The sequence below is a fragment of the Mesocricetus auratus genome, unplaced genomic scaffold (genome assembly GCF_017639785.1).
Source record: "Mesocricetus auratus isolate SY011 unplaced genomic scaffold, BCM_Maur_2.0 Super-Scaffold_100676, whole genome shotgun sequence".
Lineage (NCBI taxonomy): Eukaryota > Metazoa > Chordata > Mammalia > Rodentia > Cricetidae > Mesocricetus > Mesocricetus auratus.
The window spans coordinates 113437040-113509128 of NW_024429266.1; the positions used below are offsets into that span (position 1 = coordinate 113437040).

Consider the following 72089-nt stretch of genomic DNA (forward strand, 5'->3'; position numbering starts at 1 on the left):
CCCTGTGTCTGTTCAGCTTGTGTCTGTTCCCGCTACCAGCCACTCTCCTGGATTCTTCCCTCCCAATAAACCCCTTGGATGAGCTTTGGGGGAAGATCTTCTTTTGCAGCCCCGGTGACGGAGCAGAGGCGACCCTGGGCAGAGCAGAGCTAGCAGGGCTGTAACACTTTTGCCAGGGAAATCCTCCCTTGGCAGACACTCCGCTCTCAGCTCTCCCAGAGCAGAGCTGAACTGTAGCAACTTTGCCGGAGAAACCTCCTACTACACTGGGCAACATCCCCAGCTGGAAGACCCTGTCCTGCTAGAGCGGAGACGATACACTGGGGAAGCCTTTCCCTGAGGCAAAGCTGTAAGCTGCTAAGCTTACTACAACCTGTGGTGGTCCTTGGCTCCCGAGCTCCAGGATACCTTTCCACTTGAGCTGTGTAACACTCAGTATTCTGTGGCTCCTGAGGTCCAGGACACCTTTCCATCTGAGATATGTAGCACTCAGTATTCTGTGACTCCTGAGTGCCAGAATACCTGTCCAACCCAATCCAACCAAAAAGCCAACACTCGGAGCTTTTATTTTTCTTACTTCTGTATATCTTTCTTTCGCTCATACTCCATGGCTGGCCCCTAGCGTCCTCCTCTCTTATTCTCTCCTTGCTCCTTTCCTCATTTCTCCTTCTATTTATCCTCTCTGCCTGCCAGCCCTGCCTATCCTTGCTCCTGCCCTGCTATTGTCTGTCCAGCTCTATATTAGGATGCCAGACGTTTTAGACAGGCAAAGAATCACAGCTTCACAGAGTTAAACAAACGCAACATAAACAAAAGTCACACACTGGAAATAATATTCTAGGCCGGACGTTGGTGGTGCACGCCTTTAATCCCAGCACTTGGGAGGCAGAGGCAGACGGATCTCTGTGAGTTCAAGGCCAGCCTGGTCTACAGAGAGAGTTCTAGGACAGGCTCCAAAACAATACACAGAAACCCTGACTCAAAAAACATATATATATATATATATATATATATATATATATATTCTATAACACTGTTCTGCAGTCATGATGACAGAAGAGGCTGTAGTTCCCATGTATTCACACTGATTTTTAGTCCCAGCCTCTGAAGATGCATTTTCAGTAAGTACACATTGAAATTTCCTCTAAAAGTGACCAATTAGAGAATCTTCAGACAGGAAAATGAACAATTTCAGCTTCTTTGGGTGAGCCACCGAAGTCCAACTTGAGAGTAGCAACAAGTGGTATTTGGGGATTTTACCAGGAAACAGTGTTTGAAATGAACTAAAGAAAGAGACAGGTATGTTGGGGGAGGATAAAAAGGAGTCACCTATCTAATCTACCTAGTACTTTATCTCTTGCTCCCCCAACATCACTTACATTTCTACAAAGATTTTCAGCATTTTATTATCTTCATTCCCTCTTTCCTGTACCCTTTCCTACTCTTACTTCTCAGTAGTTACTAACCCAGGCTCTGCAGTATTTAATAGTAACATTGTAGCCTGTAAAAATAGATCTCTTATCATATGGTTATTATTTTTTAAAAACTTTAAGCAATACTTAAAATGCAAAGAAGCAAGCAGAACAGCAGTCTCCTGCTCCAAAGATAATCTCCATCCACACTGGTGAGCATTGTTCTGAGCAACCCTCATACATGCACACGCAGATGGCTGGCTGTGTGCATAGAGACTTACATAAATTAGATCATGGAACACTGATTTTTCAAGGAGCTTGCATTGCCTTTCCTGAACAATGAACATAAATGTCAGTAAGCATAGGACTGGGAGATTGGTAGGGTGCATTCCAACAGATTCGTGTGCCGCCACTTATATAACAAGTTCCCTGGAGGACAGGTGAAGAGACTTGTTTCCACTTCTTCTGTCATAGAGGTCACAGTGAACATGTTTATGTATTTATCCTTTTCCAATCTTGCCATGAATATGCCCCTTCCTTAAAATTCTCTTATAAATTTATACATTTGAAACATTTCTGTCTCTTGCCCATTTGCTTCTAATTTCTCCTGGTTATTCCATCTCTCTGGTAGCTTCTTCTCAGACTTCATCATGGGACCGTTTTCCTGACTTACCCTGAAAACACATGAACACCATATTTTGTTCTTGTTTATTCTTCTCTTATTTCTACAGTTTTCACTCAACCAGTCTCCTTCATTCTTTTTTTTTTTTTTTTTTGGTTTTTTTTTTTTTTTTTTTTGGTTTTTTCGAGACAGGGTTTCTCTGTGGCTTTGGAGGCTGTCCTGGAACTAGCTCTTGTAGACCAGGCTGGCCTCGAACTCACAGAGATCCGCCTGCCTCTGCCTCCCAAGTGCTGGGATTAAAGGCGTGCGCCACCAACGCCCGGCTCAGTCTCCTTCGTTCTTATCTAGAATAACTACGCGTTTGGGATCTCTGCCAGCTGCTGCCCTCACATCTTGTTACCTTGACTCCATCCTTAGCCCTCCTCAGATCCTTGCGTGCTCATCCATTTAGATACTTCACATCTCTGTTCCATTCTCTTGTATTACCCTATGTCCAGTGCAATTGTTTGAATGAGAAATATTCTTCACGGGCTCATGTGTTTGAACACTTGGCCAGTTGGTGGCACTGGGTTCTGGGACATTTAGGAGATGAAGCCTTGCTGGAGGAAGTATGTCCCTGAGGTGGCCTTTGGGGCCGTATAGCCTCCCCTACCTCCTATTGTCTCTCTGCTTCAGGTATGAGAAGGAAAATGTGATCAGCCAGTTTCCTGTTCCTGCTTTAGCCATTTCTACTCCAGTTGCCATGTTCTCTGCCATGGTGAACTGTATCCTTCCGAAACCAAAATAAACCCTTCCTTTCCTACATTATTTTTTAGCCATGATTTTTTATAACATTAACAGAAAAGTAATTAATATGTCCAATAACACCCTGAGACTGTGAAATGTGTGACCTAGAAATTTTATGTCTGCTTTTAGGTTTCCCCAGGAAACCTACTGGTGGCCATGCTTATAGGGAGTGAGTGAAGACGTGAGTGAATGTGTATTGTTGACATGGATACACACAAGCCAAGGACCAATGCCTCATCGCCAAGGGAGGTGAGACTCACAACAACAAAAAGCCTTCCTTAGTTCCAAGTGCAAACGTTGGCAGTTCTCACAAAAATTTATCCAACACGGCTTTCTCCCCCAGGATGTTCACAGCCTGAAGACTGCTCCCCTACAGAGATGGCTCCTGCTCAGATAAGTTATCTGATTTTCTTCCCACCTCAACATTAACAACCCCATTTTTCAGAATGAAAAAAAATTAGGGGAACAGTAACCAAACAATGATTTAGGAGATGAAATTTTGTGGTGATATATTATTTATGATTTACTAAAGTATGCCTGAGGATTCAGGAAGCAAAGTCAGTAGGAGCCATAGAAGCCAGTCACACACCTTTAATCCCAGAGCTCAGGATTAAGAGGTAAATGGATCTCTGTTAGTTCAAGGCCACTCTGAGCTACACGAAATATACCCAGTCCTAAGGAAAAACAGCTCACACAAAGATAATCTCAGCACCTGGGATCGCACGCCTTTAATCCCAGCATTAGGGAGGTAGGTACATAAGACAGGAGCAAGGTCTCAGAGCAGCATTCATTCTCCAGGCACACTGAGGAGAGCATGGCCGTCAGGGATTACAGTCTGAGGTGTAGTGCAGCCAGGATTGCCTCTCAGCCTGAGGAAGTGGGCAGCTGCTTTGCTTTTCTGATCTCCAACTTGGAGCTTGAAGCCCAGTATCAGTCTCTGGGTCTTTTATTTTTTGTGCTACCAAACTTTACTTTCTGTATATGGATTTCAGTAACTGTTTTCACTTTGCTTTTCTGATCTCCAACTTGGAGCTTGAAGCCCAATATCAGTCTCTGGGTCTTTTATTTTTCGTGCTACAAAACTTTACTTTCTATATATGGATTTTGTGTAAGAAAAATATTTTATTTTAATTTTTTGTCAGTTTCTGATGGAAATTTAGACAGATATAGTTATTTGGGTTTTGGGTGATTTTTTTATTCTTTTGACTCTGGCTCTTTTGGGGGCCCACCATCCAGCTCCCAAATAAATCACACAGGGAGTCTTATTGTTACTTATGAATGCCTGGCCTTATCTTGGCTTATTTCTTGCCAGCTTTTCTTAACTTAAATTATCCTGTCCACCTTTTGCCTCTGGGCTTTTTGTTTTTCTTACTCTTACTCCATGGCTGACCAGCTGGGTGGCTAGGTGGCTGGGTGGCTGGGTGGCTGGGTAGCTATCAGTAGCCTTTCCATACACAAATGACAAATGAGCTGAGAAAGAAATCAGGAAAAAAACACCCTTTACCACAACCTCAAATATAATCAGTGATGGTACATGACTTTAATAATCCCAGTACTCAGGAGGCAGAGGCAGACATATCTCTGTGAGTTTGAGATATGGTCTACAAGAGCTAGTTCCAGGACAGCCTCCAAAGCCACAGAGAAACCCTGTATCAAAAAATAAATAAATACATACATACATATATACATAAATAAATAATATGCTGGGGTAACTCAAAGCAAGTAAAAGATTTGCATGATAAAAAATAAAAACAAAAGACTTTAAGACATTGAAAAAAGAATTCTGAGAACATATCAGAAGACGGAACAATCTCCCATGCTCATGGATTATTAGGATTAATATAGCAAAAGCGGCTACCCAAAGTAATCTACATATTCAATGCAATCCCTGTCAAAATTCCAATTCATCACAGATCTTGAAAGGATAATTTTCAGCTTCGTGTAGAAACACAAACACCCAGGATGTGTAAAACAATCTGAGTTATCACTATCCCTGACCTCATATTGTACTACAGAGCTGTAGTAATAAAAACAGCACAGCATTGGCACAAAACCAATGTACTGATCAATCAATGGAATCAAATTGAAGATGCAGACATAAACCCATACACCAATACACGCCTGAGTTTTTATAAAGGAAGACAGAAATACATACTGGAAAAAAAAACCGGCATCAATAAATGGTGCAAACACACACACACACACACACACACACACACACACACACACGTTTCTAACCCTGCAGTTTCCTTGCATATGCAGTATAGCTTCCAATTTTGCATTGTTATAGGATTTCTGAGTGAGTGAGCGAACAGGCCTCTGAGTCTATATCCATTTGTTGTGTCTTTTCTTGAGCTCTTTTCCTTCTGTTTGTTTTGTCCTGTTCAAGTGTGTTATTTCTTGCTTTATCTTATTACATTTTATTTTATTATTATCCCTTAGAAGTCTGTTTATTGTCCAATGAGACACAGTAAAGGCTCAAAGGGGGAAAAGCCTCTCCCGGGAGGGTGTCTCCTGACTCACAGATTGGTCTAGCCCTCAGCCGCTTCTAGCCTGGTGCAAAAGTTAAAGGTGTAGGGGCTGCCCACTCCTGTGGCATTGTCCCTGCCCTGACCACTCCTGACTCCCCCAGGCTCCAGCAGTTTGGATGTCACCTACTTCCAGCTGTCATGCTGGAGTCCCTGGCTCCAAACCTCACAAAGAACGTCCTTCTCACAGTAGGACTCATGCTATTCAGCCACAATTCTTTTGCTCTGCTCTCCTTTCATTAGTCGCTCTGTAAGAACAGAGTCTGTGTTCTGTGAATCTTTACATCCTGAGTTCAGCCTAGCTTCTCGCTTCTGGCAAACACTGACACATGTTGAAGTGAACTGAGTGATTCCAGTACAAATTGGTGAGAATCAGTTATTTGCAGACTTGGATTAAGTGTTGCTGTCTAATCTCTAACTGTGAAAAATGCCTGTTCACTGGCTTTCTCTCATCTCTAGTATCCTAGGAGACGGCAGAGTGGAGGAAAGGGTACCATGGTCTACATTCCGGCCTCTATGCACTAGCATCATCCGTCAGCTGGTGGGAGTGGTGAAGACAGGGCCCCCCCTGATGATGAGTGACAGCCCTCATTGCTCATTTATTCTGCAGTGGTTCCATGCGTGAAACTCTGTCTTCATGTCTTCCTTCCCCAGGAGTGGGATGATTCCAAACACTGAACTTTCAGGAGTTGATCTTTTAACCGGGTCTCATTCACTCATGAGTAATCTGGTAGGATTAACTTGCTCATGGGGAGTGTGAAACAAAGCCCATTTTATCTTTACTTGAGTCCAGGCAGATTCAGTCTGTGGCCAGAGTTTTCTACACTCACAAGTCTGGGCTCAGATGGGCTCCCAGTACTGTGGCGATCTAAATGTAATAGCTGAAAGCCAAGATCTCTCACAAGATCTTGCCCCGCTAAGCTCAGTGCAACCACGCTCCTGGTGCTCCCTCCTCAAGCCCACATGACCCTTTCCTCTGTCCTTCACATGTACTGTTAGAACTGTACCCTAGAACTTACTAGTGCCAGAGGTACAAATAGCAAACATCAATGTTCAGGAGTAACTTTGTTTCACATCTTCTTGGCATAAATAGAATCTGTTCAATCAATAAAGTGATTGAAAAATGAACATCTATAAGATAATTAGAGAGAAGTTCCTGACTGGGAGACCGGCTTCTAGTATTATTGGCCTTATTTGTTTGGTTCTTTAGACCAGATAGATATCTTATCTAATTATAAAAACTAATTTGAAAATAATCTCTGTACATAAAAATGAAATAAGCACACAGGGATGAAATTTTCCAAACAGTATTAAACACCATAGTTCCGTGGTGTGTGTCCCTAGTGTAATTTATGCAGTTAAACAAAAACAATTGCAGAAAAGAAATCCTATAGGCTGTGTCCAGTTTTCTAATCAGTGGTGGCTATATTCTGAGGTGTTATGCAGCTATTGTGTTACATAAACATTAAAAGCCGACCTGTCTGGTGGCTCAAGTCTGTACCCCCAGATATTCAAGAGGCTGAGGCAGGAGGATCACAAACTCCAGGCCCTACTGAGGGAGTTCAAAGCCAGACTACTGTCTTGAAATGAAACGCAAAGGCCTGGATATATATAAATCAATGGGAGAGAAACATAAGTTTGAACCCCAGCACTGCAAAAAGAAAAAAAAAAGTGAGGGAGGAAATGAGGGTATAATATCTATACATTGTAAAACAGCCATTTTTGGCAGCAAATGAAAACAGACACAGGTATAAGATGGATCATTCTGAAACCAAAATGCAAGTTCAGTAGGCATTCATAACACATTTAATCTTTGAAATGGAAAATATCTCACGTGTGTTTGTCCACTGAAAAGGCTGAGATGCAGCAACAAACCCAGGGGCAATGAGTCCTCTGGGAATCCGTGAGTGACTGCTAATGACAGCCTCCCAGCATAGGAGCCAAAGATCTCTGAAGAAGCAGCTGGTTTCAAGCCTGAAATCAAAATGCGTGGATGAGCCTGGAGTATTTTGTGGGAGCAGAGAGCTGGGTGTCTTTCAATGACACTCAATGTCATCTCAACAGGAACCGGAGCAGAGAGCTGGGTGTCTTTCAATGACACTCAATGTCATCTCAACAGGAACCAACTTCAGTAAGGAAAACTGGTGCAAAATAGAGAATGTGTTTTTAAAAATTCATTGAATCCTAGAGAGAGGGGGAGAGGGAGGGGGAGGGGGAGAGGGAGAGGGAGTAAGGGAGGGAGAGAGGGAGAGGGAGAGGACTTAGCACTTAACTACTCTTCCAGAGGATCAAATTCTGTTCCCAGCACTCACACTGGGCAGCTCATAGCCGCCTGTAACTGCAGCTCCAGGGGATCCATTACCCCCTCTGGCCTCCCCAGACACCTGCACATATCACATACATTTAAAAAAATAAAAATGAAGTTGTAAAAGACATCACCGAGTTCAAATTCTACTATAAGAAAAATCTTGTTGGTTACCTGCAGAAAGAAGATATCCAGAAGTCAACTCACTGCTTTGAGGACTGCTGAAGAAAGGATGTGTGCAGAATTACACACTCATCCTTACTGTTTTACACAACCACCTCTCAGGAAAACTCATGACAGGACATCACTGTTAGGGAGGATTTTGGTTATTACACAGAGAATCAGCTAGCTGTGCTTTGCAGCATCTAATGGCCTAAGCTGTAGTAATAACAGAGAGGAAAAGGGAGAGAAAGCACTATTCTGTGCCCCTAAGTAGGAAAATACAGTTCTGTTTTTATGTTAGTCTTGTAAAGCAAAAGAATCTAAATCTGATAAAGAGCCTAAACGAAATTACCAGCTTATAAAAAATTCAGGAAGAGGACAGTGTTAAATGTTCTACAGGGAACCAGAGCAAAATCCAACATTGGGAAAATTCTACAGAATTAGAAAAAAAAAAGAGTTTCTTCAAGGAAATTTTAAGGAAAATAGAAAGAAATTAGATGAGAAACTTGCCGAACAAAGGGACACTTGTCATATCCAGCAACTGAAATGGATGGATTTATTTACATTCCCACTCAAACTAAGAAAAACTTAGGTGTCAAATGGTGCAACTCATGTGTAGACTATAAAAAGAGTGATGTAGGAAGTTGAGTGTAGGGTGGCAACCACAGAGGGCTTGAGAGGGAACAAAGGAGGGATGCCAAGGGGTGTCAGCAGGTAGAACTATTGTTGGAAAGGAGTAAGAAGGTATGGTGTGCCATTCCACAGTAGGAAAACTGTAAGTATACATGTCTTTTCCTGGTTCTGGGCATGGGCCCCAGGGCCTCACACATGTGAGGAAAGTGTTGTAGACCTCAGAGCTGGGACCTCATCTTGATAGCATGACTGTATACTTCAAGAAGCTAGAAGGAGTTTGAATGTTTAGAGCCTTAAGAAACGATAAGTGTTTCAAACGATATATAAGTTCAATTTGATTTAAGCATGGCATGATGTATGATGTATACAGGTACCAAAATATTACACGTGACACTTCATAGATACATACACACACAAAAGCCTTATTTTTTAAAAGATACATTATAAGATATTGGCAAGTAAAATTGTATGATGCACTGTGTTTGCTGCTGAGCAATCCAGGTCAGAATTAGACCTGCTAGAGGTGAGCTCTGGTAGAGGCAGAGGTGAGATATGACTGTAGCCTACAAGACTAAAGCTGGTGAAGCTGAGTGATGGGTATTCTGGAGTTCACTAGATATTCTTGTTTTCTTTTTCATCTTGGAAAAATTTCCATTACAAAAGCTGTTTCAAAAATAGGTAAGAAGTTTGTGTCATCAAAAAGAATGAATCTGGTTACACCCATGCTCGTGGCAACGTCTTTCACAGAAAGCTAAAGATGGAAGCAAGACATGCCCATCACCAGAAGAATGGATGGACACTGGAGCATCATCCAGCCTTTAAAAGGAATCCTGGCACATGCTACCGCAGAGTGCACAGTGAACCCTGAAGATGCTAGGCTAAGTGAAATAAACCCAAAATCAAGGCACGAACCAGTGACTCCATTTACATGGTTCCTTAGAATTCTAAAACTAACAGAAGAGAGAATGGCAGCTGCTGGGGGCAGAAGTGGAGAGTAGTTTTGTTTTGGTGGGAGGCTGCTTTTACCACAGGTACTGGTATCAGTTTTACAAGTTATTAAAAAGCGCTCTTGAGGACTGGTTACATAACTTACATAACACTGTGAATGCGCGAAGACCCCAACCCAGCGAGCCCAGCTTCAGGTGAGATTGGGTCCCCGGCTGGGACCACCCGCCCATCACCCATCCCCCTCCATCTTCGGGGCCGCTCCCGGCTTCCAGAAGAACCGCCCACACAGGCCCCTCCAAGACCCCAACCCAGCGAGCCCAGCTTCAGGTGAGATTGGGTCCCCGGCTGGGACCACCCGCCCATCACCCATCCCCCTCCATCTTCGGGGCCGCTCCTGGCTTCCAGAAGAGCCGCCCACACAGGAAAGAGATCAGCCCCTCCAAGACTCCAACCCAGCGAGCCCAGCTTCAGAAGAGCCGCCCACACAGGAAAGAGATCAGCCCCTCCAAGACCCCAACCCAGCGAGCCCAGCTTCAGGAAAGAGATCAGCCCCTCCAAGACCCCAACCCCAGCGAGGCCAGCTTCAGCTTCAGCTGCAGTAAGGAAGGAGACCAGTGGAGACAGAAAGCCCCCACCAGCACCCACTGGAAGAAGAGATGGGAAGAAGACAGAATAAGAGATCACTCAGCAATAGAAACACCAACACGAACCCACCAGAATCCAGGGATCCAACACCAGCAAGACCTGAAAAGCACTACATAGATGAAGAAGAGGAGACAGACCTTAAAAATTATTTCATGAAGATGATGGAGAGCCTCAAAGAAGAAACGAGGAAATCCCTTAAAGAAATAGAAGAAAAAACAAACAAAAAAATCCATGAAATGGGGGAAAAATTTCAAGAAATAAACAAATCTCTCAAAGAATCTAAAGAGCACCAAGAAAAAACAACCAAGAAAATTAAGGAAACAGCTCAAACAGTTGAAGGATTGAAAGCTGAAATAGAAACGATAAAGAAAACACAGAATGAAGGGATGCTGGAAATAGAAAAGCTCGGTAAACGGTCTGGAATTACAGATGCAAGCATCACCAATAGAATACAAGAGATAGAAGAGAGAATCTCAGGTGTTGAAGACTCATTAGAGGACATAGCATCGTCAACCAAAGAAAATCTCAAAACCAACAAATCCTTAACACAAAATATTCAGGAAATATGGGACACCGTGAAGAAGCCAAACCTGAGAATAATAGGTATAGAAGAAGGTGAAGAACTTCAACTTAAAGGTACAGAAAACATATTCAACAAAATCATAGAAGAAAACTTCCCTAACCTAAAGAAAGATATGCCTATGAAAGTACAAGAATCTTACAGAACACCAAATAGGCTTGACCAGAAAAAGAAGTCACCTCGCCATATAATAATCAAAACATCAAACCTACAGAGCAAAGAGAAAATATTAAGAGCAGCTAAAGAAAAAGGCCAAGTAACATATAAAGGCAGACCTATCCGAATTACACCTGACTTCTCAATGGAAACGATGAAAGCCAGAAGATCCTGGTCAGATGTCCTACAAACGCTAAGGGAACAAGGATGCCAGCCCAGACTACTATATCCAGCAAAGCTCTCAATTATCATAGATGGAGAAAACAAAATATTCCATGACAAAGCCAGATTTAAACAATACGTATCCATGAATCCAGCTCTACAGAAAATGCTAGAAGGAAAACCTAGAGCCAAGGAAGATAACTACATTCACAAAGACACAGGCAATATAGAATCATACTTTACAAAACACTAAAAGAAAAAGGGAGGAGAAACTACACAAAATAACTTCACTAACAATAAATCAAGCGCAAACAAGGATCACCAATCAATGGTCATTAATATCCCTCAATGTCAATGGCCTCAACTTACCTATAAAAAGACACAGACTAGCAGAATGGATACGAAGACAGAACCCTTCCTTCTGCTGCATACAAGAAACACATCTCAACACCAAAGACAGACGTTATCTCAGAGTAAAGGGCTGGGAAAAGATCTTCCAATCAAACGGCCCCAAGAAACAAGCGGGCATAGCAATCCTAATATCTAACAAATTAGGCTTTAAATTAAAAGAGATGAAGAAGGGCACTTCATATTCATCAAAGGAAAAATACATCAAGACGAAGTCTCGATTTTAAATATCTACGCCCCAAATACAAAGGCACCTACATTCGTGAAAGAAACATTACTAAAGCTCAAAATGCACATAAAATCTCACACACTAATAGTAGGAGACTTCAACACTCCGCTCTCACCGCTAGATAGGACCTCCAGACAGAAACTTAACAAAGAAACAAAAGAATTAATAGAAGTTATGACCCAACTGGGTTTAACAGACATCTATAGAACATTCCACCCAAATACAAAGGGATATACCTTCTTCTCGGCACCACATGGAACCTTCTCTAAAATTGACCACATAATAGGAAACATAGCAAATCTCCACAGATACAAAAAAATTGGAATAACCCCCTGCATCTTATCAGACCACCATGCATTAACATTAGAATTCAACAATAACACAAATCGCAGAAACCCTACAAACTCATGGAGATTGAACAATGCACAATTGCACCATCCCTGGGTAAAGGAACAAATAAAAAAAGAAATTAAAGACTTCCTCGATTTCAATGAGAATGAAGACACAACATACACAAACTTATGGGACACTTTGAAAGCAGTGCTGAGAGGAAAGTTTATAGCACTAAGTGCCCACATGAAAAAACTGGAGAACAGTCATACTAGAGAATTAATAGCACAGCTGAATGTTCTAGAACAAAAAGAAACAAACTCCCCAGGAGGAGCAGACGCCAGGAAATAATCAAATTGAGGGCTGAAATCAATCAAGTAGAAACCAGGAAAACATTGAGAAGAATCAATGAAACAAAGAGTTGGTTCTTTGAGAAAATCAACAAAATAGACAAACCTCTGTCCAAACTAACCAAAAGACAGAGAGAGAACATGCTAATTAATAAAATCAGGGATGAGAAAGGGGACATAACAACGGACTCTGAGGAAATCAAGAGAATCATCAGGGCATACTTTGAAAATCTGTACTCCACAAAATTTGAAAATTTAAAGGAAATGGACAATTTCCTGGATAGATATCACTTGCCAAAACTAAATCAAGAACAGATAAATAATCTAAACAGACCTATAACCCCTAATGAAATAGAAGCAGTCATCAAAAGTCTCCCAAACAAAAAAAGCCCAGGCCCAGATGGCTTCAGTGCAGAATTCTACCAGAAATTCAAAGAAGAGCTCATTCCAATACTCGTCAAAGTATTCCACACTATAGAAGCAGGAGGCTCACTGCCAAACTCTTTCTATGAGGCTACAATTACCTTGATACCCAAGCCACACAAAGACACAACTAAGAAAGAGAACTATAGACCAATTTCCCTCATGAACATTGATGCAAAAATACTCAATAAAATACTTGCAAACTGGATTCAAGAACACATCAGAAAAATCATCCACCATGATCAAGTAGGCTTCATTCCAGGAATGCAGGGATGGTTCAACATTAGAAAATCTATCAATGTAATCCACCATATTAACAATCTGCGAGGGAAAAACCACATGATCATCTCACTAGATGCTGAAAAAGCCTTTGACAAAATCCAGCACCCCTTCATGATAAAGGTCCTAGAGAGATCAGGGATAACAGGAACGTACCTGAATATAATAAAAGCAATATACAGTAAACCAACAGCTAACATCAAACTAAATGGAGAGAAACTCAAAGCAATTCCTCTAAAATCAGGAACAAGACAAGGCTGTCCACTCTCTCCATATCTCTTCAATATTGTACTTGAAGTTCTAGCTACAGCAATAAGACAACAAAAGGAGATAAAGGGGATACAAATAGGAAAAGAAGAAGTCAAACTTTCACTTTTTGCAGATGATATGATAGTTTACATAAGTGACCCAAAAAACTCCGCAAGGTTACTCCTAGAGCTGATAAACACCTTCAGCAATGTGGCAGGATACAAGGTAAACTCAAAAAATCAGTGGCCCTATTATATACAGATGATGAAGTGACTGAGAAAGAAATCAGAGAAACATCACCTTTTACAATAGCCAAAAACAGCATTAAATATCTGGGGATAATGTTAACCAAGGAAGTGAAAGACCTGTATATCAAGAACTTTGTGTCTTTGAAGAAAGAAATCAAAGAAGATACCAGAAAATGGAAAGATCTCCCATGCTCTTGGATTGGTAGGATCAACATAATAAAAATGGCAATCTTGCCAAAAGCAGTCTATAGATTCAATGCAATCCCTATCAAAATTCCATCACAATTCTTCAAGGACCTGGAAAGAACATTAATCAACTTTATATGGAAAAACAAAAGGCCCAGGATAGCAAAAACATCCCTATACAATAAAGGAACTTCAGGAGGCATCACCATACCTGACTTCAAGCTCTATTATAGAGCTATAGTCCTGAAAACAGCTTGGTATTGGCACAAAAATAGGCAGGTAGACCAATGGAACCGAATCGAAAGCCCTAATTTTAACCCACACACCTATGAACACCTGATTTTTGACAAAGAAGCTAAAACTGTACAGTGGAAAAAGAAAGCATCTTCAACAAATGGTGCTGGCATAACTGGGTAGTGGTATGCAGAAGACTGCAGATAGATCCATGTTTATCACCTTGTACAAAACTTAAGTCCAAATGGATCAAAGATCTCAACATACATCCAGCCACACTGAAACTTTTAGAAGAGAAAGTGGGAGATACTCTTCAACGAGTTGGTACAGGAGACCACTTCCTAAACATAACACCAGTGGCACAGGCACTGAGATCAACAATTAACAAATGGGACCTTCTGAAACTAAAAAGCTTCTGTAAGGCAAAGGACACAATCAAAAAGACAAAAAGGCAGGCCACAGAATGGGAAAAGATATTCACTAACCCTACATCTGACAGAGGGCTAATCTCCAAAATTTACAAAGAACTCAAGAAACAAGTCTCCAAAACACCAAAGGATCCACTTGAAAGGTGGGGTACAGAGCTAAATAGAGAATTCTCAGTAGAGGAGGCTAAAATGGCCAAGAGACACTTAAGAAAGTGCTCAACATCCTTAGCCATCAGGGAAATGCAAATCAAAACAACTCTGAGATACCATCTTACTCCTGTCAGAATGGCTGGAATAAAAAACACCGAAGACAATTTATGCTGGAGAGGATGTGGAGAGAGAGGAACACTCCTCCACTGCTGGTGGGAATGCCGACTCATACAGCCTCTTTGGAAATCAGTATGGAGATTCCTCAGGAAAATGGGAATTAATCTACCACTAGACCCAGCAATTCCACTCTTAGGCATTTATCCAAATGAGGCAGGTTCATACAACAAGGGCATCTGCTCCACTATGTTCATAGCAGCATTGTTTGTAATAGCCAGAACCTGGAAGCAACCTAGATGCCCCTCAACTGAAGAGTGGATAGAGAAAATGTGGTACATTTACACAATGGAGTATTACTCAGCAGAAAAAAACAATGGAATCTTGAAATTCGCAGGGAAATGGATAGCACTGGAAGAAACCATCCTGAGTGAGGTAACCCAGTCGCAAAAAGACAAACATGGTATGTACTCACTCATATATGGATTTTAGATATGGATCAGGATAGTGCCAGTCTGCACTTCCACAGATAGAGAGTCTGGGAAACAGGAAAGAACCTAAAAGATATGCATATATGCATAGTACCCAAGAGAAGAGGATGGAGACAAGATCCTCTGAATGGATGGGGAACAGGGCGAGGGGGGTTGTGGGACCTGGGAAGAATAGAGGGGGTAAAGAGGAAGGGAGTTGGTCATGGGGGAACAGGAAGTTGAGGGGTGGGGGTAGAATAGGGGAAGAGGGAATCATAGGATCGAAGACAGATCAGGCACCAGAGTGACCTCGAGTGATCTAAAGGTATAACATCAATTGGCAAGCTAAGCAATAGTGGAAGGACCACCTCGAATGCCCATTCCTGAAAATGAACTTGATGTCTATAACTATCCGGGAGCCTTCATCCTGGGACTGATGGAAGCAGAGGCAAACACACAACTAGGCACTGAACTGAACCCAAGGAACCCAGTGACAGAGAGAGAGGAATGATGAGCAAATTGGCAAAGAATGGGCTGGCAAAACCAGCAGAGACAGCTGATCTGAACAGGGGAGTGCTCTTGGACCCCAGACCGACAGTGGGGAGGCCAGAATGGGACTGATCTGGACCCCCAAATGTGAGTGTCAGTGAGAAGGCCTGGACAACCTATGGGGCTCTGAGCTGTGGATCAGTGTCTATCCCTGGTATACAATCTGTCTTCATGTGCCTATAGCACAAAGAGAGATGCTCTCTCAGCCTGGACTCTTAGGGGAGTGCCTTGACCCTACCAAGAGTAAAATGATAGACTCTAGACATCCCCTATGTGGAAGGATTTGGCAATAGGGTGGGAGGGAGGGTGGAAGGGGAGTGCGGGAGGAGGGGAGGGAGAGGGAACTGGGATTGACATGTAAAACAAGCTATTTAAAATTAAAATAAAAATAAAAAATAAAAAAAAAACACTGTGAATGCGCTCAACCTTACTAAACTACATAGTTAAAACGGGGTGGTAATTTACGTTGTGTTTATTCTCCTAATTAAAAATTAAAACTCTTAAAAAGAAGAAGTCCAGCTCAGCAAAGAGTATGGAAGAATGAGCATGACAGAAAGGAAGATGCTATGGAAGTAAAGAGTCTTGGGATCACGGAAGAGAGACACCAGCCCGGATCGAGTAGGTGTCTGGGGAGTGCACAAACAGCCACAGCCCCTATAAGAACAACTGAGTCACAGAGGAGCCAGGGACCCCCAGAGCAGCGCCAACTCTCTGTAGTCTAATGCTTGTGGTTTGACAAGTACCCGAGCTGTAGGCTCCGGCGTCTGTACTGCCTCAACCATGGTGATGCTGCCATTCCTGAACAGAGGGCCAGCCCAGCTCGTTCTCCCAGAGATTTGCACAGGCTGATGTGGACTAGTATGGCCCAGCCAATGTGTCACCTGATTCTTTTCCCAGTCCCTCACTGCAGTCCATCCATGTCAAGGCTCCTTGGAAATAGTAGACTTAGGGAGAAGGGAAGTTAAAATTGCATATGAAGTTGCTGGCTTGATTTTAACTTAACTTGGAGATGGTACAAGAGCTTTAAAATGGAAAAACTTCTCCAAAACTGACAAATAATCTTTTATATACAAATACTTAAATACCTTTTCAAAATCAAGTATTCTGCTAAAAGATAATAATGTATTATGGCCAAGAAAGGGGTACTTTATGTAATTGGAAAAAGCAAAGTATTATAAAATACCATTAACACATTTTAAGACTACACAGAGAAAATTTTTATACAGTGTAATTAAAAGAAAAAATAATGCAGATTAAGCATTAGAACAAAAACGGTGTCAGTGTTCCCTGCAAAAACATTGTGGAGTACTCGATGTTCAGAACAAGTGTTTAAAACTAATGAACAAATATGCATTCAAAGAGATTTGGTAGCAGAGAAAATGGAAAATGGACTTTGAATTACTTCTATTCCAGGTCATCTGTTTCAGGACCCTAATGAAGTTAAATAGTACAACTGAAATTGTAATTTTTAGTTCTCTGACTAAAGGGATTTTTTTAAATGTACACGGCTTTGTACCACTGTAGTTAATTAGGTAAAAAGGAAGAAGTTGACTAAGGAATACTGAGAAGTATCAAAAACAATAGACCCTATCTAAAACACTTTGCAGGGTTGTCTGCATAGTCCTAAGATATTTTAATGGAATATCTTTATTACCACCAACTGTTCATCTGCAGCCAAGTTGTTAGTGCCAGAACTATAAGAGACTACAGAATCATAAAAAGGCCTACTGGACGATGGGTTTACACACTCATAATCTCAACACTTCAAAGCTGAGGCAGGGGGATCATGAGTTTGAGGTCAACCTGGACTACATAGTAAGAATCTGTCTGAAAGCAAAACAAAATAATGGTAGAGACCAGTGAAGGTGCTGGGGCAGGGCCTAAAGGGTGGGTGGGACAAATTCTGATGGTCAGAGCAAAGCAGAGCCAGGACTGTGAAGACACCTGTTAAGGCAAGTGACATCTGAAATGGGGGGTGGCCTCAGGTGATATTTCCTAGTTCTGTTGCAATTATTTATATATGCATTCATTATGTCCTATAGACATACTGCTGCTTAAAAACTGCCCCACTGTACCGGGTGGTGGTAGCACATGCTTTAATCCTAGCACTTGGGAGACAGAGACAGGTGTATCTCTGTGAGTTCAAGGCCAGCCTGGTCTACTGAGCAAGTTCTAGGACACCTTCCAAAGCTACAGAGAGACCCTGTCTTGAAAAAGAAAAGAAAAGAAAACTGTCCCCTTGACTTATCTAATGTGACAATACTGGCTATGGCCTTGATACAGTGTCTGGAAGACAGAAAGTATTTAATATTTGCTCTTGGAAGTCTACTTAAATGATTGACTATTCTTAGCAGTCTTCCTGATCTCCTCTCTGAGCTCTTGTTTCTTATTGAGAACCCAAGATCCATCTTTCCAGTTGAGTGTTGGATAACACTTGTTGTCTGCATAAAGACACTTCAGATGACAGACCCTACCCAAATCCACATCCCTTCCCACCCCCACCACACAGAAAAGCTGTCTTTCTACTATTCTTCCTATTCCTTTCCTCAAGGAATATTCAAGCAGGCAGGGATGCTTAAAGAAGATAGCAGGCAGTCTTGAAAGACATGCATTTTTCCAAGCTTCAGTATGGACAGATTGACAATATGGAAATGAGGGAGACCTCAGCAGTAACCTCAGAGGTTGCTAAGAAAATGTGATGGATATGTGGTGGTTTTTCTTCTCAGCACTCCCTTCCTTAGAGACCTGTCCTGACCATTAGTTCTACCAGGACTGCCAATCACAGGTCTTCACTCCTCTTGATCACATGGTTAATGAGAGTCTCACTTCCCAGAGACAGGCTCATAGGGAGGCAGTAGGGACTAAGTCACTTCACAATCCAAGCCTGAGATCTGCTCTTCTGAAGTTCTCCCTGTACGTACTTAAGTCTATAAGTAGCGCCCCACATACTCATGCAAGCACCCTGCACACTCATCATGCAAGCACCCCACACACTCATGCAAACACCACACACACTCATCATGCAAGTACCCCATACACTCATCATGCAAGTACCCACACACTCATCATGCAAGCACCCCATACACTCATGCAAACACCACACACACTCATCATGCAAGCACCCCACACACTCATGCAAACACCACACACACTCATCATGCAAGTACCCACACACTCATGCAAGCACCCCATACACTCATCATGCAAGTACCCACACACTCATCATGCAAGCACCCCATACACTCATCATGCAAGTACCCACACACTCATCATGCAAGCACCCCACACACTCATGCAAACACCACACACACTCATCATGCAAGTATCCACACACTCATGCAAACACCACACACACTCATCATGCAAGTACCCACACACTCATCATGCAAGCACCCCACACACTCATGCAAACACCACACACACTCATCATGCAAGCACCCCACACACTCATGCAAACACCACACACACTCATCATGCAAGCACCCCACACACTCATGCAAACACCACACACACTCATCATGCAAGCACCCCACACACTCATGCAAACACCACACACACTCATCATGCAAGCACCCCACACACTCATGCAAACACCACACACACTCATCATGCAAGTACCCACACACTCATGCAAACACCACACACACTCATCATGCAAGCACCCCATACACTCATGCAAACACCACACACACTCATCATGCAAGTACCCACACACTCATGCAAGCACCCCATACACTCATCATGCAAGTACCCACACACTCATCATGCAAGCACCCCATACACTCATCATGCAAGTACCCACACACTCATCATGCAAGCACCCCACACACTCATGCAAACACCACACACACTCATCATGCAAGCACCCCACACACTCATGCAAGCACCCCATACACTCATCATGCAAGTACCCACACACTCATCATGCAAGCACCCCACACACTCATGCAAACACCACACACACTCATCATGCAAGTACCCCATACACTCATCATGCAAGTACCCACACACTCATCATGCAAGCACCCCATACACTCATCATGCAAGTACCCACACACTCATCATGCAAGCACCCCACACACTCATGCAAACACCACACACACTCATCATGCAAGCACCCCACACACTCATGCAAACACCACACACACTCATCATGCAAGTACCCACACACTCATGCAAGCACCCCATACACTCATCATGCAAGTACCCACACACTCATCATGCAAGCACCCCATACACTCATCATGCAAGTACCCACACACTCATCATGCAAGCACCCCACACACTCATGCAAACACCACACACACTCATCATGCAAGTATCCACACACTCATGCAAACACCACACACACTCATCATGCAAGTACCCACACACTCATCATGCAAGCACCCCACACACTCATGCAAACACCACACACACTCATCATGCAAGCACCCCACACGCTCATGCAAACACCACACACACTCATCATGCAAGCACCCCACACACTCATGCAAACACCACACACACTCATCATGCAAGCACCCCACACACTCATGCAAACACCACACACACTCATCATGCAAGCACCCCACACACTCATGCAAACACCACACACACTCATCATGCAAGTACCCACACACTCATGCAAACACCACACACACTCATCATGCAAGCACCCCATACACTCATGCAAACACCACACACACTCATCATGCAAGTACCCACACACTCATGCAAGCACCCCATACACTCATCATGCAAGTACCCACACACTCATCATGCAAGCACCCCATACACTCATCATGCAAGTACCCACACACTCATCATGCAAGCACCCCACACACTCATGCAAACACCACACACACTCATCATGCAAGCACCCCACACACTCATGCAAGCACCCCATACACTCATCATGCAAGTACCCACACACTCATCATGCAAGCACCCCACACACTCATGCAAACACCACACACACTCATCATGCAAGTACCCCATACACTCATCATGCAAGTACCCACACACTCATCATGCAAGCACCCCATACACTCATCATGCAAGTACCCACACACTCATCATGCAAGCACCCCACACACTCATGCAAACACCACACACACTCATCATGCAAGTACCCACACACTCATGCAAGCACCCCATACACTCATCATGCAAGTACCCACACACTCATCATGCAAGCACCCCACACACTCATGCAAACACCACACACACTCATCATGCAAGTACCCCATACACTCATCATGCAAGTACCCACACACTCATCATGCAAGCACCCCACACACTCATGCAAGCACCCCACACACTCATGCAAGCAATCCCCATACTTGCACTAAGCTATTTCTTCTTACTTTAGAGCCTGTTTCTAATAATCAAAATAAAGGAACCTTGATAGAAAGGAAAACTAGAGAATACTCAGATACGTGCATGGATTATTTAGTTGTTTTCAAAATGGTTAAGGAAAGATGTGAAAGGTTTGTAGTGGGTTTTATAAGGCAATCTAGAGCTTGAAACTCTAAAGGAAGAAAATGTCTCCCAAAGTGTGAAAGTTTTGAGGAGATAAAACTACCCACCCACCCCCAAACTAAAGTAAAAATAGGAAAACCTTTTTAGAAACCAAGGTGGATACTGATATGAGGGAAATCCTTATTTTTAAAAGATGGGGGGGGGATGGAACAAGGAGCTTAGACTCAAGATCAAACACTAAAGCTCTCATGTAAATACGATTTCAGGGCTCAGGCACAGAGACTTCTGAAGCCCGCTATTGTAGTTATTGATGGAGAGAAAAAACAAAACAATGTTAGAGGAAAATAATTAACATTAAACCCTTAATCCAGGTTCTGTACTATGTGATTTACATGTTTCTTGGTAAATTAAAGAGAGCTAGGGGGTGCAGATGATTAAGCACCATGTTTGAAATCACCCTAACTCAGGGAACTTTCTTCCTTTAAACCAGGAGTATTGTAATGTCCTATCTGTTGTCAATACAAGCTAAACAGAGCAGCAGAAACGCAAGCCACTCTCCCGTGTCTAAATCCTTCAAGATTGTAAATTCAAGTTAGCCCATTGCCTACCTCACGTTTCTTATTGCTGCCACTATGCCTTTCCAGCCAAAATATTCCTTTCCACCCTTAAGCTGCCTTTTGTCACAGCAAAGAAAAAGGCAACTAATACAACTCTCTTACCAAGTATGCATCTCTTGGGATGTGGCAGGCAGCCAGGCGTAGTGGTGTGTGTGCCTGTCATCCTTGCACTTGGAAAGTAGAGGCAGGAGGATCATGAGTCTAAGGCCAGCCTGGCCTACACAGCGAGAAAACATATAACATAGCCTATCAATATAATCCAACCAAGGCAGGCTGTATACAGCAATTACTTTCTAAATTGTAGCACGGGGGCTAGCCACGTGGTCACAGTTAGTAGCATCTTCAGCAATCACATCACACTGTGGCCCTATAGGAAGGTAAGGATTAATTCAAACTGTTGGGTTGCTTTCATAGCAATGCCTACTAAGCCACACTGTCCTGTGGTGTGAATGCAGCTTTTACTACATCATCTCACCTGGTGATCTTCAGGTGCTTCATGTCACTGTGGTATTCAATATTGATCCTACGGACTCCCTTTGAGACTGATTGCCAAGCTTCTATCCCACATCTTCGTGTGGTGTTTGATGGAAGCACTAAGTAGGACACAGAGCAGATCCAGAGACAATGTGGGGGAGAAACACCTGCAACAGGCATCAGCTTAGCTTTTTGGAATTGTTAACGGCCAGCTATTCACTTTAGGACAAGAGAGTGCACTTCTTGGGAAGACTCGAGAAGAATTCAAATAAAGACAATTGACACTTGGCAGAGGACGCTGTAAGAATTTGGACATACAGACATCTGAGGGCAGTGCTTCCATTTATGGGAAAGCACGAGTATGTGATTTAAGCTCTGGGGTGCTGGGGACTGTCTCTGCATGCCTCCAGCTCATCTTGGATTCTTGAAGAAAGCATCCCTGTAAACACCAAACTCATGTAATGGCTCCTCCATGAGGACCGCCTCCTCTACCTCATCGCTTTTACCATTCTTGACAGATCCCACCTTCTGTTACAGCTGCTGACAGAAGGGTCTTGTGTCCCCATCACAAGCTCATGACATGTTGTACTTTTCTGTTTCTCTTGTACCCAAAGAATCTAAGTTGCTCCTCAGTGGTACCAAACCGAAAGGAAACTTGCAGGAAAAAAGAAGGAAACCATATCATGTTTTTGAATCCAGGAGACACAGACTGACAGCTCCTAGTGTCAGAGGCTTTTACTCCCTGAGTGGGTGCCCCACTGAGGCAGAGGCTCTGCCCACCCATTCCTGCTCTGCAGAAGCCAGCACTGTATTCAGTACATGGTGGATGCTCATGGAATATTCTTAGAATGATGACTGAAATAAGCCATTCTCCTGAGAAGAAAAACATCGCTTTCCTCTGCTTTGTGGTAGCACTCTCAGAAGGTATATGTGGGGGTAGGAAGGAGACCTAAACTAAACTGTCCTGATTATTCTGGGAATTTATCTCCAAGCCAGTTCAGGACTTCTCAATTCACAACAGTCTCTGTCTTGAGCACCCCTCCATCACACACACACACACACACACACACACACACACACACACACACACACACCAGTACTAAGATCTTCCCCTTTCTCTTTTGAAAAACCTCTGTTTCACAGCAGGCTTGACACATTTAGCAAATAAAAATACAAGAGTCCCAGTTAAATTTGAGTTCCAGATAAACAATATTTTCCTAAAATAAGTATATTCCATGAAATATTTTGGGCATTTTATACTTTAAAACACTGTTATTACATGGAACTCAGAGTCACCTGGATGATCTGCGTGTGACTGGCAATCCCCTCCTCCAGGCACACCACATCTGTTTCCCACGTAGACTGCCTTCTCAAAGTATTGCTGGGCGTTTGCCTTGAGTCTGGTCCCCTCACCATTAAACCTGGACACATGATGGCTTCTGTGCAGATAACACCACATTCAACAGCACAGCTCATCATCTTATCATCAGTCACACAGTATTTGACAGACGCTCTGATCCAACTTAGCCTTTGCCACGCTGTTGGAGAGGTAACAATACATCTGCTTAAAAGCCCCTGGCAGAGCCAGAATCCCAATGCAGGACTCTGAGTCTGGAGCCTCATGGATAGTCACCTTTGAAGGGCTTGTCACTCCCCCATAGTCCCTCCACTCTTCTAAGTCAAGGTCTCTGAATTTCCCTGGGGTCAAAGTGATGTTGTCAGCAGGAGAGTATGTACTACTCACCAGGTGCCCAGCTGGTGACTTCTATGACCTAAGACAGCACTTTGTTCGGAGCCCACCTTGGTATCAGAAGGCTGACTCCAGAATGTTCTTTCAGACAGCACCTGAGGTGAGAGAACAATCTTATGTGGCTCGTTCCCTGCCTGATTCTGAGTGCTTCTGTGTTCTTCTAGGTCTCAGGGAGATACAGAGAGAAAAGAAAAACAGGAAAGACAACACACTGGCTGGCATCACTTCCCCCAACCTCTAGGTCTCCTACAAGCCTGAAGGAACTCACAAACGACTCACCTTTGGAAGGTTATTTTTGTGCTAAAAGATTGTTTGGGTGTTTGATGTCTCCATCCTAAGACTTTTTCTTCAGCCCAGCCAGGATTCAAAACAATGTTCACTAAAACCATCTGCTCTTTAAAACATGCTATGTCTGAGAGAGAAAGAGAGAGAGAGAGAGAGAGAGAGAGAGAGAGAGAGAGAGAGAGAGAGAGAGAGAGAGAGAGAGAGAGAGAGAGAGAGAGAGAGAGAGCCTGGAGTTCTCATCTCGTTGGATGCACTCTGGATGGGCTGGGTTCCATGTTCCATTCGTGGGACAGCTCACAAGGCACTGCATAGTATTTGGAAACAGGTCTGTGGTTAGTCCAGCCTGGTCTTTCATTCTAAAAAGGCACTGGTGGGCAAGCAAGGTGTTAACTTCTTAAGCTTTTACTTCTACTATTTTGGGGAGTTGCTCCATTTCACAGCAAATGGAGACAAGTGTAACTGTGTGATGCTAGCAGAGGCGTGCATATGGACTAGAACTATTGTTCCTTCATCAGAAACTGTCACAATGATCTCCACCACAGTCGTCTGTGGAACCCATTGGAGATTCAGAACATGCACAACATCTAGGGATGTTTACCTGATGATCAAACCACAAGTACACTATTTCTTCATGATAGAGCTTCAGACTGCAGGTATCTGTCATGATGCCAAGCCCCTAAAGTTTGCAATTTTTCAGAGGAGGCAAATTTTAATGATTTTGGAATGTGCTGAATTGAAACTACCTTCCTAATAATTGCCAAGATATGTTGGCAGATAAACTAAATATTGTGCTGGAAGAGAGCAGCATTTTAAAGCCTTGGTTGACATCTTTGCTTTTCTACCCAGCAGGCAGTCTGGTTTCCCATCTGAAAGCTTCTCTCTACCCAGGGACATTCTGGGGTCAAGTTCCTGCCTGCTTTTCTATCTCAAAGCTGGAAAATTAAATAACCATGTTCTGAACAGCTTCGGGTCTTATTCTGCTTTGGAAATGGATTTACAAGGCTTCAAAGTCAGAGGGGAGAAAATGAAGACATTCTTACTATAGAGGAACCCGTAGCCTCGGATGCTAACAATGTAGGTTTCTGAAAGTTCCAGTAAAAACAAGACCACAGGCAGAGAGTCACAGGATGTTTGTAAATTAGCCGGGGGGAGAGGCAGTGATTCTGTTGACAGCCCACCAGGGCTGCGTGATGGGGAAATTGTGCGACAAGTTCCAGATCAGTCTTTTTTTCTGCAGTCTCAGGAGGCAGGGTTAGTACAAAGACTGAGGCTGTGAAGCTGCTGTGCCTTTGAAAGAATGAGCTCGGAATGGTGACAGCGATGACAAAGGACCATCAAATACACTTCAGAATGAAGTCTCCCTTCGAGTTTCTGCTGCTGTGGCCAAACCTGTTCGGTTCCTGGCAGCGGTTATCAGCGCCTTCTTATGAGGAACCACCCAGCTCTTTAGTAGTCCCTGAGCCGTTCCCGCTATGGAGGTGCCTGCCGTGTGCAAGCCAGCGTCATCTGGTGTGCAGAGCACGACTTCTCTCGGGCTGGCACCAGGAGAGATAATACAGAATGCTGGTGTGGCGCTGAGGAGTGACTAGGTAGAGCCTGGCTCTGACACCAGCCCCAGGAAAGAGGTGTTGGCAGCATCCTTCACGCCTTTAGGTTTACACAGCTCAGCTCAGGGGAAATCGATTTTTTTTTTTTGGGGTAGTTATACCATGCAACTCTGGTAACTAAAGAATCCAAGCAGCATAAAAATCTCCTTCTGGGTAAGACGTTTTAGTTTGCAAATGGCTGATGAAACTCAAGCAGAATGTGGCAGCTTCGGATGGGCTGCAGATTTGTGCACCCGTGTTCTGTTGCTCAAAAGGGACCTGCAGCTCAGCCTGACAGGGAGCGGCCTCAGTGGGATCGACATCTGTGGACAGCAGGTCTGTTTATGTGAGTTGCCTTAAGTGAAAGCTTTCCCCCAACACCGAAAACCGTGAGAGTGCCAAGACAAATGCCGACTTGTTTGTGCTCTCAGAGAGATCTCCCAAGCGCTGAAAACTTCATGATGGGAATGAACCCCCTCCCCTTTCTGGGTCCAGTTCAGACTCAGCAAGTTCTGCAAGCTCTTGGGATCACTACGCTTGCCAACTGAAAATTAAAACCGATTTGGCTAGATAATAAAGGGCCATGAACATAATTCTTTTTTTTTTCTTAATTTGTCAGGAATTTGATGCTCCTGCAGGGATCAAAGGGAGACGTTTGGAGCTGCAGTAAGGGGAAAGTGTTCCGTCTGAAAGTTGTTCGTTCCTTTTTAATTCTCCAGCCTTGATTCAGCCTTAAGCAGAAAAGATCCATGGTGTGAGGTGTACTGGCTGTTTTTCAGGCCACCAAAACCAAACTAGCTCTGTGCTGAAAAACGAGCATTCTTGTGGGGCTTCATAGACATAGAGCTCCTACACAACAGCATCTAAGTTAGAAGTATGCAGTTATAATTTTAATTTTTTTACACTTATTTACTTTGGGGCTTGCAGCACACAGTTGACCATTCAGAGGACAACTAGTTGGAGTCTCTTTGCCTAAAATGTGGGATTCGGGAGCAAACTCAGGTTGTCCGGCTCGGCACAAAGCCCTTTGCCTACTGCTGAGCCATCACCACCAGCCCTTGAACTACAAATATTTTTTGCTGCATGCTTTTAATAAAGGCTTCTGGGGAAGGAGGAGGAGGAGGAGGAGGAGTGGGAGGAAGAGATTATTATAATAAAGATGAGTGAATGAGTGTCAGTTAGGAGGTTTGAGTCAGGAAGCAATCATTAGCATTTGCTGGGTGGCTGCCACCTGCTGTGTGTGTTCTGGGCACACTGTTGGTTTATGTGTGATTGTATCTTACAGAATCAGAAACTGAGTGACAGAGAAGTGGACAGTGTCCCTGAGGTCAAGAAGTCAGCAAGGGACAAGTAAAGCCAGCATTTAAATCCATGCAGTCTTTCAATTTAACCTGGGCTGTTAATGTCTGCATTTCCCCTCCTCTTGGGACCTTTAATCATGCCTCCCCCCACCCTTTGGCAGAGGCGATGTGGTGATCTATAAAGGCACAGGTCCCAATTCTAACAACCCCTTCAGAGTTCATGGCAAAATAAAGCAAATAGCACATACTTCATTAAAGTCCTTTTGTAAGAGCAATGAAATTCATCCTTTAAACCCTTCTCATAATGTATATGAGACTATTTAATTGAACATTTTAATACTCAAATTCTTTCTAAGCTTTCACTCCAAGGCAGTTAATACCAATAAATCACAAATATAGCTCTTGCGTTCTACTTTTGAAAATAAATAAAATAATAATGCCTTTAAAATGCATGCATACATTCTGCCAGCATGACAGCTATGCCTTTGGCTGGGCAGTCCTCTCTCTGATGTTATTACTGACAGACTTGCATGCTGTTGCTCTCTTGAAATACCTCACAGATGCACTTTACATACACCCTTCATCTACCCTTGCCTTCTAGCTTGTTAAAAATTTATTCATGGGTAAAATTTAAAAATAAACAGAAATAGCTACCATCATAAGTTGCACAGTCATCTGTAATCACAACCATTATAGCACATCAGTAAACATCAAAACAAATCACATCAGAATGGAAAAGTGAGAAGCAATAGCATTACAGACCTGTCTGCAATCAGCTCCATGGTCCTTTAAGTGGAAAAGAAAAGACACAATTCTGGAGTCCTGATACTTTATAATTGTGACCGGGTTCTTCTGCATTTCCTGGCTTGCCCCATCACATCAGGTGTCTGGACACTGCAGTTAAGAGTAGTCAAACTGGATGACTTTTGCCAGAGCTTACCTGGTTCAGTATTCACTCACTCGTTTATTCACTCATTCACTCGACAAATACTGAGTGCTTCCATGTATGTTTTTACACCTGTCTCATAAGAAAGCTCACTATAGTCAATGACATCATTTATTAAATGCATCAAGGGTTCCTGCCTTCTAGCTTTCAGATGTTTTCCTGGCAGCCTCATGTTCAAATAAGGAGCTCCTTCCTGTAGGACCCAGACCAAAATATAGACCCTGAATCCTATCCAAAGCGTCTTACGTGGAGTTCATTTCCCCTCTGAGTATATTAGAGCCTAATCATGTCCAGACCTCAGTGGTAAAGCGTCCCAAAGCTGCGTATGTGTCACCTATCTCTGACTATATGTCCTGCATATGCATACCTAAAAGCCCGGTATCTCTTCTGTCACTATTGAGAGGAGTTGGACAGAGCAAATGTGCCTGAATGGAAATAAGAGCAAAGGAGTCAGCATCCCTAGAGTGTTACTGTCTTGACGCCGTGACAAAGCACTCTGACAAAACCCACTTAGGGAAGAGAGTGGTTTTGATTGCAGGAGCTGGACACAGCTGGTCACGTTGCCCCCACAGTCAGGAAGCAGAGAGAGAGGGTTGCTTATGCTTTGCTTGCTCTCTCTTTTTGATTCAGTCCAGGACTCTGGCCAATGGAATGGCACCACTCAAATTTAGGATGGGTCTTCCCACTTCCATTAGCATAATCTAAATAATCCCTCACGGACACGCCCACAGGAGTGTCTCTTTCAGGATTCCACCTGTGGGATAATCAACATTAATCACCATACCTATTGAGAGGACCACCCCCAAGGACTGATCCTAAGGCCAGGCATATTGGCACATTCCTGAAATCCCAGCACTTGACGGTTGGAGACAGGAAGACCCGGAGATCAAGACCATGCTCAGCTACCTGAGAACAAGAAAATCTTATACTTGGATTTCCCAGAATCTTTCAACCTTACAAATGTTACTTTCAGTCAGAAAGTTCCTTAACAGTTTTCATAATAAAAGACCGAATGAGGGGGAGAGAGGGAGAGCATTTAGCCTTCAAGACAAAGGCTAAAACATGGCTGTTTACTCTCTAGATTTGGTTTTGGCTACAAGGAAGTCAGAGAGGGTAGTAAGGGGGAAATCAAGGTAGAAAAGTAAGGGGAAAATTACATAATAAATACAGTAACTCTATCATGACTATTCCAAATGCCCCTAAAAGTCTCTCTCCATCGCCTTCCCCTCCATCTCTCCTTCCTCCCCCCCCCCACCTCCTTTTCCCTCTCTTCTCCACTTTTAAAAAATATGATGTCCTTTTCTGCTGGAACAGAACAGCTGTAAAAATGAGACCTTGAGGAAATCCATGGGCAGGAAATTCTTCAACCTCTGCAAGGCAGCTAGCAGTCAATCAAAGTGTGGCTATTCACTTTTTATAACAAAAGAAATGATTTTAAAGCTTCCTTGTTTACATGACTGCATTAGATTTTTAAGAAGCCCCTAATAGAAACTTGCTGACTCATCACAGAACTCCAGTTGATTCAGAAAATGCTGTGAAGAAAATCTCTGCTAGGTGTTTGGGGCCTTCTTATTCTGGATCGGGCTTCAGCAGACCTTTAAATTGCACCCCAAGACTTGGTTCATCATTTCAGACCTGTTGGGATTTTACTTATTTGATTTTCATTTTTCGATTCCAGGTTTCCTCCTGTGGTTAGTCATTCAACAACATTCTTTGTTCTACCTTGAAATAACACAGACAGCAACACACACCGCAACAGCAAAAATTCATTTGCCAAACACAGCCAGACGCATGAATCACGGGACTGTTGAGAGATGGGTTTTTAACTTGTTACGGAGGCACAAAACAGGACTTGCATCGGAGCCAGCAGGCTTTCTGTTTCTGAGCAGATGTGAAATGTGTTCTCTTCCACTGGTGATGGGCCACAGGAGGTTGGGGCAAACAGGCTTGGTTTAATTCAAAGTCACCTGAAACCTTGTTTGAAGTTCATTAAGGCGATTCAATTCAATTCAGCAAACATTTACAATGGGGCCTTCTGGGAAGCGCTGTGTGTGTTGATGGCTTTGGAAGCCTTTGTGAGACCTGAGATCTCCACTATCCCCTTACATACCAAGGACTAGCAACGGGAAGCATCTCTGCACAGCTTCTCCTGCCTCGCCTCTGTGACCCTCGGAAGACGACTGGGACACACTGGGACCTGGTCTTGATGCTTCAGGTAGACTGGCTGTCCAGCAGTCCCCTAGGAACCACCTGTCTCCTCCCAAGTGCTGCTATTACAAGCGCATGCCGGCACACCTAGCTTTTCATACATGGGATAAGCAGATCAAACTCAAGTGCTCACGCAGGAAGGCAAGCACTTCACTGACTGAGCCATCTCTGTAGCCATTATTTGCTCGTTTTAAACTCTTGGCATAGCATGAACCAGACAACAGAGCCATTCCCTGGACCATGAGTCCCAAATCCATGCCTCTGGGGTCTCCATCCTCACTCCAATCCACATATTATCAATGTACACATCAGTGCTTCTCAACCAGGGCTAAGTTTGCTGCTAGGGTGGGGGTGGGAGTTTGGGAATGTCTGAAGACACCGAGGCACAACTAAAGGGGAGGTGGTGCTAACGGCTTCCGGAAGGGAGAGGAAGACAGGGATACTGCTTAGTGTGGATGCAGTTCAGAAGTCACCCGCTATGAGGAGACATTAGAAAGCCCCAATGCCCACAGCACTGTGACTGGGAGATTCTGATGTACACCATACAATGTTTAGCACTGCTGACCTATTGTGACTTTTCTGACATCCCTCCCGATTTGCTAACTCAGCTATCTAATACTAGGTTAATCTAATGCTTCTGAATCCTGGCAACCAAGCACAACGCCCTCCCCAAGAAAGATGCTTAATAATACAGCGGTGGTGAGAAGTCACGTGTCTATTCAGATATTCTGTCATGGCCTCACAGGTATTTATTGGTTTTTAAGGGGCGTTTCCTTGCTTGCTTTGAGACAAAATTTCTCTGTGTCATTCAGGCTGACCTCAAACTCTCGATCATTCTGTCTTAGCCTCATGAGTGCTTGAACCATAGGTTTATCTCAACATATCCAGCTTGGATATCTTTCTGGGGTTGTCAAGGTGGACAGTAGGTATGTGATATGAGCAGTAGAGACACAGTCCTACCTCAGGAAGCCTCCATCTAAATGGAACAAAGGGCGTGTGAGGAAGATGTGCAGGGCAAGGAACAAGGGGGTCAGACCTAGGGCACCAATGGGCAGAAAATTCCTGGAGGAAGAGGCGAAATCGAACATCCGGGGGATGAGAAAGAGCTGAACCAAGAGGAGGAAGTTATGTTCTAGGTGGGGAACTGTGTAGCAATGCTAAGACCAAGAGATAAGAAAGCAACACACATCGGAGGCCAGAACTCAGGTGCGGGGCAGGGTGAAGGAAATGAAGGGACCTGGGAGACCAGAAGCCACTCAGCAGCCTTAGGCAGAGCTGCAGCGAGATCTCATCTCGTTATGAAGCATCACTCTGGCCAGGAAAATGCAAAGTCAAGTTCGGAGATCCCCACATGCTAGCCAGGCAGGCCAGTACGAAGGACAAGGACAAGTGGTGGCAAGGAGGCAGAGGAGCAGGGACGCGTGCGCAGCCGTGAGAGCGTAAACCGCCGCCTCGGTGGTGCCGTGGACGGGCCGCAGAACAGGGAAGGAGAACCGCCATTCGCTCCAGCCATCTCGTTTCCAGGTGTGTCTTCAAAAGACCCGAGCTCAACACCACAAGGGAACAGGAAACACCTGTGCTTCCATGCCGCTGTCGCTCCAAAGTAGAGGCAACCCAAACGCCCACAGATGGGCAGATAGTAATTCAAAAAAATGTGATACCGACACCTGATGGAAAAGTATTCAGTGTTTAAAAAGATGAAAATCAGGCAAACTTAGCGGCCTGAGGCAAGAAGACAGTGAGATTGAGGCCAGCCTGGGCTATAGAGCAAATTCTAAGCCAGCCTGAGCTATATAGCCTTTATCTAAAAACGAAACAAAACAAACAAAAAACCATCACCAACAGCTAAAAAAAAAATCTTTAAAAATGAGTGAAAACTTAAATCCAGCCATATTTAATACATGAATTAACCAGGAGGGTGTTGTGCTAAATGTAATCAGCCCATCTCAGAAGCACAAATACCACACGGGTCTCCCAAATGAAGTAGTTAAAATACTCAAATATAGAAGCAGAGTTTAGAAGGGCGGTGCCAGCAGCAGAGGAATGCCACCAAGGTAAGCAAGCAGCACTTGCAAATATGTGTGTGAAGGGGGACTTCCTGCTAATGTTCACACCCCTACAACAGTCTGTGGGGAGGAGAGCAATGGGAAACCTCAGGTGGTGGTGGAAATGTTTCACCGCATTGATTACGGCAGCGCCTTCCAGGGTCAAGCTTGCCAGATTGTATGTATTAATTATGTGTAGGGTTTTTTAAGGTAACAATTATCCCATACTTTTTAAAGAGTTTTTTTTAAGGGGCGTCAGTCCCTACCCTCTACTAGCGCTGAGCAGTGCTACAGAGGCTTGTGGAAGAGAAGTAGAAGCTGGTTTCTACCTTGAGGGGTTTTATTCTGGCCCAGTGAGCCTCGGTCACAGGGTGTTGTGGAACATCCTTTCCTGCCTCTCATGACTGCAGGAGCCTGTGTGGCAGCAGGCTGGCGTGCCCGCACCGTGCAGTGGTGGGAGATGGGTGTTCGTGTACGCCAGAGGGCCAGGGAGGGAGTGGACAGCAAGACCACCACTCCAAGTGAGACTGGAGACTGCCCACTCAGAGCATCATGGAGCAACTTCTTATTATGTTTAGTAATGGCATGGCAGACTCCTGCACCTTGGAGGGCTGTCCTGTCCCCATCTGCTAGTGCCTGCAGTGACTAGTGACAAGAGCGTTTCTGTTGAACTTGTTGCCAGCTTTTCTGCTACCTCCTCAATTGTAAAATAAACTTTATAGATTAAAAAAAAAAGGGGGGGGCCATCAGTCCCTCTGAGTGTTGTGTACAGTTTGGGTTGGGAGCTAGATAGCTTTGAGAGTCACAGGGAAGAACTCCTTCACAGTGACAAATTACCCCAGCATTTAGATAGTAAGGTTTTGAAGTGTGTGAGGGCATGCTGGGTCCTCACAATCTGGACCAAGAAAAAGCATTGCAAGGCAGGCACGATGGTATAGGAGACCCTTGTCATCTGGGAAGCAGAAGCAGGAAGTCAAGGACTTAAGGGCAGCTTGAGCAGCCCACTGAGTTTGAGGCCATCCTAGGCTGTGTTGCACAGCAAGATCATGTCTCAAAAAATGCAGCTTTAAAAAAAAAACTCAGAGGTTGAAATCATTTCAATCTTGTTACAGTGAGTATGAAGTAAGGTGGCATTTACAAGAGCCCTCAGCCTGGGGCTAAACAGTAGAAGTAGCAAGAACAGATATTTAGCTGTCCTCACTAACAACAATCTTAGAGGTACGGACTAACGGGGACGGTGCGTTTGTCTGCTATAACTTAATACCAGCACTTGATTTCACTCAGTGGACTTTCAATCAACATTTATTTACAGTGCATTGGGTTAAATTTGATTCCATGCTCACCAACAAACTTCCTCATTACCAGTGAGCTTCTTGTGAGCATGTTTGTGCAGGTGCAAACACCCACAAGCACATTGTGAATGACCAAGGTCAACATCACGTGTCTTCTTCATGCTGATTAGTTTTTGTCAACTTATCACAAACCTAAACAAATCTAGGAAGAGGGAAACTCAACTGAGAAGCTGCCTCCAACAGATTGAGAAGTGGCATGTCTTGGGGGGGCTTTTTAAAAAAATGAATGATTAACACGGGAGCCCTAGTCCACTGTGGACAGTGGGCAGGTGGTCCTGAGCTTTATAACAAAGCAGAGAAAGCCAGTAGCAGCACACCTCCATGGTCTCTGCTTCGGTTCCTGCCTGATGGACTGTGACCTATAAGATGAAATAAATACCTTGGTCATGGTGTTTATTATAAAACCAAACAGAAATCTAGGACATTCCTCTGTCTCTCTCCACCTTCCTTTCTGGGACAGGGTCTCTCAATAAAATTAGATCTTACCAAATCAGAGAGACTTTCTGACCAGAGAAACCCTGGAATTCTCCTTTCTCCCCCTCCCAGTTCCTGGACTACGGATACATGTTGCCATGCTTGACTTTATGCGTTGGTGCTGGGAATCTGTGCTTAGGTTCCCTTGGTTACACAGCAAGCTCTTTTCTCACTAAGCCATCTCTCCAGCCCTTAAACTTTTTTCTATGAGCATAACTTGTTCCGGTTGATCAAAAATTTTCAACTCTAGTTGGCACTTCCATTTCTACCATAAGTGATGCAGTTGTCATTGACAATGCAATATTTATCTCTGACACCTGTGGTTGTCTACCCAGCATCCTTCTCTTCTGCCTTCCAGTCATTTACTTCTCCCCTTACCATACATCCTCTGTGTTTCTGACTGACTGGCCCCATTTTCAGCTTCATGTGGGTCCTGACTGCTTTAAGTCAATCATCACACCTCACCATGGCCTAACTGCTCTAATGTCTGTCAAATTCAAGAAGAATGCCATTAAGAAAACTAGAGCCGAGGTGATCCCTGTTCCTGAAAATGTAGCTCCTGGCCATAAAGGAAGCCAGTTCGCTACCAGATGGATGGCTAATTCTGCACATCTGTCTGACTGGATTATCATGCTCAGATGGGAATACTGCTAGGGAGGGTTTTCAAATATGTACATACTTTTAGGATTGGAAGAGTTAGAGTAATGCAATTTACTCTGCACATTATAGAGTGAAAAGGGGGCTGCCTGAAGACACGACTTTTCCTGCAGACTGCCTCTCCTAGGACTGTATAGATGGGTTCTTTCAATCTCACTCCAACCTCCCTACTTGTTCTCTCCATCTGAAGAACTCTGACTAACACAGGCATTGTGGGGGAAGTCATTCTGAGAAGAAACATACGAGGAACAGGGCCAAGACAACCATAGAGGATATAAACAAGAGCCTGGATCAGAACATGGTGAAACCTGTCCATACCCATCAAGATAAATTCATTGCCAAGCAACAGAAAGCCCACTGCCTTAAGCCCCATGGAAATTTCGTGTGCCCCAGAGAGCACAAACCCCAGTAGAAGAGACTCTAGGGTCAGCTGGGTCTGGTCACTGAGTTCACTGACATCGCCACCAGGAGGTGAGTTCTGCCCTTATCTGTCTCATTACCCACAATGCCTCATCCCAGTCTCAGGCCCTCCTACTCACTGGTTAACACCATCAGAGTCACCCATTTCCTCTTTCCCATCTACTAGGAGAGACTGGATTTCACTGGTTCTGTGTCTGAAAGGCAATGCTGAATCTTTCCACTGTGGCATTTACCCAGATTTATCTCTATCAAGGGTAGCAGAGAGGGGATGCATAATAGGTATAACTGTCAGGACCTACCCTCAGAGCTTGGCCACTCCCTCTGGCTACATGGCAGCTGTAGAGGACTGGAGTGGATACCAGGCAGGCTAAAAAAGGCTTTAGGCCCAACCAATAACCTTTTCACTACAACCTACCTTTTCAAACAATTTTGAATTGGATCATTAGTGATAATAATAAGCAAAGTTCCCTAACTCTTAACATAGCCAGTGACCTCATCTTCAGGATCTGATGGTCTCTGAGCTGCTTGATGAAATCAAATTTCTAGGTCATCAGGGTAAAAGATCAGTCCTTAGTTCCTAAGTCCTTAGACCACGTCACCCTGTGACACCTGTTTCTCTAGTCCATGCATCCAATTCACCTTCCCTTTGTCTACCCAAGCCCTAAAATTCCCTAGGTCCATAATTTATTTATTTGTGCCCTCTGAGCTCTTGGCTTCAAATGACTACTACCTGACGTATCCTTCTCCTTGAACCCTACCCCTTGTCCTGTCATGTCCATCCACAGGTCACCCATCCAAGATTACACCAAATCAATGCCTCCCCTGCTGCTGTTACTAGCGTCTTGGAGGACAAAACACTCACATTTACTCATTAAGATATTTAGAACCAGATGAACTTCTAATTTCAGCCTCAAAATCACCTTAAGAAATGAAGCCTGGATCTGTTCTTCATAACTGGGGAAAGTGCGACCCAGGGGAGTTCAAAAGCTTGACCAGGTCTGTGTCACCAGGGAGGTTTCAGTCCTGGTTTATCTCTTTGCAAGCCTGCATTCTTTCCACGGCACTATGAGGAACTACACTCCTCAGTCTGTGATACAGTCTGTGGCCCAGGTAGTGTTTGGTGCTGGTTAGGGGTCTGTAGTTCTAATGCATATTTGATTGACTTCTTATCATACCACCTGTCTTCCAGACCCTCCCTCATGCCAACACCCCCATCTACTGTCTTTCTGACCTTAGGATTGGGAGATAACGGCCTCCTGTATCACAGACACTACACCCCTATGGTGTGATCTCCACGTGTGTCCCCATCTTCATCACAATGCGTCACAGCATCCTTCCTAACTCCTCTCCAGGATCAGAGGAAGTGAACCATCTTCTGGAATGCTCTTGCTTAGTCTGCTTCCTGCAACTACCCCCTGTTCTCTTTATCCACCAGTTCCAATCCTCATTCCCTGGGTCCTTTCCTTTATACCTGTAATACTTTCCATCCTCCTCGTTCACAAAAACTCACAGTGTTTCTCAGGAACTCCTGAAGCTTCCTGCTTCTCATCGATTCTCTCTTCCAACTCCCTCCCAAGCTGGGTCTGCCCTTCCCTGTGTTTGTCCTTCAATTACGGTCCTGCTTTGAGCCTTCTACCCCACCCCTCCCTTCACATGCCTACACACAAAGATTCTCAGGGAAGTTGAAACTGACCTCTTTCTGAAGCAAGTGCCTCTTTCAGGGTTTGCCCCTCTTCCTCCCATCTCCAGTCTCCCGCATGACCGTCCACCCACTCTTTGAAATGGGATGTTCTGTGACACTGCTGCTTCCTGAACTTTTTTCCAGTTCTGTCACTGCTCTTGGGCAACTCTCTTGGAGAAGTCCATTTACTGTTGGCTTAGAAACTCGCACCTGTGTTGGTCCCTAACAGCGTATCTACAGCCTTGATTTCCAGTGTTCTCCAGTGTTGGTCCTCCTGCATGCCACAACTGATGTCTAGCTCAGTGTCTCTGAGCATCCTTTTTTTGTGTCACCTTCCGGAATGACTTCCCATTTCAACTGCCATACAGCTGTGTTTGGATTCTCAGGCCCCAAACCTTAGTCTCAGTGTGTATAGATTTTTTTCTTTTTCTTTCTCTTCCTTGCTCATTCAGTCCTCATGGCCTTTTATTTCTTTTCTCTAGAAATTGACTAACAAGCCAGTCTTAGTCTGCTTCATCACCTCACATCAGTATTGCTACAGCTACTGTGCCTCTGCCCAATCCTCTGGCCTCCAGACCACCAGCCCTTGCCATTTCAAACTCAGCAATCCCCTCTGTTCCTTTTATTTGGGAACACCCTGCAATCCTCCTTTACCTGCTATAGCAAGTCTGTGGTGTGCCAGTGACTTCCCTGATAGTATCCCCACAGCCCCCCCTCCTTCATAGGACAGCATCTTTCTGGATTGTATCCCAGCTCTTAATGAGCTGCACAGACCCCCACCCTGTCAGGGACAACCGAAAAAGCTATCACAAACATGGAAGATCTGTTTGCTTTCCCATTCAGTGTTTGCACCTATAAAGATTCGTCTGCTATGAGAAGCAGGAAGAAATGGAAACAAAGCCCCATCCTTGAGCAATTTGCCATTCAGTAGGAGAACAGAAGGAAGGCATTTATAAACAACAGTGACTCCACCAGAAGAGGGGTTTCTAAAAAGTAATCACAAGATCACACATGCATCTTTAAAAATCCAGATGTTGGAGTAGGCAAGATTGCTCACTGGGCAAAGGTACTCATGACCCAGGCATGAGTTTGATCTCCAGAACCCAAGAGGTAAAAAAAGAGAACCAGTTCTCACAAGTTATCTTCTGACTGCCACATGAATGCACAGGTGTGCTCATTCCCACACTCAATAAACAAAGAAACAAATAAATGATAAAAATAAATAAAAACCCAAATGCTTTATATGTGTGTATATGTGCACACACACTGAAAGACCCTTGCTTTTCTGCCTCCCCTATGCCCTCATGACAGCAGTAACCATTAACAGACTGTTATATCTTTTCACACATAGTATATGTGTTATACTCACATATAATTACATGCGGGTGTATATGTACATATATATATACATGTTTTACAAAAATAGATCATACATACATATTATCCTTCAAATGTTTCTCATTGAAAGTTATCTCGATTCTTTCGATTTGTAGCTGCATAGCTGCACAGTGTTCTCTGGCACTCAGCCTTTCCCTAGAGATAATCACTAACTCCTACAGGTTCTTCAGTGAACATCCTTCCACACATTTTTAGTTTTGTGCTGGTAAAGGTTTAGTAGTTGAGTCTCTAAAATAAAAAAATTAGTCCCAAGTTCTAACTTCTTGCCAATTTCCATGGTGTGAATACCCTCACTCTATGTAATTTTAAAATACTGCCATAGGACCATGGAAAGGGAGCCAGTAGCTGTGCAAAGTCAGCTTGGGCTAGTAGGCACATGAACTCCAGTACTGCAGATTATACTGTATATATTCTTCTGAGTGTTTCACAACATAAGAAAGCAAAATATTAAAAGGCAATTATCACTTGCCAGACAAGGGAAGCATAACTAGCTTATTAGCCATAATAAAGTAGGGCTGTGAATTAAATGCATTCCTCCTGCAGCCCAAAGAAGGCCCCTCATAGTCTTAAACTGGCTCTGCTTAACAGCCAAGGACATTTCAAAGCTTTCTGCTTTGTTGCCTGAACAAATTATTTAAGGAAAGTAGACTTGATAGACAACTAAAATATGTTTTAAAGACTCAGTAGAATTGAATTCACCAATTAGTATACTGTGACACACAGAGAACTTGATGAGATCATGCTGACCTCTCTTTGGCAGACTCATAAGAACAGGGCTGAAGTGCACACAGGTGCACTAAGGACCACTTCAGACTTGAGGGACATCAGAATTGCCCACCGGTTTTACCAACCCACTATGATTGGACCATATACACAGGCTTTCTGACTCCATAGGCCAGGGACTAAGGCTAGGGGTTTGCGTTTGTCAAATTCCTTGGTAGTTTTAGCAGTGGTGGTGATGACAATGGTGGAGGTGGGTGTTGGTAGTAGTCCAGTGACTTCAAGGAGAACCACCAACTGCTCTATATGAAATCTAAGCCCAAAGCCTAGGATCTCCCATATTCTTCCACTATATGAGTCTCTACTACTAGACCAAGTTCTCCCAAGTACAGACTTTCTTCTTGTTAAACCACAGACATGGACTGGGGAGATGCTCAGTGAATAAAATGCTTACCACACAAGGTCATGCTTGGCTGAAAATCCCCCGAATACGCATTAAGACCAGACACAGAAGCACGCATCTGTAATTTCAGTGCTTCTAAGATAGACATAGGAGGATCCATGGGGCTTACTGGACAGTGGGTCTAGCTAATCAGTGAGCTCTAGATTCAGTTAGAGACCCTGTCTGAAAACATAAGATGGAGAACAACTGAGGAAGGAGTCTGGTATCAAGCTATGGTCTCCACGTATGTGCATACATGTGCTCATGCAGTCAAGCACACACACACATACACAAACACACACACATACACAAACACACACACACACACACACACTCTAGTGCCCTTCTGCAGTGGTGACATTTTCCCGCATTTCTTGTCTCATTCAGTATTTCCCGCATTTGTTGAGTGTCTTGAAATAACAAGCACCCTAGGCACCAGGGACTCAACGCTGAATGAGATATGAAGAGCTCTATGAAGAGCTCCTGTCCCCTTAGAGGCTTACCTTCCAGAAGACAGCAGACACACAAACAAGCAAGCAAACATGCAGTGGTAGGTACTGGGGAAGCGGGTGTGGCAAATGGGCAAAGAAGAAGCCCTCCGAGCACTAGACCTTTTGAACAGAGCCTTAGAAGACTTTTGTGAGCGAGCTGCTGCGTGTGGAGGGGAAGCTGGACCCAGAAGTGGAGAATCAGAAGTATGTCTGTGTGACCGAAGCCAACCGAGGGAAGCAGCTGGAACAAGGCCAAGCCTGGGAAGACTGAACAAGCCCTCGGTTTGGGTTTTGGCTTCTTAGAAAAGGCCATGCTGTGTAAACTGACAACCTCCTGCCTCAGCCTCCTGGGTTGTGGGATTACAGTCACAGACACCATGCCTACTTTCACACTAGCATCTTTTACTGCAGAGCAAATCGCTCCAGACTCAGTGGCCTCAAACAGCACTAGCTACTCCTTTCTGCTCCACAGCTTTTGTGTGTGAGGACTAGGGAGTGACAGCTGGGCGTTCCTGCTGACGTTCAGTCCAATGTCATCTGGAACTAAACCTCAGCCATCAGTGGACTAGGCAGCTCTGGGAGAAGTCTATCATAAAGCTGGCAACTAGGTGTTGGCTGTCTCAAGGGGGAAATCATTTCCTCTCCAGGGGTTCTCTCCCCGGGTCTTTTTAGGGATTGTGCATGGTGAATGGCTCCTCTGAGGAGAGCAAATCCAAGACACTGAGGCAGACACAGCCATGCCTTTTATGACCTGACTTTGGAAGTCACACACAGAGTCCTGATTCTGCGTGAAAGCCATTCTACAATTATGAATCTCACAAAGGGAAGGCTATGGAAGCCATCATGGCATCAGCTAAGACATCCCACACAATTCTGAGGGCAGTATCTTTTTCTCTGAGTGGAATAGCATTATGGTTGGCTTTAACACCAGAATGGTATTGTGGTTAAGTTAATTCGAACTTGCCACAAATTAGGATCACCTGGGTAGGAGCCTCCCCTGAAGAACTGTCCTAACTGCTTTCATAGACATGGAAAGACTGTGGGCAGAACCTTGTGGTTACAATCTAGGTTTTCTACAAAGGGGGTGTGCAAAAGGAAGATCATTCCTGCCTTTTGCTGATTTGGTCTTCACTCCTGCCACTGAGTTCATTTACTCTCTACTGGTATCAGAACCACTGTTGCCAAACTGTCATAGACTAGGAACCATCAGCTCTCCAAGAAACTTCTGGATTTCTAGTGCTAACTTAGGGGTCGTGACTTCACCCCTACCCCAATGAGAGACAATTGCTATGGGACTAATTGGGCTTCTGAGGTACTGAGCCTCAAAGACTGAGTGACCCCTGGATTCTCAGCTCTCGGTGTGATTCTGCTATTATTATTTTAAAGATGACTTAATGTAAATTTAATAGATTCAGATATATGTGTAAAGAGAATAGACAGACAGACAGACAAATAGACTGACCTCATTGGTTCTGTTCCTCTAGAGAACCATGACTCATACAAATGATGAGCCATTGGGAGTTTGTAGCAAAAGGTATTGTGATCTGTCTTGTTTTAAAGTGGGTTTTGAGTGCAGCCTGGAGAATCCACCCTCAGCAGGCAAGTAGCCAGAGTGGAAACAAGGAGAATAGCGAGGATGTCCCAATGTCCACAATTCAAGAGGGATTATGGAGTCTGAGAGGCTGGTGACAACGTTAAAATGGAAAAGAAGAGTCTAGATCCTTCTGAATATGCTCTGAAGTTGATGTCAACAGAAATCTTGATTGATTAGGATCAGATATGAAAAAAATGAGGATCAAAACTGAGGAGGCAGAGGCAGAAGGATCTGGAAAGCTGGTGGCCAGCCTAGGCTACGTGGTAAGAATTTGCCCTAACAAAACTAAAAGGATATTGACCTGGAGGAGTGGCCATTGCCCTGTGCTCTATCCTGGCACCAGGCAGACCCCTTGCCATGGCAACTCACTGAAATGGGAGGAGTTTCCAGAGTATTGACGGAATATTAGCCAAAGTCTGTCTAAAAGGCATTGATCCAACACACTGACATTTTGAGTAAAAGGAAGCCAATGTCATTTCCAATGAAATGTAAAAACTAAAACTGTTGTAAAATTAAACTGAGGCATGTGTAACTATTTACTAAAGCTGCAGTAGGCTATGTAGTTTCTCTGTCCAGTGTCCCCTTTCCTGGCAGCTTTTGGATGACAAAACAGTGTGTTTCATCTTTTGTTCCATTCCACATTAAAAGAAATGCTGTTAGCAAGAGGACATGCTCACTCATTACACAACTTTAAAGCTTTATTGTAAAAGCAGTATTTCTCTAAAACTTTTAACTTTTCCAAGTTTTTTTCCCCAGTATTCTGAAAGCAGAGGCAGTAAGACCACATATTTAAAGCCAACCTGGGCTACATAGCAAACTCCAACAGGGTCTGCAATAAGACCCTGTCCAAAAAAGTTGTTCATTTGATCTGATGTTTGACACTTCACGTAGAATATCCTAAATCACTGTGGAGATCATCACTGACTAGAACAATATTGGATTTATAGATTATATTTATAACAATTTCCTGGAATTATATTAAAAACATAATACAGTTTCTGACCTGTCCTAAACTGAATTTGTTTTGACTGGAAGTCTTGAGCTTCTTGCAAATTGGTGAAAGAGCATTGTTGAAGCCACAGTTCACACTTAGCTATCAGACCAGGTCCTTCAATGCACTCTCATTCTCTCATTGGCCACTCCCTCCCTCAGTATTCCACTCAACCCCCATACTCTACACTGAGAGGCACACGGAGACCCAGACAAATCCTTTGCTCAAGGAGCTTCTAGGACACCAGGAAAGACAGGTGTGAGAGCTGAAAAGCCACCACACAAGAGTAAGGGTGGGGTACTGTGGCAACACGGAGGAGAGGCTCTGGTTCTGCCTTGATTATTATCCAGCCGAGATCTGGAGCACTGGGGTGGAAGCAGGGTGCACAGAGAGGAGTAGGCACACAAAAAGGGAAGGGACACTGAGTCACCTGCCAGCCAGTTTAGTAAGGTGGAGATGTGAGAAAGACAGAGGAGGGTGGAGAGCAGAGGAAACCCTGAATTAGTCCTGAGTGAATGCGTGTTGTTGACATGGGCATGGCCCTGTCAAGAACCCTAAGACCGCAGACCCATGGAGGAATGCCAAAGCCTTCTCCCAAGGGGTAAGGTTCATGGGAAAATGGAAAGGCATTCCCCTCTAGTCTGTGTGCGGACTACACCTCCCCCTTCCCCAAATGTTTATAGGCTGAAGACTGCTTCCCTACAAAGACTGCTCTTACTAAAATTAGTTAACCCCACCTCCTTGCTCAACTGTTTACCAAAGACCCCACCTACTCGTTTATCTGTGTGTAATCACCCTTGTTCAGATGTATACTATAAACCCACCTCTCTGTTCAACTGTATGTAATCAAAACACTCTGAGCTCCCAGGATGCTGAGGTTTCTCCACCCCAGTACCACTTCTCAGGACCCTTGCTACTCTGTGCATATGTCTGTCATTTCTGCATCCCCTCCACACCCCTAGGCAGGTCAAGCCCCTGGAGCTGTGCAGGGATGCAGCAGTGAAAAATGAAAAACAAGTAAAGAAAAAGCTGGTACCAGGCCAGGAAGTGTTTAAAATTTCAAGGAGCTTCCATTTTACGCAGAAGACAATGGGCACGTTTAAAGCTGTACCAGACAGGATATAGTGTTTTGAAAAGACAACTCTAGTTATGGCTCAGAGTATAGATTCAAGGGGAAGGCGTGGAGTCAAACAGTTGTCCACCTCCTCATCCACCACCAAATTCAAGTTCCATCTTTCTTCTCTGAAACCAGAGATTCCACATCTCAGAGTCTTCCAATCTGTTCTCATGAGTCAATTAAAAATACAGTTCAAATCGGGCCATTTTTCCTGCTTAAGCGATGCTTTGGCATGCTCTTTTTATTATAACAGTGATTCACAAATGCTTGTTCAGTCTGGTCCAAAGAATCACCCAGTTTTAACAACACCTTTATTTTCTATGCTACTCCTGTTATTTTTCATTTCTTCCAAGGAAACAGGCTCTCATTCTTGCCCCTCCGGAACTCCAAATACATTATTCTCTCTATCCAAAGAAACGAACCCATGTGTGTTCATGCCTTTAATTCCCATTAAAACCTAACCAGCACCTTCTTAGAGATGTGGCCCTTTCACACACACACACACACACACACACACACACACACACACACACACACACACGCACACGCACACGCACACGCACGTGCGCGCACACGCACGCGCACACACACCAGTCGACTCTCCCATTGAGCCTGATCCATTCCTCTCATTTCCCACTAGGCTGACTGCCTTCACACCTTTCCCCCACCCACAGTACACCAGCAGGACACTGGCTCCACACGCCACATGATCTTTATACCCCGAATAAGTGACTGAAAACAGGAAGAGTTAAGTTTCACCTGAACTTGGGGTGAATATGGTAGAATGTATAGAGAATGCCGTTGAGTTTTGGGTGATTACAGTGACTATACTTGAACCTTAACTGTCAAAGGGTAAAATAACTGGGGGGAAGGGTGAGTCCTCCTGTGTGCAAACCTTGATTGAATGACTCTTGAGCAGCATGTGGGACACAGTAGAGCACTTTCTAAATATTTGTGTCAATGACTGAGGTAGGCTGAGTGGAGGTATCACCCGGCTTTCTAGCCTTGGCTAATGAGGCTGGGGGGAGGTGCTTTTCCAGGTAGGGCTTCCACAGCTTTCCTCAGCTGTTTGCTTTCAGATATAAATGTTCAATAAACGTATCTATCTAAATGACACCATATCAACACAGAAGAAAATGAAGTATAGTTTGTGTAATGTATTGCTGGGTTGGATTCAATATTTTGTGGATGTATTATGCTAATACTTTACATCTGAACCATATATTTCCACATTTTCTTTTAGAATAACTTTGTCTATTTGACTTGAGTTTCTGGTATAGGCCAGCTGCAGTTCAGAGAGGGTGGTTCCTGAAAGTTGCAACTGATTTAAACAAGAAAAGAAAATCTGCCTCAAAAACAAAGAATTGGAAGATTCCATAAAAGCCCTCTCCCATGACCAACCAAGCATCTCACTTCAAAATCACAGCAGAGGAAAAAACTCTGGACAAAGATCGTGGTGACATCACACAACATACAACACTGTGAATGGCTGGCGTGCCTCTAAGACACGTTTTAAAAACGGTTTCAGCAGAAAGTGTTATGGTATATGCCTTTCCCCCCACACACACAAAGATTAACACAAAACATATGTTCCCTCAAATTAAAGAATTTAACCACATTATGCAACTTAGATATTTCAGAAATATGAGTACTCCCCTCTGTGTGCAAAATGCTTTGAACTCATACATGAGTGCACAGTGCAGGGAGGTGTCTTTCTGGCAGTGACACTGGGACCTGGCTTTTGAGAAGTCTGAGAGTCGGGCAGTTATGGGACTTTAAGGGGAAAACACTAGACGTTATAATGAAAATGACCCTCTCCCATGCCCACAGCTAAAAGGGGCTCTCCTTGAATCTCTCCCAATCAGATTCTCCTTCTTCTCAAGAGACTAAGAAAGAAGTTCAAACTAAAGTATTTACACATTCTCACACACACACACACACACACACACACACACACACTTGCACATACTCACAGAATATACTTTCACACACACATATTCACACACACTCACTCAGAGAATACATTCACACATATACATACAGACACATTCACAAACTCATACACACACATTAAATAAGCAAATAAATAAACGTCCGATTTCTACAGGCCTTAAAAGATCTCACTGCACAGTAGAGCCCTCACTTGCTCCTACTGCTGGCCAGTTAGTGGCTTCTGGTCTTTCTGGTACCGTAGAAGGTGCTTTGACGTTCATCCTTCTTTCACAGATCTTGAGTTTCAGCTTCCAAGAAAATGTAGACTAGTACAATCCTCTCATCAGTGCTGTTTGCCATCACTTCAATATTTGTGTCCCCTAAAGTGCATGTTTGGAAAAACTGGAGTCTCCCGCGAGCCTGCCACCTGCTGCTCCCTCTCTCACTCTCTCCTTCTCACAGAGCGCCTTTCCTTGTCAGCCGTCAGGCTTCAGCTTCAGTCTCACTGCCTGTGGCATTCATACTTAAATCACATCATCTGTTAGCACATTCAGGATGTGTGTGTGTGTGCATGCATGTATGTGTGCATTCCAGTGTGTGTGTGTGTCCACATAGGAAATCAGGATTTAACATTTTTGTACTTCAGACTCCAACAACACACCTGACATCTAACAGTCAACTATTTAGTCAGTGGTTCTCAACCTGGGGGTCAAACAACCTTTTCACAGGAGTTGCCTGAAACCATCAGAAAACACAGATATTTATATTACAGTTTGTAACAAAAATAATTTTATGGTTGGGGTCACCACAGCCTGAGGAACTGTATTAAAGGGTTGCAGCATTGGGAAGGCTGAGAATCACTGTGCCGAATGTTTGCCACACAAGAGGCCCAAAAGTCTAATCTCCTAGAAACCAGAATTAGCATGTTATCCCAATCTATGGCAAATCCAAAATTTCTTTTAAAATAAACGTACTTTCCAGGAAGGAAAAAAACGAAGACCCCTAGAAGTCAGGATAGTATTCAGGGCCTGAATTATTAAAATGAGGCCATAAGCTAAACGGATGCTTTTAAATAAGCTAATATCTTGCGTGAATATTCAGCCTGAGTCACTACTTTAAGAAATTATTCTTCATTGAGCCTTAAGAGTCATTTTCCATTTCAACTAACTTCCCAGATTTCCTTTGTATGAGAAAAAACTCAAATGACAAGATTTTATTGTTTTTTGTCAGTTCTAATTATAGATCTTACTTTTTAAAAAGAAGTACATGATCATAATGTCGGCCAAAGGTCATTTTTTTTTCTCTTGTGACATTTTTGGTGTTTAAACTTCTGCTCTTTTCTAATTCCTTTGCTGTAGTTTAGACATGAAAGAGGGGCAAAGAGAGGAAAGTTTGATTGGCAGTACGTGAATGGAGCCAACCTTCTCTAAAGACAAGACAGTGATGCCTGGATAAAGGTATACATTGAGATAGAAAGTGAAAAATGGTCCATTGCCTCATATGGTGTGTGCTCTGTGATTTCATGAGTGCAAGAAGTTTTCAGATGACGATTAACGGGTGCTGAGTGGGTCAAATCCATGTGGGTCTCAGAGTCACCTCTGCCTCTCTGGAATCACAATGGAGTTCTTTTGTAGTACTAATGACAGGGGGCTGGTACTACAGTAGGAGGCATAAATGACAGAGCATCTTAAGATTTCCTTGAACCGCTGTGATTTTTTAAAGTCTTGTTCTATTATCTTATGAATATGCTTTTCACGTCAATGTTGTGTGTCCTGACTTTTGAGAGCATGGCTGCTGGAAAGCCAAATTAATTGTTGTGAGTAGCTTGTGAGGAATATTGCTTTGCCTAGAAGAATAAGATTGGATCTATTCTAGTACATTCTGTAAGCAAACCATAGGAGCATTCTATAATTAAAAATGGCACTCGTAGAAAAAGGTCTGCGGATAGCTGAGCCTCTCATTTATCTGCTGGTCTATAACTGTCTGGAACCATTCCACACACAAAATAGATGCAGAAAGTGCTCTTAGACTAAAGATGAAAAACAGTGTCTTTAAGCCATTGAGAATTTGGTACCCCCCCCCTTCTTTTTCACTGAGGCTAATCTAACTCTGCCTTTGCCTAGAATTGATGATTCTTGGAGGTATTGTTATACCTTTCTAAAACTTGGACTGAAGGCCTGCTCAAGTTTCACCAGCGTCGAGAACATGCTGGCATTTTCAGCATACCAACACCCACAAACTGCCTCCCACTGTCCGCCCCACAAACTGCTTCTCAAATATTGCCCTGGCACTTTGTGTATTTATTTTTTGTGGCATTTTTTCTTGAAGTTAAAAAGCATCTTTGTTCCTGTTTTTATTGGATGCAGAATTCAAATGTCTGGAACATTGTTGAAAAAGTAAACTGTCTATACTTTGTCCCTGAATGACCGAGGGGTTAAAGGAGACCTTGGAGCATGGCATTTTACAGTTTGTTTCTTATAATGAAAGCTTAAGTTTCATCTGGGATTCGGAAATCTTGGAAAATTTTAAGACATGTAATTTAATTTCTCCTAAGCATTTTTTTCTGTCACAATATGCAGATTTGAAGTTTTCCACCCAGCATCCTCTGCGGCCTCTTTAATAATCACAGTTCTCCGTTACTCAGAGCTTTCAGTGCTTTCTCTGTGACCTGTCACCACAGCCTTAACTCTTGCCTACCCATTGTTTGTCTAACTCCTCGTCTGGTCTCATTCTGCAGCTCCCACATCCAGCCAGGCGTTCATGCTCACCACCCAGCCCAATTACCGCTTCCCCAGCCACGCCCTCCTGGACCTCCAGTCTTACCCTTTCACACCGTCGCCCGACCGAGGGCTCAGAAAGCTCACCTCACACATTCAGTTTCCACAGTTTACCGACTGGTTGCGTAGCACCTAGCATTTCCCCTCTGGACTGTCTCTGTCTTCCTAACTGACTCAGTAGTATCTAAGGACAGGGTTGGCACCTACCTTGGCAGTGAGGTATCCTTGGCTCAAACACAGCCATACAACACTTGAGCCAATGAATGGCGCAAGATATCATTGATAGCAATGGCAGAGACTGTCAGGGTTTGGATGCGATGTCCCCATCTTATAATCTGTATTTGAATAGTGAATAAACACAGATAAGGTTTTCTGCTGACCTGGACATAGGTCCTAAAGTCGGAACTGCCTGAACGGGCTACAGGCCTTTGACTGTGAAGAAAGCAAGCCAAAATAAAATGCTTCACTTTTTTTTTTTTTAAAAAAAGACTGGTGACCAAAGGGGTTAAGACTGGGCTGGTTTAACCCCCAGAAACAGTTGACCTGACAAGGGTTAGCTCATGAATCCCAGACTGATGCCTGGGAATCCATCATGGGACTGATCAAGACCCCCTGAATGTGGGTGTCAGTGAGGAGGCCTAGGTAATCTATTTGAGCCTTGGGTGGTAGATCAGTATTTATCCCAGTTTACAAATGGACTTTGGGTTCCCATCCAACAATGTGAGATGCACTCTCACCCTGAACTCTTGGGGGAGGGTCTGGGCCCTGCCCTGGATGAAATGACAGACTATGGACACCCCCATGGAGGGCCTTACCCTCCCTGCGGAAATGAGGGGATATTGGGGGGGGTTGGTGGGAGGATGCAGGAGGGGGGGGGAGGGAAAGGGAGAGGGATCTGGAATTGACATGTGAAGCAACCTTGTTTCTAATTTAAATTTAAATTTAAAAATAAAAATATATAAAAAGTGTCCCCTTTTATATGCGCTGAGAAGCAATAAAGTTCAGCTTTGCTTTTTTTGTCTTTTTTTAAAGTTATTTTAATATGAGGAGGATAAAGGAGGAGGCAGGAAGTAGGGCACTTCGGAGTGCACGCTGGAGGTGATTCTCCTTTAACGGGAGGCTGAGGTTGATGGGGAGAGACACAGATCTACCAGGTGCATCTGACTTCCCATGGTTCCACAGGCAGGGATGAATCTCACCACTGGATTACAAACAGTAAACACAATAGAAATGTTTAGGGAGTGTTTTAAATATAGTTATTGTTTTTTAACTACAAAATGTATAAATGTTTTATGTAAGTAAAGCACACATATCTTTATACAAAGTAACAGTTTCATTGATATTTAATTTACACACTAGCAAATTCATCCATCTACAGTATATGAACCACGGGGTTTTTTTGTTTGCTTGTTTGTTTGTTTGTTTTCTTTTGTTCACAGTAACAGAGCAGGGCAAATATCAGCACCAAACGTTTTAGAACACGTCATCTTCTCATTTATAAATGTGACCTAGCTCAACATTTAGTAGGTTTTCTTTCATTTCTTTCAGCAGTGTTTACTGGTTTCTAGGTATAGGTAGCATACTCCCTTTGTTAAATTACTCCAAGGGATTTTCTTTGTCATTATGGAAAGCGAAGTTTAATTGTATCTTTTCAGCTCCTGTAATGAACAGGTAGGATGGTGTTGACAGTGTCTTATAAAGTGCTGTGTGGTTGTTTAATATCCAAAACGGGATACCTTCATAAAAAACAAAAAACAAAACAAAACTTAAAGTCAAATCCTTTGAAAGTAAATACATTAGTTGACATGAATCACATGCTCACCATAAAAAGCCCAGCCTTTATATTTCTTGTGTTGATCTTTATTTCTTAATATAATTTTCAGATTTATCTCCGGAGAATTTCATACATATATAAAATGTATTTTGAACATTTGCCTCCATTGCCCAGCTCCAGCTACCCTGGACCTCTCCATATGGCTCCTTCGAATTTCAGATCCTCTTCTTCTGGTTTTTAACAACCCACTGAGTCCAGTCAATGCAGCTTACAAGCATAGGGTGTGAGGCCAGGCCCTGGGGCATATACAATCTACAGGTGGCCAAAGCCCCAAGCTAAAAATAATTCTATATTAGCCATGGGCTTCTAACAACTCCTCAGATATGGAAGTTTGGGGCCCTGTGAATTCCTTTCATATCATGACAGAATTTTAGCTGGCTTGATCTTGTGGATCTTATGCAGGTCACCATAGCTACTCTGGTTTCTCAAGTGCAACAGCCCTGGCATGTCCAGAAGACAGAATTTCTTCTGATCCTCCTTCCCTTATATTCTTTCTGCTGCTTCTCACAATGTTTCCTGGGACTTGTGTGTGTTGGAGGGTGGTATAGATGTCACTTGTTTTCAGCAATTTGATCAGTTACAAGTCTTTGCATTAACCACTGGTCATTACAAAGAAGTTTATCTGTCCAAGGTTGAGAACAGTACTAATCTCCAGATATTTAGAATGTTGTTTGACAGTATGATCATTTAGCAAAATAACAGTAGGTTCCTACCCACCCCCCAACCACCCTACTCTGCCAGGACCTATGATCTCCCTAGTCATGAGCATTAGACCAACTTTACAGTACCGACATGAAACTCTTCTTCGAAACAGACCTCATATCCAATCAGAAAGTGTTCGGTTACCTTCATAACTGTCATGCCACTATTGTACCTGTAGGTACATCTTTGTAGGTTGGTATTGTAGCATGCATGGTTCAGTGTTGGGAAGGGCTATTGATGTCTTTTCTCATTCAGCACCTTCCAGCATCTATGAAAGCTGGGCAACAGTGGGGAAGTTTCTAGATCAGTTCCAAGCTGATTTTTCCATGTCTTGCAGTCATAGTGTGTTGTGTTTCCAGCAATAGTGTTTAACTGTGTAATTGTGGTGGGCAATAAAGATCAGTGGCAATAACCTGTGTTGTTTGCAAGTACTTTTGTGCCTCCATGATGAAAAAGCTTGTGAGGGGGTATCCCCATGCCTGACAGTTTTATGTTTTTACTTAATGACCCATCTTATCAATGTTCCAGCTCCTTCTTTAAATTATAATTATATTGGCTACAAAGTTTCTGTAAGACTTTGTCATATAATGAAAATCGTAATGTTTGGTTCAAGTTCTACTTTGCACAGCAATATTGACTTGTTTCCGAGTCTCTCTGCATGAAATACTTTCTGCTGTCCTTTTACCTGAAGGGAGTATCTGTCTTTTGGGGTGAGGTGTGCTTCTTGAGGGCAATGAATACATAGTTCCTACTTTTTAATCCAATCTGCTTCCTAGTCTGTGCCTTTTGATTAGTGAATCGACACCACAGTTATTTAGAGTTATTATTGAAATGTCATTATTGATTCCCACCATTTTTATTGTTTTGTGGTGGTTGTGTTTTCCCCTCTTTCTCCCCTACTGAACCTTTATTATAATATGGCTTGTTCTTTCTTGTGGTCTTGTAGATGGTTATGTTTTTCTTTTCAGTCTGAGGGTTCTTTTAAATATCATCTGTAGAGCTGGCTTAATGGTCACAAATTCTTTCAGTCTATTTTTATCATGGAAAGTTTTCATTTTTTTTCAATTATGATAGAATAACTTTGTTGAGTGTGAGAGTATAGTTTGGCAGTTGCTATTATTTAGAACTATAAATACATCATTCTAAGTCCCCTGGCTTTTTAAAACTTTGGCTTGAATAATCTTCTGTTAATTGTTACGGGTGTGCCTTTATATGTGACTTGGTATTTCTCTCTTGCAATTTTCAATATACTATCTTTGTTCTACATATTTAGTGTTTTAATTGTAGTATGATGAGGGGAGGTTTATTTCTGGTCTTGTCTCTTTGGTGTCCTAATCACTTCTTGTGACCAGATGGCAACTCTTTCCCTAATTCTGAGAACTGTTCTGTTATGAGTCCTTGAGAAAGTTTTCTATGCCTTTAATACAAGCTGTTTCTCCCTTTTCTATACCTATAGATTTGGTCTTTTCAGGGTGCTGCATGTATCTTGGGATTTTCACTGGTACTCCCATATTAATTTATCTTTGTCTTTGTTAGGTTTTCCAATTCCTCCAACCTGTCTTCAAGTCCAGGTGTTCTGTGCTCTCATTGGTCCATTCAACAGCTGAGACATTCCACAGAGGGTTTTTCTGGTTTGGTTGCTGGCTTTGCTTTACTTGATATGCTTTGTATCCAGCATTTCATGTCAGTTTTCCTCCAGTATTTCTGTCTCTTTATTGAATCCCTCTATTACACCGCCCATTATTTTATTTATTTATTTCAGCTTTTGTTTGTGTCTTTGAATATACATAATATTATTTTGAGTTCTGTGTCTGGGATCTCATCTAACTCACTGTATTACTTATAGTTACTATGGTTGTGATAAAACACCATGACCAAAAAACCAGGTTGGGGAGAAAAGGGTTTATTATTTCTTACAGTTTGTAGTCCACCATCCAGGAAAATCGGGGCAGAAATCAAAGTCAGAAACCTGGAGGCAGGACCTGATGCAGAGGCCATGGAAGAATGCTGCTTCCTTGCTCCCTTAATATAATTTGCTTAGCCTTCTTTCTCATAGACTCAACACCACCTGTCAAGGATGACACCATCCACAGTGAGCTGAGCCCTCCCACACCAACCACTACAGGACAGTCTCAGGGAGGACAGTCTCAGGGAGGACAGTCTCAGGGAGGACAGTCTCAGGGAGGCATTTTCTTGATTGAGGTTCCCTTCTCAGATAACTCTAGTTTATGTCAAGTTGAAAAACAGAAAAAGAAAAGAAAAACTAACAAGGACACTCACTCTTACAAGACACTATTGCTATACAGCTAATAATTTGAGGGGGTTGGGGGTATGTTGTCCTGGTTTTTCATATTCCTTAATGTCACTGCACTGCAGTTTATATATCTGTCATTGTTTTGTTGCTTGTTTTATTTTTTACCAGATACGGTCTTCCATCTGAAGTATCTGAAGCTTTGAAGTGAGACTTGGATATGGTAGAGTGTGTGGTCCAGAAAGTAATTCCTCAGTCCTGCATCTTAGGATACCTGGTGTGAGCTTTGCAATATTTCCTAAGTTAAATACTAGCTGGCAGAACAGCCATATCTACTTGAACTTATCACTGTGAAACTTCATACTAGCCAATTAATAACAGTGTTCCCATTAATTTCAATAACCAGCGGAAGATAAACAACCAAGGATAGTATAGAATGCACTCACATTTTAGTCAATAAGGAAGGTTAGGAGTGGGAGGGAGCTAGGGTGGCAAAAATAAGGATTAAGTATTAGATCAACTTTTTTCTTTGTTTTGTTTTTATGAGACAGGGTTTCTCTGTATTGTTTTGGAGGCTGTAGCCTTGAACTCACAGAGATCCGCCTGCCTCTGCCTCCCAAGTGCTGGGATTAAAGGCGTGCACCACCACCACCCGGCTAGATCAACTTTTAAAAGAAATACTACTGAGGTGGGTAAAGCAGATAGAAAAGGAAAATTGGAATCATTAGGATTCACAGATTTTTAGAAATTGTGCAAGAATGTGTCTAATTTCATTCTTCTACAGGTGGACATCCAGTTTTCCCAGAACCATTTGCTGAATATGCTTTCTTTTCTCCAGCTTGTGTTTTTGGCACCTTTTCCAAATATTAAATGACTGGAGTTATGTGTGCTTATGCTTGGGTCTTCAGTTTTATTCCACTGACCTACATGTCTGTTTTGTGTTGATACCATATTATTTTTTATTACTATGTCTCTGTAATATATCTTGAGATCCAGAATGGCGAATCTACAGTCACCACTTTACTTAGGCAGCATGCACACTAACTACCTCCTAAGTATCTATTCTTATACACAGAGATAAGCGTAGTCTTCACCCCTCATCAGGAAAACCCCTCTTTGCAACAGATGGAGACCATTGCAGAAAATAACAACCAATCAGAACTCAGAGTTATGGAGCCCAGGCCCAAGTAACACATCTACAAAACAACTCCTGCATCTAAGACTTAGGGATTACTCCAATATAAAGGGTAGAAAGATTGTAAGAGCCAGAGGAACAGAAAGTTAGCTGCAAGATTGTGTCTTCTAGAAATGTCAGAGAAGCTACACCCATGAAGCCTCACCAACTTGACACCCCAAAGAAGACCCCAAAAAGGGCAGCAGCAATCGATATGCTAATGTAGAAGTGGGAAAACTGACATCCCTTCAACCCTGAACAAAGAACTACAGGTGCCTAAGGACTACTGAGAGATGGAGAAATAGTCTGCCCCAGAGAAGAACACACCAATTAGTTATCCAGTGCCAAATGGTCAGCCCTGAACACAATATATGCACAAGAGACATTATACAGACTGAGCAGAGTGCTTTGTATTTATACACTTGGGAATATATACTGTACACACATACATATGCATATACATGTAACGACAATTAAAGAAAAAGTGGCAATGAATTTAAGAGTGAGCAAGGAGAGGTTACATGGGAAGGGTTAGAAGAAGAAAAAGGAAGGAAAAAAACTATTTAATTATATTCCAACCTAAAAATAAATAATAGCAAAACATTCTAAAATATATAAAAAAGAAATTATTATCTCTATGGTAGGTTACAATAAAGAAGAAAGGAACGGAAGAGATGAGAGAAAGGAGACATAGAATACTAGGGAGAGTATATGTGATGTGTGAGAAACGTGTGGTAAAGAATGCTTTATAGTAAACTTGGTGGAGAAACTTAAACAACAGTAGTAAAGTCAACCTGAGCAACAAATAAAAGAAAAACCACTACAAGACATCCATGTAAGAGTGGAGGTTAAATAACAGAGAATAAGAAATGAAAGGATGCTTACAGCACAGCTATGCTGAGCTAAAAGGTGGACTTCTCAGATCCCCCTGGCTCCAGCAGGCTCCATGTGGTGCTGTGTGTATGAGCATTGGTTTCTGCGACCTCCTCCCTCTGCGTTTTTGGAGTTCTGAAGGGTGGGAAAGGGGAGGCCATACGCCCTTTCCTGGTTGTTTCCTTGGAGGCAGCCCCATGCTCTGTTCTGATCCTGCAGGTCCGGTGTATGCTGAGAACTGTACCTCCCCTTGCCTAAGTGGTCTTTCGTACTGTCACTCAAGATCCCATTGTCCTAATAGGATCCCAAAGATAACGTGTAACTGCTTCAAGCACGGAATTGCCCTACTCCTTAGTAACAATACAGCAGCAAAGTTTGGAGACCGTATACCTTCTTTGATTTCTAGATCCTACCTCATTTGTTAGCCACAAGGTCTGGGCCCAGTTACTTCATCTGTAGGATATGAGGGTGGCATTAGTATGATAGACTCTAGCAGCAGTCTCTGTTCATTACTTTATTGTGATTAAGTAACAGCAAAAAGTTAATAGCAAAATGGAATTTCTTCCCCAAATGGGGACTGTATATTCTAAGAAGGCACTGTGCACAAAGGGTTCTGTCTCCTTGGGTTCAGTGCTTTCTCATTATACCGGATGCATAGCAACAAAAATCCAGTTTTATCATTGTTGCATTTTTTCTATTTGTTGAATTGATTTTTGCAGTTCTGGTGGGAAAACACAGAGATTGGTATAAGCTGGTTATGCATTCTACCACTGAGCTACCTGTCTAGTTATTTTTCCCCCTAGTTCCTATAAACTCTATGTATTTGCTTTGAACACAAATGTTATCCCCTTCCTGATCACTTCTGATAGCATTTAAAATGCATTTGGTGTAGAACTTGCTCCTGGACTATTTTTCTCTTCAAAACATCCGTTGGGAAAGTCAGGGCAGAGCACTGTAAGTAGCTCATTCAGTGTCACTTTTAGTGCCTAGTCCCTGACATCCCTTGCTTACTTATAAACCGAAAATTCTGTATAAGGAACCAAGACAATTTTGAGTATGAACAGCAAAATGTTGGACTTTAAGCTTCTAATAAATCACCTGACTTAGGGAACATGTATATACATAATTTTTAAACCCATAAAGGGCATAATAAATTCAATGGTTTATTGTCCATTAAGGACAGAGACCCTGAACTTCTGAAATGAGAAGGGCTGAAACAAATAGATAGGAGGGGAACAGGACAGATGTTTACATCATGGGGGTTGAGAGGAGATGTAGAAAATCAGAAATCAATTTCATAAGAGGATGCCAGTGCAAACAAATAAGGGATTCTCTTCTGGCATCAGTACTTAAGCAGTCATCACTCTGCTTTCCCTAAAGAATATTCTGAACAGCAAAACATTCAGCTGTGTCACTAGATATCAAAGTCATTTAAATGCTAAAAATAAGGGAAAATATCACATGAATGTGATATACAGAATAGAAATATAATGCACCTATATGCATACATATGTGTACATGGGAACACATCTATACATGAATGTAGCACCAAAACCAGACACATTAATTAATTAATTATTGATGAAAATAATGTTTGAGGGCTATACCCACTATTACCAGCCAATATAGCAGTAAAGAAAACACAGATGCTATATTCTGGTGAGTTCTCTGTGAAATTGATTGTTACTGGCCTGTACTTAGAACACACAGCTAGGATCTGAGTGAATCTTCTGATTACCATGGGGAATATTATATGTATGCGTGTATCAGTCAGGGTTAGGGAATCACAGTCCCCTGAGAATCATCGATGGAAGGACTTCTTGTAAAAAATGACCTTATACTGTCATCCGAATGAATGAATGCAAGTGTAGAGATGCTGTTGGAATTGCTAAGTGATTAATCTGAGAAATCAAGATGGCCAGCCACAAAGAGAAAGGATTTGAGGGAGATGAGAAGTTACTGCCTTTGCAATTATTGTGTGTGCAAGTCTTCAGTCAGCTTCTGGGATAGGCCTGGGGCAGCTATGAATCTGCAGTTGAGGCAAAGAGCTGGCCATGGACCAGGGAAGAGCTGAACAACTGGAGTTAGCTGGGCATCTCTGCATATTTCTGTCACTGTAGTGATGACTGTGGATGACCATCAGAGAGAACAGCTAGCTACTCCATCTGCCTCCCAATCTCCTCTCCAGGGATGGAAGTGCCTTGGATTAACCAGCTGGACCCAGCATGAAATATCCTATCTGCCAGCAAGACAACCACATATTGTGCAGACTAATGCTAGGGAAGGTCTTGTAATTCCCACTTTCTGATGTCCACATTTGGGTTAAGACCTGAGTGCAGGGGGAACCTGATGCCTCAATTGCTCAGTGCAGCAAAGGAGATGGACATCATTCCTGTGATTACACTATGTTGTACGAGACACAGTCTTGGTAGAGTAGAGGAAGCAAGACTCCATGGGCTTGGCAACGCAAAGGACCCTCTCGTGAACTACCTAGTAGGAGTCATACACAGTTCCTGGAGCAATCTCTAAATGAAAAGTGTGACAGAGAAGAAAATTTAACCAAGGGCATCACAAATTCTCACTTTCCATTTCCAATTCCACACTTTGGGGCCAGATAATTGTGGGGGAGGCTGTCCTGGCACAGCAGGAGGAGCAGCAGCATCCAAGGCCTCTTCCCATGAAGTGTTAAATGGAGTCATGCTCACAACCCCTCCCCACCAGTAATCAAATATGTCTCCAGGCATGGCCACACTTAAAAAAATGTTCTAGTTGGGAGCCTCTATTCTGCTATAAGAGCTATGAGGTACTGTGTAACTAAAGGGAAATTTGAAAATGAACAAACAAACAAAAAAAAAAACCTGGGACAAAGGTGAATTGCAAACTATTTTCTAAGTGCATGGGCCCCAAATCCAAAGCTGACATTATAGACCTGGGTTCAGTGACTTATACACTTTGCACACCAACTGATAGCCACTAACATGCTCATGTGAACCTGGTGAACACTGTTTGTTGAGAAAGTAAAACTATGTTTTATTTTTGTAAACACGTGTACAAGTATTCGGTGGCACTGCTTTTAAGAATCACTTATGGTGCGTGTGTGTGTGTGTGTGAATGATGTTGGGGGCAGATGCCACAGTGTAGATGTAGAGGACAGAGGACAACTTTGTGCAGTTGGTGCTCTCCATCCTTGTTTTAGATTCTAAAGACCAAATGTGTTCCCAGACTCCTTCATCAACTGCTTTTGCCTATCACCAGCCCTGATGTCGCCCTTAAAAAGCACAGTATGGGTTAAATCATGAGCGTATGGCTCTTAGTTTGCCAGAGAATCGGTGGAAAAGCAGACCCTGGGAGCTTCTGTACAAAGAGCTAAGTGTATGGAAGGACTTTCTGAACCATTGGCTGAAGGAGCCAGGATCTGATCTCATCATGGTATTTCTGCATGTGCTGCTTTGCTGTGTGCTATCTGCAGATGGTATTGCAGGCTAATACCAGAAATATAAAACTGATGATGCATAGAATTATTTGGAGAAAGATGCCTTAATAGAGTACTAACACAAACAATCACCTGGTAACAAGCTTCTGTGTGAGTAAAGTTGGCCAGAATGGTAACTTTAGTGGGTGAATGAAGTCATTATATCCCATCTTTATCAAGAAACTACTACACATCAAAGACTACTATTGCATGCTGGAGACAAAATAAATGAAGGGAGAAGTTTTGATGGCTAAGGTTACATGTGTGATGCTTTCCATCTTATGGAGAGACAGAGAAAGGAGAACATGAATAAGTAGGGGGTGGTGAATGCTGTGTTAAGCACAGGGACCCAGGAGAGAAGGTGCCTAGTGAGTCATGGCATCAGTGGCGCCTCTCGCCCATCAGAGGGAAGGGTTTGCTGGCATCAGTCAGGTGAAGAAGCTGGAGAAACATTCTCCAAACAGAGAAGACAGAAGTGTGATTCCAGTAAGACCAAGGGAGAGGCAAGTGAGACTAGGTGGACAGCAGAGGCCATGTGGTAGTGATGGAGATGACGTCTAAATGTGACGGGAACAAGATTTCAAGTAGACTTGTGACATGTCAGATTTTGCAAGTCTGGAGGAGTTGCTGTTTGCATGGAGCATGGGTCAGACCTGGACAGGCCCTAGTGCAGAGGAATCACTGGTTGATTGAGGCACGAGCAGTGGAGAAGGCACTCCTCAAAGTGGGAGTGGAGAGGAGAGGACAAAGGAGTGGGAGCAATAGAGAAAAGTAGTGGACATGTTTTCAGAAAATCCTCTTCTAGGAAAGGGACCAGTTGGGGGTAATTGCTCAACTGGTACAGATCAGCAGGACTCTGCACCCATACAAAGGAAAAATATTCAGATATGTACCAGGTCCTGACTTTCAGAGTCTGCCTCCATCTAAAAGGCAGAATCAATGCATCAAGGTGGGATTTACAGGGAAGGTATACACCTCCAGAACACATCCCCAAATGTCGGATATAGTTACATTTATTATATAGAATATAAAATGGCTACACACACACACACACACACACACACACGGCAAGGACATTGCTTGGGCTAAATGTTTATTAAGAAGGAATTGCTGCGCTTTGTAAAGTCAATCTGTCTGCTATCATACATACCGCCTCCAGTATCACAGAAGACCAATGATGGAGACAGTCACGTAGCTACGTTACCTTCTGCTCTCCAGTTCTAGTGTGTAGAACATTACATGATCAATTTTACACATTGGGCTACGTCAAAACTGCTAGGTCCAATTCTATTTCAGGAGACAGAGCAATAGGCCCTAAACTCAGAAGGAAGTAGGATGCTGGAGCAAGACACTAAGTGGCAACTTTTCAGTACATGTTTATTGTGGCTGCCAAGGCGCTCAGCTGCTGTAATCAAAATGTGGCCCAGGTACGTGACACCGCTGACTTGGCATCCATTTGTCATTTTTAAGCACTCTTCCCTCCCCTTCTTCAGACCCAGAAAAATGGGCTAATTTTTAAATGATGGGAGGCAGAAATAGAACACACTAGCCTTGCTTATGTAAATATAGCCCCGAAAAAGTCAAGAATTTGAAATTGCTTACTCAGAGACCACCAGCGCTGGACCTAGCAAGGCTCAAATCATTTGAACGGAGTGCACTCGAGTTCAAGCCTGACCTGGCAGACCTGCCGCAGTTGTTTCTATTTTTGAATTATCTAGGCCGATCTAAAGTTTAAATACATTTTTAAGGCTTAATTAAACAAGCCGCCTAAATCCTACAAGCATTTAATACTTAGTTAGAAACTGAAAAACAGATACCATGAAATCCCAAGGTAAAATGAAAAGCCAGGCAACATCTGCTAGTCCCATGTCTCCGTCACATGGGACGGATATGTTTATGAAGACTTGGATCTTTAAATAACCAAATGCTTCTGAAATGGCTTTTTTAAAGCGAAACTTCTGCATGGTATTGCTGGTTGGTGGACAGGTCTTGAGAAGCTTCTCCTTGAAACCAAGACCAGGAGACAGTGAGGGGCACTGTGAAGGGATAGCACCAGGACGGATGTTACTTTACCAGCCATCAGGCCTTGGGAACCAGGAAGGTAGGGGAGACGCTAGCCCCTGGTGGGAGCTGTGCCAAGAAGCAGAGTGCTTCTTAGTTTCGGGTGAGTTTTATAGGGATCCGTTTATGGAGGTTTTTGTTGTTGTTCCTGACATTTAGCAGAGTTGTTTTACAGTGAGGAGAAAGGGAAGTGATTAATAAGTTATGGGAGAATTGTAACACAATGCCTTACATGCTCTCTCAAATATTACTGAGTGAATTAATAAATGAAAGTTCTACCCTCCCCCAAAAAATAAAAATAAAACTTAAGAAGCAGAATCAGAAAACTGTAGGGCTGTTTAACTTGGGGTCTCCCATCCACCCAGCTGTAACGATTGGTAAGCCGAGACCCAGGGAGGTTAAATAAGTTATCTGATGTCATGTGCCTAGCCTAGTGCGGGACTTAGAGATGCTACGTGAATGAAAGCACACTGTTCATTTGTCAGTTCACACTCTGGAGAGTCTGATGACCTATCTATGCAGTCTTGGGTCAGTCATGCAACTAACTACAGGAACGCATTCTGTTAGAGGATTTTGCAGTGTGAACATTGCAGAGCATACTGGTACTGGCTCCTCCATGTGAGGCGGCCGTGGACTACAGCCAGCCCACGGTTTAGCGGTAAGCTGTTTTTACAAGTAGAAGAACACCCTTGGGTGATGATTTTTAAAGCAGACGATAGTAAAGAGAGCAGTAGCACAATCATTTGTGATCCTTGCCAAGCATTGCGTACCGCATGGAATTGCATGTGCTACACAGGTACGCAACTGGCAGCACAGTGGGCTTACCCCTCGTAGCATCACCACAAACAAGTTCCAGTCGTATACTGTGCTAGGACATTGTAACTGCTGTGATGTCATTAGGTTCTTATATGTTTGGTTGTGGAGACTAGCCTTTAGTGGCCGAGCCATCTCTCCAGCCCTATGATGTCATTAGAAATAAGGATGTTTCAACTCAATTACAATCATATGTAATTACCTTCACATACACAGCAGGCCTTTGATTGAAATATCATTATGTACTCTCTCTTTGGCCTGAATGTTTTAAGTATTCAATAAATAGGATAGAAATTGATTCATTTGTTATGACATTTATTCACTCTGATTTACTGTATCTAAATTCATGACCATGTTAGGCCTCAAGAAGGTCATCATTTGGATAATTTGCTCCTTCCAAATAAAATGCATTAAAATCAAATATGTGCATTCATTTCTTTAGCTAGAATTAATAACTTTGTATCAAATCACATCATATCATTAGCCTGTCTAATATTGCATTCTGCCTCCAGCAGAATACTACAGCTTGGACTCTGGGAAAACTGAATCTCCCTATCGCAAAGCCCGTTTTGCCAAACTGCACGTCAGCTCTGGTTCTCAACTGACTGACTACCTCGGGCTTTCAGTTAATGTTCTGTTTCGTGAGATTTGAGTGTCCTTGTTATGGCAGTTTACATAATTTCAAATGTTCCCTGGTAACTGAAAGAGAATCAAGTTCATTCAAAATAGCTCTACCTGTCAACTCCAGGAACAGCTCGCTGCATCCGTGGTGAGCACCACGCAGGCTGCTCTGTTTATCTTGACGTTATTTAAGGCATGTGCCCTTTGCTGTCTCTATTTTTTCTTTTATCCTCTTCATCTTTTGACTAGGAAGGTTTTAAAGTAACTCTGGTCTCAAAGATCAGACTAACCTGGCGTCTCAGTGATAGGCTCTTTATTAACATTCGTGTCTTGCTGAGCTGAACAATTTTTACTTCAGCCCATGGTTAAATACCCCAGACCTGGCACTCGGCATCCTTGTGGAATCCCTGGAAGCAGATGCGTTGTACTTTCTGCCACCATGAGAAGCATACAGAGTGCCTTAGTTAGAGTTTCTATTGAATGGCACACCCAAAGCTGACAGTCTGATTGGAAGAAGCACATGGGGATCTACCTTGCCAGCTAACCTGGGAAGCACACTGTGAAGTCTGTGTCTACCTGGAGGAGCCTTAACAGAAGAGCTGAAGTGATGGCTAGCTTCACACACTCCATGCCACCTCTAGACACACCACTAACTGACTGTTCAGGGTACTCAGTAAGTCCTAAGTATGCATGTGAAAACAAAGACTTGACATCTTTACCCTTAGCATTCTTCTTTTACTTCATATTTTTCCTTTTTAAACCAGAAGGAGAGAGTATAGACATTTAGAAAAAGAATATGGGAAAGTATGAAATGCTAATTAAATGCCAAGCAATATGTTGAATATCTACTATAAACAGAACAGATATTCTTTAATGTAAAATAAGCATGAAACAATGTGATAACCCTTATCAAATTAAAATTCATAATACTGCTGTGATATGGTAGAACACCCGTATTAACAATGGCTGCTGAGACTGTATGTCACTCAAAATACACTGGGAAGATTTTTATCCTATCTATGAAATATTCATATGTATTTGCCTAGTAACCCTAGATATAGAAACATATAATATAGTAAGTACATAAAAGTGTAAAATATAAAAGATATGTAACAGTAAAATAATATTAATAATTCTGTTAGTATACAATAAAACCTAGAAATACTCAGAGACCACTGAGGGTCTAAATTGATTGCAATGCACCAAGCAACAGTTTTCAGTTAAAAAATGATGCATTTGGGGGCTGATTCAAAGTTTCTTCTCGGCAACTTAGTCAGGGACAGAGTTATTTTTGAAAATAATTGCATATTCATGACAAAGGCTAACCTCCTGCCTGCTGGTGTTGCAAGTTGTAAGGGCAATGAAAACCATGCACTAAGCCAACCAGTATAGAAACCATGCTGAAGTTAAGCTGCAGCCAGTGGTAGAGCATTTGCTTATCATAGATGAAGCACTAGACTCAGTCCCCTGGAGAGGGAAGGAAGGAGGGAAGGAGGGAGGGAGGGAAGGAGAGAGGGAGGGAAAGAGGGAGGGAAGGAGAGAGGGAGGGAAAGAGGGAGGGATGGAGGGAGGGAGGGAGGAAGGACAGGAAGACCAAACCTGGGTTCTACTGTATCTGAAACTAATAGACTGCCTTTGCAGTCTATTACATGACTTTATGAATGCTTTGTTTTTTCCATAACTTTGCAACTAAAGATTTAAAAACCATATTCCATATAAATATTTGTTATATTTTAAACTCAGATATATATGGAATAGTAAAGTAGTATATTAACTTATAGAAAATCAAATAACTTTTGAAAATTCTTCATTTAAAAAGAGTATACTTGTCTTAATTCCCTTGCTATATAACATTATAAAAAAATGTATTGCATGAGATATATAAGCACATGTCTCATAGATAAATTGCAGAAACACAAAATGAATAATCTTCATGAGAGAAATGAGAAAAATCTGTAAATGAATAACAAAATCCAGTTCTAGGACTACAAAGCAAAGACACAATAGCAAAAATATGAAAAGTTTTGTGCGTAAGTCTATTAATTATGGCATATTTATAATAGGAAATAAATAGGAAATGGGAAACAATCTAAGTATTCATTGATAGGAAAAGTAAAGTACACCCATACAGTCAAATACTATGTAGTTATAAAAAGAAATTACACAGAAGTCACTGGACACATTCCCGAAATAAAAAAAAAATCAATGCTCAAGACAGAGAACTTCATAGACAGGATTACCTTTGGTGTGATAGAAGAGTATATGTGTGTACATTTATTTTGCATGAACAAATAGTGGACTGTTAAGCAAAAAGTTATCCAATCAGGAGAAAAACAAGACAAATGTACAGGAGATACTTGCAAATGAATAAAATAACAGGACATAATTACCAAGTGTTTGTAAATATGAGGAACTAGTGGACTTAGTCTGCTGAGAGTATTAATCAGAACAGTCACTTCTGGAAACTGAACTGTCTATGAAGCCTGCAGACACCTGTATCCATCACCAACAAAATGGTTACGCTGCGGTGCGGTGCAGAACACACACACACCAGCAGATGGACAGGAGGAACATCCCGCTGCACACAGCCCGGAGGGAGCTGATGGAAGTGTTGCTGGATGAGAAGCACTACCCAGCCTGTGCTTCCCCACTCCTAGTCCAGCATCTGGGGAAGCCAATGCACAGGAGAGCAGCTGCCTCCGGGGTGACAGAGACCAGAAGGCTGCAAGGTCAGTGTCTTGAGTGCGGGTTGGATTCCATTTGTGCACCTGGCGGTAGGCTCCTGGGTGCGTTTAGCCCGTGAGAAATCACCACGCAGCATGCTTACGATGCGAACACTTCACTGAGTGTACAGTGTGCTTTTTATTTTTTTAAGCTTGGAAAATTTTCAAATCACTACATCTAGAAGCAGAATGGACAAGAAAGCAAGACTTCTCTGAATTTGTGTGGCTGTATATGTTTAACTTTGGGATCAAGTGTATGTTTTATGTGTGCAAAGGCATTAATTCAATAAAAAGAAGAAAAAAACAAGTATGCGCACACCAAATTAAATTCCGAGAGGGAGGGGTGTGTGTGTGTGTGTGTGTGTGTGTGTGTGTGTACATATGTATTTTTAAGGCTTAACTTTCAGACTGAAAACGGACAAGGCCAGATCCCCTGAAATGCTACAATGATATTCTGGATTCAGTTTAACAGCTTAGAAATAAAAAAACATCAGGAATACTAAATGTTCAGGCCCCAGGGCAGCAAAGACAGAAAGCAGAGAAATGCACGGCTGGAAAAGCGCTCTTTCTTACCAAAGCAAACAGATGTACCGTGGTTAGGCATGTACATAGCCTCCCGGAACTCACAAAACTGTCAGGGAAGCTACTGGGTCCAAGCACTGTGAGCCTAGCAGTAACTGGATGCTCAGGTGGAGGCCTCACCGGCTTGGCCTTGAGCTCAGCCGGCTGTTCAGTGTGTTTCTCACTGACCACGGCAGAGCAACGTGTGGGTGGAGAGGACAAGCAAATGGTTCACAAATGCTTTATTATAGAGTGTAGTTTCTTCTTCTATCTATTCCAACTCTTTAATGTCCAAGTGTTTCCCAAATGGTCCTAAACTAGTGGAAGATGAAAGATGACGAGAGGTCTAGAGTCTTTGTCTTTGGTGCTGGCAAAAAAGCACACCGTCACAGGTATATGCAGGAGGAGTTTGGATCTTACGTGTGGGAAAAATTTTAACCCCCAATTGATCCTACACCACACACAGAATCAGAGCTCTAAACATTTTTCTAACTTGAGGGTTCAATCTAGCTCTGCAAATTAACTTTTATAGGTGTAGCTGTGTTCCTTAATTCTGCTGCACCTGGGTTTCCTTATTGATAAAATGGAAACACTGAAATTTTTTTAACTATGCTCTGCTAACCTTTGATGTGCTATGCTATATGTCATTGTATCTTATCCTTATATATGGATGACTAGAAAAAATAAAGTGAATGGAATAGTTAAATAACAGTTCATCAGCTATTAGGTATTAGCTACATCTTAAGGCATTTTAAACACAATTTTATTTATTCTATTCTGTCTTCAAAAATTCTTATTATGAGGTTACAAATGAAGAAATTATGTTTATCATGAGGCAACTGATAAGCAGGAGAAAGATGTTAGCCTACCCCTACCCCAGGCCTAACCCTAACCCTAGCCAACCCCAACCCTGACTAACCCAGAACAATATGGATCCAAAAGTTATTTTTCTTATTTTCAAAAAAAACATAAAAAACCATATTAGGTTGTTAACCTGTGATTGACAAGAAAAACATTTATTAGTCATTCACATATTAGCTCACACACAACGTAAGAACTAAGTGCAAGGACTTACTCCCACTCAGAACGCACAGAGAAGGTCGTGTTCAAATGGCAGGGGCAGTCTGGAATGGTCAAAGTGTGGGTGAGTTGGAGCTGGTGGCCTCGAGCCCAATGCCCAACACACAAACGTCTGTTGAATGAATGAGACACTTTATAGAGCAAAAGAGGTTCCTCATTCACTCTAAGTCTCTGGATAACTCTGATGTCAACCTTAGCAGATGCTTGGAGGATTTAGGCCAAGGAAACATATTAAAGTGTCCCTTAAAACTCTGGAAAAGGTGGATAGCTGTTGAAAGCGTACTTCTGGCTGACTGCCCTGATGTTCATGAGTTAAAGCAGAATGACATGGGTGGGGAAGAGTGTGTGTGTATAAGGCATGGATGAACTAACGCAAGTCAGCTTGGTCAACGAACAGAGAAGAAACAAGCTAAGCATGGCAGCTCAAGCTGCTTCCATTTGTGGGATCCCCGAGTCAGACTCACCTCTTCTGATGTTAGATAATCAGTACAGGAAGGGCAAGCATTGCTTCATGGTGATGTGCTCTGCCCCCACTGTAAATTCATTCTTACTGTGAGATAGAACCAAAGTATTTTAAAATCTTCTGCTTCAGAGACTGGGACCCACAAGGAAATATATCCTTGTCAATGGTGAATATAGAAAAGAACCGCCGTTATTTCTTTGAAAGAATCATGGAGCCAGAGAGGTGGTCCAGTGGTTAAGGGCATCCATGTCAAGTGGATGACCAAAACTCCATTTCCAGGAGATCACACACACACACACACACACACACACACACACACACACACACACACACACACACACACCTAAAAAGGACAGAGTGCTGGAGACATAGTTAAGAAGTTAAGAGCACTGCTCTTCCAGAGTCTCTGGGTTCAATTACCAGCATCCACATGGCAGCTCATAACCATTTGTAACTCCGGTTCCAGATCTGAACCCTCTTCTGGTCTCCACAAGCACAAGACATGCATGTGGTACACAGACATACATGCAGAAAAAAAACATTCATATGCATAAAGTAATGATTTGAAAATAAATATGTTTTTAAATGTTTTGAGACAGGCTTTCTTTGTGTAACATTGGCTGTCCTAGAACCAGCTCAATAGAGCGGGCTGGCATCGAACTCACAAAGATCCACCTGCCTCTACCTCCTGAGTGCTGGGATTAAAGGCATGCACCACAACTGCTTGGCAAATATATACTTAAAAAGAATCACAGCCCAGGTATTTCTCAGGCAGCAGCATTATCTTGATAAAAATCACCACCATTTCATCTCTAAAGAAATTTGATTACGCAGCTCACAAAGAGATGGCCAGTGTTTTAGGACTGATTCCCAAAGAGAAATACGGCACACATAGCTATTGTGATATTCACTTTCATGAGAAAAACTTCCTTGAGGAGTCAAGTCACATGTGAATATGGCTTTATTTACATTGGATCAGAGTAACAGTAATTACTGATAAGTGGTAGTGACATTCGAGTGTGAACTCCATATATGCTGAGGATAATAACAGCTAACATTTATTGAGAGAATACAGCACCATCAGGTCTAATTTAATCCTTGCCCATGAGATCTTTTTTATTGCAGAGCTATACCTGCCAAGCAGATGGCATATTGATGTCAATTAGCCAGCCTACTCCCCTTCCCGAACTCATGCTAGCAAATTCTCCATTTGACTCTATTTTCCCAGGCTGCACTATTCCTGCTCACAAACACTGCAGTCCCATCTGTGACTAAGTATTCTCCTAAAGGTCCTTAATGAGTGACGGTGAGCACACGCAATGGACCAATATGACTTAAGAGTAAACTGTTTCAAGTGATTTCAGATAAAATTAAGTAGTCTCATTATGGAACACAAATGCAAAATTCAAACATGTTAAAAGATAAGCCTGAAAGAAATTTCACACTTGAAATGACATCCTGAGAGCTGTCTTTTAGGGTGCTTAGTAGAACAGCTTTAAAATCATTGTGCTGTCACAGAAGGATGAAACAAAGTAGCTGTAGAGGTTGAAGTTTCTGGAACTATGTGTGTATTCGTTTAATTTCCTACAATGCTGCCTCTTCCCCTTTGATTGAATTGGGCATTTCAATTTCATGAGTCCCATACTGACAACTCATTCTTAGGTTCTGTCTCTAGCACTTAATTGTGTTCATAGCATTTTTTTCAAAATTAGAGTTTATTTTCTTCCTCTGATTAAAAAGTAGAATTCAAACTTACATAGAACTTTTTTTAAAGCAAGAGAAACAGAAAGAAAAAAATTAGTTAATTTCCTTAAACTTTTCAAGCAGATATAAAATTATTATCCCACCACATGTGTGGAAACTTTGGAGCTACCCCATGAACTAGACAGCAAAAATCTCTGCCTTCAAAGATGTTCCAGTTTTTCATTCTTGCAAATGTTGACATAAATATGGATCTAGATACATAAATGTACATATATACACATGTACATTTTATAAGATTTTCTCATCACCAAACCTAGTTTTAATTAGGTTACTTTTATAGTAATAGTATTTTATAATCATTTTAATTATATTTTATCTATACCATAAAAGTTAAAACCTGACGTATATTATCTAATAAACCTGGAGATTTAGGTTCTTTTTAATTTCTCATTCTTACAAGTTTACTAAGATGAATATTTTTACAGGCAAATTTTTATGCCTATCTCTAGTTACTGACTTTAGAAGAAATACTTTTAAAGCAATATGTTCCTCTTTTTGTGTCAAAGGACATGCCTATGTTTAAGACTTTGGAAACATTGTTGAATCAAACCCAGGAGTATTTATACCAGCTTATATTTTCAAGTATATCATAAGGTAATGTCTATTTTCCCACCTATTATTAGATATTTTAAGCCAATTTGTAGGTGCAAATTGATTTCTTGTTTTAATATGCCTTTGTGGTCTCTTGTGAGGGAAAACACTCATTGGTGTATGGAGTTCATCTCTCTTGGTTGTCTTTTCATGTCTGTACGTTGGCCATTTTTCTATTGCTGTGCTTATCTTTCCTTCTGTTTGAAAAGGTCTTAAAACTAAACCACAGAGTGACTTTTTTATCTGCTGCACATGGACTCAGCAATTCTTCGCAGCCTGTAACTTGTTATTTATTTATTTATTTATTTATTTATTATTTATTTGTTTATTTATTTCTTGAGGAGTGTGTTTTCTCCAGCCATATTTACCAATAATTTCATTTTATAATTCCTGCTCCAGTTTGGAGCTTTGGAAATCCCTAACCCTCTATTATTGACTATTGATTCTAACTGTGAAGGCTCCCTGCTCTTCTTCATCCTTTGATTTTGACCAGTGTCTCCTAACATTTGTTGGGTCTCTCAACAAACATCTACATGACCATGATACCAGAAATCTGGTTGCAGGACAAAGCCATTGACAAGGCTCCTTTTATCCACTATATCATCTTCTAGACACTTCCTGAACTCCTCACCAAACTGTACTGTCTTCCTGACACTAACATATCTCAGGTCTTCTTCCCTTTCCTATTCTATCTCACTCCTTAAGTCCTGCCTCAAGCATTTGCAGCGCTAAGTAATTTCCTCTGAGTGCTTTACATAATTGAACTTACCTCCTTTTCTGTAGCAAATGCTTGCATCAACTTGCCTGGTTTTATTCCTGGTTTTATAGGTAGAAAACCCTGATGCTTCCAGATCTACAGGAAATTGTTCACCCAGTAAATTGACAGTATAGCCAAGATTCCCCAGGCTGTCTGACCTTAAGGCCATGACTTCACCATTAAGCCATACTAGTTTGTCATTAAGTACTCTAGCAGCTTCTCACTCAGAAATGAGACAATTATGTATTTGTCAAGATCTACAAAGTGTCTAGGTTGGTACTTGGAGCACAGTCAATATCTAAAATAATTTGGGTGGTTTATTAAGAGTTGAAAATACTTGTCTGGGGCTGGGATAACAAGGGGTGAACCTGTTACCTCCTTGATCTGTTCTGACAGCTGCTGAACTTTCTTTGAGCAATGCCTGAATTGAATCTAACACACTAATCTCATTGATTCCCCCATTGAGACTATAAATTCCATGAGGTCAAAATCCCATCTATCTTATTTACTCTAGTTCCCAGTGTACTCCCTGATACATGTATTAGGTGCTTAAATATTAGTTGAACTAGTGACTTCAGTAAGCACCCAGCTGGTATAACTAATTATGCCAGGAAAACAATTGAAGTAAAGACTTTTAGCAACAAGTAGTCTACATTCCAGTTAAACTAAGGATAATATATTTCTTGAACAATATGTCATCAAATTAGCAACACAACATCTCATAAGACCTCACTACTTTTTCCATCTGTAGTATCCCATAAAAAATGGAATGTGAGAAAGTTTCCATAATTTTGCTAATATTCTCTTAGCATACTAAGATGTGATTAAGATGTAAGAAGAGAATAGAAAACATCAAACCCATAATGATATGCAAATGACATTGATCTAATCAGTCATGTTTGCTGTCATAAAGGAGTCCATGATTACAAACTGTTTCACATACTGTGTGAGCAGTTCTGTGGGGGTACATTGTCACCATTAAACACTGCCTGCGTACCATGCTAGGTGCAATGGAAAGGATTTTCATTTAAAAAAGGACAAATCCCATAGTCTGGAAATCAGTTCACTCAAAGAAACCACTCTTTTAAAAATAAAAGGTTTTCTGACATGTTGAGTCTTAAATTAAAGAATTTGAGCATCTATTCCTGTCTCATTGACACTAATCAGCATTTGCCATCAAGTACAAAAGGTGAACCCTAAAGAACAGCAGTTTAGTCTGCCAAGCTTACATCTGTCCCTTTTAAATTTAACTAGTCATTTACACCGATCTGAATATATTCATGATATGTGACTTAACATTCTGTCACAGATTTCCATTTTATCTCTAAATTTATTGTTTGATCTTTTTTTGGCCATGGATTCTTTTCCCCAAAGACTTCATGGAGTCACAAGTTTTAAACTTAAAAAAAAATGTATTTGTTACCGGGAGGTGGTGGGTGGTGGCGCACGTCTTTAATCCCAGCACTCATGAGGCAGAGGCAGGTGGATCTCTGTGAGTTTGAGGCCAGCCTGGTCTACAAAGCTACACAGAGAAACCCTGTCTCGAAAAACAAAACAAACGTGTTTGTCTTATGTAGCATACGGAGTGACAGGTTTTGTTCTGGTTTTTCAGACGTACTTCACATACTTGGTTCTGGTTTCTCCTGCCCTTCTGTTGCTCCCCGCATCCTCCTCTTGGACCCTTTCCCCCCAAGTAACCCTCCTTTCACTTTCCTGCATGTGTATTGCACCCCACCACCCCTGATCCTTCAAGCTTCTGTCCCCTCCTTATCATTCCCCTTCTAGTTTCACGGCCTATGCCAACACTCACGCCCATAGATGCACACATGTAAAAATCAAATGCCAAGCTCTGCATATGAGAGAGCATGTGCGGTGTTTGTTTGTCATTCCCTCACCTACAACAATGTCCAGTATCATCTTTTAATTCCTTTTAAGGGTTTATTTTGTATGCAAATTTCATGCTCTCTACAATTTATGTTTGGGATTGCAATTTTTTTTTTGAGACAGGGTTTTTCTGTATTGTTTTGGAGGCTGTCCTGGAA

At 42.5% G+C, this 72089-nt stretch overlaps 1 long non-coding RNA gene across 1 annotated transcript; it reads left to right on the forward strand.

Annotated features, from left to right (window-relative positions):
• The first annotated feature begins 31025 nt into the window (after positions 1-31025).
• Positions 31026-38069, forward strand: LOC121137003. The gene is made up of 3 exons (XR_005874213.1): positions 31026-31740; positions 34817-35215; positions 37689-38069. It is a non-coding gene; the product is annotated as an uncharacterized LOC121137003 (long non-coding RNA).
• The last annotated feature ends 34020 nt before the right edge of the window (positions 38070-72089 follow it).